The sequence below is a fragment of the Cupressus sempervirens genome, chromosome 3 (assembly GCF_028749045.1).
Source record: "Cupressus sempervirens isolate cs-2001-9-10 chromosome 3, ASM2874904v1, whole genome shotgun sequence".
Classification (NCBI taxonomy): Eukaryota; Viridiplantae; Streptophyta; class Pinopsida; order Cupressales; family Cupressaceae; genus Cupressus; species Cupressus sempervirens.
In genome coordinates this window covers 407,985,112-408,057,200 of record NC_143120.1, presented here as the reverse complement: position 1 = coordinate 408,057,200, position 72,089 = coordinate 407,985,112, and the positions used below count along the sequence as shown (strand labels likewise).

The 72,089-nt window shown below is 35.4% G+C and overlaps 1 protein-coding gene across 3 annotated transcripts; it reads right to left on the bottom strand.

The window, feature by feature from the left end:
- Positions 1-25,654: 25,654 nt before the first annotated feature.
- LOC149566732 (mRNA splicing factor, thioredoxin-like U5 snRNP) lies at positions 25,655-62,150 on the bottom strand. 3 transcript variants are annotated; one of them, XM_089820078.1, is made up of 5 exons: positions 61,949-62,150; positions 27,050-27,216; positions 26,774-26,931; positions 26,434-26,500; positions 25,655-26,020 (listed from the first exon to the last, which is right to left on the bottom strand). In XM_089820078.1, the coding sequence occupies exons 2-5, from the start codon at positions 27,179-27,181 to the stop codon at positions 25,922-25,924; spliced, it is 456 nt and encodes a 151-aa protein (XP_089676204.1). In that variant the 5' UTR covers positions 27,182-27,216; positions 61,949-62,150; the 3' UTR covers positions 25,655-25,921. The 3 variants fall into 3 exon arrangements, with proteins under 3 accessions (XP_089676204.1, XP_089676205.1, XP_089676206.1); XM_089820079.1 differs by lacking the exon at positions 61,949-62,150 and adding an exon at positions 61,507-61,872; XM_089820080.1 differs by lacking the exon at positions 61,949-62,150 and adding an exon at positions 61,157-61,202.
- Between the last annotated feature and the right edge of the window lie 9,939 nt (positions 62,151-72,089).

The window sequence follows — 72,089 nt, the reverse complement described above, 5'->3', positions numbered from 1 at the left end:
TATAATTTCTTTTTAGGAACTCTGCCAGAAGATTTTCTTCAATAAATCTTGAATAACTATCACCAATAGTTGACTTTCTTCATACACACTTAACCACACCATCAAGAAATAATCAAAATCATTTCCTCAACTGTGCATAATCTCATCTACAAACCTCAATCCATGTGACCTCAATCTTTGTCTACTACTCTGGCATCCTTCACATAATTATCAATATGTTGATATTAATGACAAACACAGTCATGAATGCAATACACAATCATACTAGAAATCTCCCAAGTACTCTAGCAATGCTAGGATACTCCCCCATAGGAATATCATTAGCATCCATGCTAACAATCTCCCCCTTGGCATTGATGGAAACATAGATTAAAAACATCTAAGTTCCATGAATACCAAATACATCTCTATTGCAACTACTCAATTGACCATAGTCATCTTCTTTTCAAATCCTCTTCATTAATCAAATCTAAAACTCTCAAAACTTCTCCCCCAATGTATGTGCTCATCTCCTCCATACATACATATCACAAGATGATCTTTATATACATCTTATCCCCTATTGATCAATGACAAGGGAATCATTATGTCAGTCTACTACATAAGATCTACATGAAACTCAAGTGTCCAAAGACATTGTTAAGTACCAGCTACCAAAATTCCTTCATGACTCAGCTCAATCACAGATACTCCCCCATAGAGGAAGCATCCAACATCCAGTCCAAATAAATAATAATGCTCTATACCACTAGACTCCCACATAGAGGAAGCATCCAACATCCAGTCCAAACAAATAATAGTGCTCTATACCACTAGACTAATGCAATCTTTGTATCATTTACTCAGAAGTAGGTAGGGGCACTACTAATCAAATAAATCATTCGGAAAAGGATTTGTAAATAGGTCTACTATTTTCTCCTTTGTATTGTTATACTCTAATTTGATCTCTTCTTCTACAATTTTCTCTCTCAAAACATGATAATAGATATGGTCTTTGTCTTAGAAAATTGCATAGGATACTTAGACATACTCATTATACTTGTGTTATCAAAATTTATGATAACAAGCTCCCTAAACTCAACTCCAATTTCCTTCAACATCTACTTCATCAACATGATTCAATTGCAGCTATTTTATGTTGCTACATACTCTACTTTAGGTGTACTCTATGATATAAAGTCTTTTTTCTTTATTAACCACAAGACCAATTCTTCATAGCTTGAATAATTGCTTAGAACTTTTGATCATATATTGAATATCTCCTCTTACCATAATTCAACTTTTCACTATAGAAATCTATACACTTACCTTCTTGACTCAAAAATATGCCAATTACATTATCACTACCAACACAATAAACTTGAAAACCTTTAATGAAATGGGTAAATAAATCACAAGTAGTTCAGCTACCTTTTTTTCAATATTTCAAAGCTTTTGTTTTCTCCATGTGTCCATCTGAATTCTTTTTTATTGCCACTCATTGTCTCTGTCACAGCATTATATACTAAACTTAAATTTCTGATAAATTTTATATAGAAACTTGTTAATCCATGAAATGATCTAATTTCTCCAACATTCTCAAGTATGGGCCACTAAATTATAGCTTTTACTTTTTCAAGATCCATCTTCAATCCATTAGTAGAGAACACAAAACCAAGGTATACAATCTCTTCTTTTGTGAAAGAATATTTCTTCAAATTTATCATCTTTTTCTTTTTAGCCCTTACAACACTTGTATGATATGTGTTATGTGTTCCTCTTTAGTTTTAGTATCAATTAGTATGTAATCAAGATACACAATCATAAATTTATCCAAGAATTTCTTCAAAACTCCATTGATCAATCTTGTGGAAGCACTAGGTGCATTAGTTAAACCAAAAGGCATAACCAACCACTCATACAAACCTTCATTAATTTTAAAAGAAGTCTTCCATTCATCCCTTTCTTTAATTTTATTCTCATGATATACACTTTTCAAATTAATTTTAGTAAATTATCTCACCCCACACAAATAATCCATAATGTCATCCATCCTAGAAAAAGGAAACCTATACTTCAATTTTATTTTGTTTATAGCTCTAGAATCAATGTACATTCTCCACCCTCCATTCTTATTAGGTGCCAATATAGAAAATATTGCATAAGGACTTAAATTTTCTTTGATCAAACCTTTCTCAATGAATTCTTCCACTTGTCTATTCAATTCTACATTCTCTGCAGGTGTTAACCTATGTGGTGCTTTTTTTTAAAAACTAGCTCCAGGTATTAAATCCATGCAGCGAATAATACTTCTTATAACAAGTAATCCATCAAGTACATTTTTTGAAATAATATCTCAAAATTGTGTTAGCAAAGATCTAATCACAATGGGCAGGGTCCCTAGCTTGGTTGACTAAATCTTCCCTATTGCAGGGGGTTGGTCATGGGTTCTAGTCTCCCCCGTCCCTATGGTACCAGTGGGCATGTCACGCCAACACTACTAGTCACGTTAAAAAGTTTACCCGGTGCACTGCAGTTTATAGGGGGGGTCGTGCTGCACCCGATTCCTGTAGTCTAATAATAATAAAAAGATCTAATGGCAAGTGCATGCTCAAGTTCTTCATGTTTCTCTGTCTTCCTAGGGATCAAAGCAAAACAAACATTCAATTTCTTCAAGTCCTTTACAAACCAATTTCCTTCAACCAAGAAGATTCTAACTATGGTACAATGATTTTCTCATGTTTCTCTATCAAGGTAATAAGATTTATTTCTTTCCATTTTCTCAAAGTGTATTGATTTAATCTACCATCATGCAAAGATTGTCTATCATATTGTCAAGGTCTTCCTAAAATAATATGACAACAATCCATAGGCATATTATCATGAAAGACTTCATCATGGTCATTTTCAATTTTGAATTTCACAAGACATTATTCACTTATCATCACTTTATGTTCATCCTTGATCCATGCAATGTGATAAGGATTTGGATGTTTCAACCCCTACAACTACAACTTAGAAATCAATTCCTCTGATGCCAAATTATCTTAACTACCACTATCAATGATCACCTTGCAATATTTTCCTTCAATCTTACATATAGTCTTGAAAAGACTTTTCCTCAAAATAGGTTCTTCATTCAATTTCTCATTCCACAATGTTCTTCTAATCATCGGGTTCTCTCCACTTTTAAGGTCACTAGGTAGATCAATAGCGTCTTCTTGAATTAAAGTATTTCTACTTCTACTTCATGTATTCTTGCCAAAAAAATGTACATTCAAAGGCTCTATGTCCTCCTCCACTTTTGAAATAGGTACCCTTAAACCAAGATCTATCTTCTCTTTTGATATTACTATTATTCCTAAAGTAACCAAAAAAATTACCTCTAGTGTAGTTACCTCTTCCTCTACCAACATTATCTTCTTTCCATTCTAATTTACCTTTTTCATGAAATGTATTATCATATTTTCTACTTTCTCCATAAGTTTTTCCTCTATGTTGTTGAAATCTTCCACCTCTTTTCCTTTTTCTATGTTTGTGTTTCTTCGCCAATATCTCTTTAGCTCTCAAGGAATACAAATATGCTTCTTCCACACTTTCCATTTTCACAAAATTGATCTCATCTTATATTGAAGTTCTCAGTCCATTAAGGTATCTAGCAACTTTCTTGACCTCAGCATCAAAATTTCCAGATCTAATGTCCAACTTGTAAAATTCTTCACTTTTATTCTTCATTGCCATGTCTTCTTGTCTCAAATTTTTCATTCTTCTCAACAAATTAACTTGGTAGTTAGCAAGAAGAAATTTCTTTTTCAACTTATTGAGCATTTTTACCCATGTCTTGATCTTTCCATTTCCTCTTCTTTGTCTATCAATTTGCAAGTGTTCTTACCAAAGAGAAGCACATCCTCTCAATTTAGTCACTTCTATCCTCATTTTACTATCGTCATGGGTACTTTCATAATTAAAGTGCTTTTAAATCTCAGAGATAAAATCCAAAAAATTATTTGTATCAATTTTTTACACATTAACTTGAAAGTTTAAAGAAGGTATGAATTTACTCTAGACAAAGCTCTCAAGAGTATTTCTTCATCTTTTTCCACTTCAAGTTTAGGATTAGTTGCAACCTCTTCTTCCTTGTCCCTAACATCATCAACATGTATTCCTCCTCTCTGGGTTTTCTCAATAGCTTCAATTATTTCTCCAATCTATCTGAACTCATCCATGATAGCATTATCTTCGTTTCCTCTACCTTGAACCATTTTGATACTAGTTCCTACAAGAATCGTAACCCTCTGCAAGTTATAGGTCAAAAATTAGATTTGCCACCCTATAACTGATTCAAACAATGTTCCTTGGGATCCCAAAACTTCACAAGGAAACATTTTCTTTGATACCACTTTATGCAAGGTAGGATGGGTAAAGTGAACTAAGGAACACTCACCAACCACCCTTCTAGAGTATAAGCATGCAATCCAACACAAATATGGAAGAACAACAAATTATATTGATTCCAAATGCAGATAATCTCCTTATAGTGTGTCATGCATGAGGCCTACCTAGTTGCATCCATATATAATTCAATTACAATCAATAAGCTTAGAATATTGTGCTTACAAAGCCACATCACTTTTATCTCCTTCTTACTATCCTCTATGCTATCTACCCTAATCGTAGATCACAAATATATAGTGACCACAAGTTAGCTGGATAGATATATTTATTACAAAATATAGGTCCTAGCCCAAAGGAAAATCAGTGATCACACAACTAAGAAAACAAATATTTGCATGTTCCAAGATAGGTTGACAATTGATCCAAAGAGATATACCAAAGGTCGTGGAAGGCCTTGAAATCACACAAACCTCACAAAAGCAAATAACTACACATTCCTCGATATGCCCAAAAATGAACATGCCTTGAGAAAAGAGAAAGGATAATTCCTTAGCGAGATGGAATTAAGTTCCATGAACATAGAGAGATGATCCATGATAGGTCCATATTTCTAGAAATCAAGAACTCGAACGGGAAGGATTGTTCCCAAAATAACAAACTAGTATAGGAAATATTTTTGGTTGATGCAAGATTGCCAAAGAACCCAAGATACCCATGCATCAAGAAGATAAGGTGAATTTTTAATATTTGGGCAAAGCGAGGGCATTACACAATGAATAATTACACAAGGTATAATTAATGATATCACAAATTCTTTCTATATTAATTGATCAATTAGATGATTAAAATATACAAATAATAAATGCTTCTTGAAGAAAATGGAAAAAATCTAGTATAAACCTTGCGTGAGGATTAAGTTAGACTAACATCATAATGAATAAAATTAAATTTGTGTGTGTGTGGCTAGAAGGTTTCATGAAGCATCCATATATAAAAAATTCAATCTCTCATTATCAGATAGAAGGCAGAAACCTCATGAGAAAAAAGTTCTCTCCAAAAGAGAGAGAATAGAATATGCATGTACTAACTCGTGAAAGAAGGAAAGAAGAGAACTTTGTTCAACCCCTCAAGAACTACTTCCATCACATAAATACAATAAATATCACCCAAAGGAGAAAGAAATAATCATATGAATATTCCCATAAAATAGCTCATATGCCAACAATAAAAGTCAATAAATGAAACATAAACCACTACTTGCAATCAACATTGTACCCCTTAGATAAAAATAAATTCACTAGTAATTGGAATCATTCTCATAAGGTTGGATGAATCAAGAGTTAAAGTGCAAATATTTTTATCTCAAAAGATTACTAAAATGTCCTTGTGACTAGGTGAGATTATCTTAATCCATAATATTATAAATTGATGTTATACTAGCTCCTAAGACAAAGATGATGAGCAAGAATTGATGGTTTAGCTATCAAGGAAGAGGAGATGAATTCTCTAAGAACGCCTCTAAGTATACAATAGTATATTTCACAAGTAAGGATATTTGTGCAAGATGTGGGTCCCAAGTAGCTATGAATGACCAAAAACATTGATTAAATAGGAGTCATGGATGTGGAAACACTAATTTGATTAGAAACAACAAAAAATAGATATTGGGTTTTCATATGAATAGGGACAAGGAAATAATAATTTAATCCATTAAGCTCCTCTAAAGTATCATCATCAAAAGTTATGCAATCTACATCATCAAGGAGAAAGACAATCATAGTAGGATCCTCAAGGAATGGAGAGATGTGAGGGCTACCATAGATCTTTCAAATCCAAATCCAAAATATGTGGAATGAATGTATGATACAATAAACAACATCCTAATCAACATCAAAAAAAAGAATGCATATACCTTGTACAATGATGTTATCCAATATTATCTACTTATTGGTATCTTTGGTTCAAAGAGTGCATAAAAAAAGGTAAAATATTGAGCCACCTAAGATTCATCAAGATGTCATTTTTTAGTTTTCCTTGACTCAAAGATTTTTCTTGTCAAGAATGAACATAGAAGGATTAATATAAAAACCCATTACACCTCAAAGTGATTAAATTAGAGACCAATAACCTTAATACCCATAATCCATACTTCTTAATGTTTTTTTTTCTCTCGAATAGAGATTTATCATAATAATGAATGCAAATGTGCATGTGTTGTGTTGTGTGTGTGTGTGTGTGTGTGTTGTGTTGTGTGTGTGTGTGTGCGCGCGCGCACGCGCATGTGTGAGTATGTGTGCTTGTGTGTGTGTGTGTGGCTAGAAGGTTTGATGAAGCATCTACATATATAAAAATCAACATGTCATTGTCATACAAAAGGAGAAAACTTCATGAGAAAAAACTTCTCTTCAAAAGACAGTGAATAGAATAAACATATACTAACTCATGAAAGAAGGAAAGATAAATAACTTCATATTACCCCTCAAGGACTACTTTCATCACATAATTATATCACTTGAAGGGGGGGGGGGGGGGGGGGAGAGAGAGAGAGAGAGAGAGAGAGAGAGAGAGAGAGAGAGAGAGAATATGAACATTCCCATAAAATAGCTCAGTGCCAATAATGAAAGCCAATAAATAAAAAATAATCCACTACATGCAATCAATATTACACCTTAGGTGAAAATAGATTCACAAGTAATTGAGGAGTCATTCACATAAATTTGGATGAATCAAGAGTTAAAACCCAATTTTTTTTTCCTTGAAAATTTACTCAAATGTCCACATGACTAAAATAGATTATGTAAATCCATAATTTTATAAATTGATGTTAAACAAGCTCCAAAGACAAATATGATGAGAAAGAAATGATGGTATAGCTATCAAGAAAGAGGAGATGCATTCTCTAAGTAGATTTCACAAGGATATATGTGTAAATGTGAATCTCAAGTAGTTATGTCGAGAAGAAGATGAATGAACAAAAACATTGAATATATAGGAGTCATGTGTAACATTCTATTTTCTCATTCCTAATTAAACATTTAGATCTTATTAGAATAAACAATACTTTTCATATTCACATGAAAATTAGTTATAACAACTTCTTTACATATTCAAATGAAATGGATTAACAGTTATAACATATTAACTAAATCTTAATTCATTGAAAGAGATTAATTGATTCAACAATGTTAACCAACTAACTATATCTTCAACTGAAATGTTACATAAAATTAAAGTACTTCTTAAAAGAAGATAACTTGAATGAAAATCACATCTCTATCTTGTGCAAGTCCTGGCATCTAGTGGAGAGAAGCATTGTTAGGGGCTTAACCTCCCAATGATAGACCGTTAAGTATCTTGAGATAATATCAACCAAGGGCCCTCCATACCCAGGATTAGACATAGGACACCCCTGTCTTGTCACTGAGCATCCTAGTGTTAGGGTGTTAGCTAGGAAGTTAGCTAGGCTATGGAGTCCTTCCCATTAACCCAACTATCCAACTGTTAGCAATTGTGACCTCTAGTGATCATAGTAGCAAGCATGCCAGTAAACCTACCCTAGCCAAGGATTTACATGGACACTATGTGACCAACCACCCACTGCTTGACTTGACAACAAGAATGGTACCATTTGATCACCATGAACTAATTTAGTTCATTATTTTTCTTATCTTAATTGAGTGTTTTAATGTTACTAATTTATCTCTCCTATCATGCAGTGATAACCCACTGTTTATTTGTTATTATCCCATACTCTTCATCTAGATCTTGCTAGTAATCCTCAATGAATCACAATGCAGTTGTCTAAATCATTGAATAATCACAACCAAATACTTTTTGCCTAGCCTGGGCTTATGAGAACATTTATATAAAAGATTCATGATACTTCATAAGTTGTTCTTTCTTGACTCACTCTGAGAGTGCCTTCTCTTATCTCAAAGGCATACAGAAGATGCCCATGTATAAGCGTTGCACTGGGTTGGAGAACTTCCAAATTAAATCAAAGTTTCAAAAAGAGTAATCTTACAATATTTAACAGATAGTTTAGACTCTTATGCATGTTTTTATACAGTCAAACTTATGTAAATAAAGTAGTCCATTCAAGGCTAGGATCTATCTATAATTCCAATAATTTTTACAAATTTTCAAGCTAAAATTCCAAAGCCTTATCATATAAAAAATTAAAAATTAAAGTACAAAAAGAATGCACGCTCTAGTAAAAATATTATCACTCCCTTATGCTAGTGGGAGCTGAAAGGCTTGGTATAGCTCTTTGCTTGTAGTTTCTAGCACTCACTAGTAGTTGAGAAGCGAGGTTGTTATTTACCCACAACACTGTAGGTGAAATTGCAGAACATAGGACTATGAAATGTAGCCTTCAAGTAAAGATTTATTCACTATATGAATACAATTCTCAAGTATTGATGCACGACATTGTATGTGTCAATCATGGATAAAACAAGATGATATGGAAGGAAACCTTAATATGAATCATGACACTTGTAAATGTAGTTGTGGATGGTAATGCAATTTGTAAATGGAAATTTGAATGCAATACTAAATCGAATGCAATATGCAGATAGAATATCGTTGATAGGAAATGCGAGAGGGATCTCTGATATACAATGTGATTGCTTGGTATTAAAATGAAATCATGTACAAAGAGCTTGTCTCTTTACTTCAAATGCATGCTCGATTACGAGAAAGATGAGAAAAGGTGGAACCAAAATGAGCTACAAGCAAGAGTCATTAAAAGGCCAAAAATGCATATGGTAACACAAATATTATAAAGACCAAATGAAAATTAATAAAATATGGCCACTGGAAATGATAAAGGTGAATGACATGAAATAATATTAAAATCATTACCAAGGTTGGAAGAGAAAATAATAATGATAACTTAAATCTTAATGTGTTAATATAAGGACATCATCTTGTATATACCTATGTATGTACACATATACATGTGTAATATTCTAAAAATGTGTAGCTTGTGTATACGTCATATTTTAAGTAGGTGTATACTTTCATGTATGTCTATTGAATTACGCATCCATACATGTATATGTATGTACAAGTACCCATGGTGTCCCTATATTAAGACATGTTTGACACGACAAGAAGCTCTGAGATAATCCCAACAAAATATAAAGGTAGTCATTTGCTCTAGATCAATTATTTTATTATCTTATTTTATGCATAGACCAATTTAGCTCATGGTGATCACTTGGTATACCTTTGCTTGCTTAGTCCAATTTCCCCTTAACCAAGGTGGTTTAGGTTACATAATTGTTAGCTCAATGATAGGAGGTGCCCTCATGCTCTTTCTTTTTCTAATACTACCCCCCACCCTTCATTGTGTTCCTACAAAAGAAGTTTGTCAAGGTAAGAACAAATATCCAAGTTACTTAATCAAATCAAATAATCATATTAGTTGAACCACTTGTCATTCATTTAACATCATAACAAAAACCATTATTTTAATTTCTCATAAAACATAATGATTAAACAACTCTTCATAATGATTAAACAACTCTTCAATTTTGCATGAAGACATAGCAAACAACTAACACTTCATTTTATCACGTTATAAAAAAAATAACAATTTAACCAACGAACTAAATTTTGTTTGAAGTCTCAGTAGATGTAAAAACAATTTTAACTAAGTTGAATTTGAGATGTAACATACCCTTCCCCTTATGTTTCATCGTCCTCCACGAACTTGTAAATTTAAAAAATAGTTAAAGAGTATTCCAAATGCAAAGCATATTTAAAATATTAGTTTATAGTTCAAGTTCTTGGAAAAAGATGTAGAAAACTCTGGAAGATTTCATCTTAATCTTCCCAAGTGGCATTCTCTTCAACATATTGGTCCTACTGGACCTTGCACTGAGTGATGTCTCAATTCCACAAGGGGAGCTTATACACTTTAAGTATTCCAAGTGGTTCTATTTCCACCACATCTAGATCTCACACTTGCAAGAGAGTCCAATCAATAACATGTTCATGGTTGGTTATATATTTCTTAAGATAAGAAACGTGAAACATAGTATGCATTTTGGCAAGAGCTAGAGGTAGAGAAATTTTGTAGGCTACAAGGTTTATGACTTTCAACACCTCAAAGGGTCCCAACTATCTTGGGGCTTATTTGGCATTCCTACAAAACTTGATAGTACTTTTCTATGCTTTAACTTTCAGGAGAACATTTTATCCCACTGAAAATTCTTTATGAATCCTCTTTGCATTTGCATAAATTTTGTCATTCATTTGCCTCCTTCAGCCTCTAATGGATCTAAACTACTCCTTCCTCTATTTGTAGAAGCATCTCAGACCCAACAATAATTTGGTCTTCAATTATGTTCCAACTTATAGGGATTTTGCACTCCCATATAGAGCTTCAAATGGTGTACTCTTAATAACCGACTTATACAAGTTGTTATGGGAGAATTTGACAAAAGGAAGGTACATCTCCCATCGATATTGTTGATCTTGAAACACACTCTCAAGAGATCTTTTAATAATTTGTTTACTCTTTTTATATGACCATCAGTCTTTGGATGGTAAGTTGAACTGATGTTCAATTTGTTCCCGAACTTGAGAATAAAGTTTGTGAAAATCTAAATATTATCCTAGCATCTCTATCATATATGATCTTTCCTGAAACCTCGTGAACTCTAAAAATATCTCTCACAAACTTATGGAAAATTTCTGGTGCCCCGTTTATTAGGTTTCCTTGGATGAAATGTGTTACCTTTGTTAATCAAACTACTACCACTGGGATGGTATTATGTCTATTGTGAATCATAGGTAATCCTTGGATGAAATCCATAGTCATTATTTTCTATTTCCATTATGGGGCCTCATTTGGATGTAATAGCCCAACTAGGTACCGATGCTCAGACTTAACCCTCGGACACTCAAGGCTTCTTACCACATACTCAATAGTTTCCTTATTCATGCCCTTCCAAAAATGAAAAGGTTTAATGTAAGTCATCATCTTAGTTACTCCAAGATACCCTGAGTAAGGAGCAGCTTGCAATCATTTTTTGAATCTTTGAGTCCTTAGGTATGTGCATCCTACCTTTATACCTTAGAAGTCTATCTCCTTCCCAATGGTATCCTTCATATGTGATATCTTGAGGATCGCTAATGAGTGCTTGACATATCTCATTATAAAACTCATCCCTTTGCCAACAATGAAGCACTTGCTCCCTAAGCCTAGTATTTATTTCTACCATAGATGAAATATGTCTTTGTTAGCTTAAGGCATCAGCTACTCTGCTCTCTTTACCCTTGATATAATTGATTTCAAAATCAAAATCTTCTAATAACTCTAACCACCTCCTTTGGCGACCATTAAGATTAGGTTGGGTGAATATGTATTTAGTCCATAATGGTCGGATCTAAGCTCAAATGGTTTCCCAATCAGATAATGTATCCACATTTGTGGAGCATCGACGATGGTTGCCAACTCTAAGTCATGTAGTGCATAATTTTGTTCATAATTTTTCAATTTCCTCGATTCATAAGCAATGACATGCTCTTCTTGCATCGGGACACCCCCCAATCCTTCTCCTGATGCATCCGTTATGACCCCAAAGTGACCCTCAGGGTCTAGTACTCTAAGTATCAGCACATTAGTCAACTTCTCCTTTAAGTATTCAAATATTGTTTGGCATTTTTTGGATCAAATAAAAATTTTCCCTTTCCTTTGCAGTGTAGTGATGGGATGTGCTACGCTAGAGAAGTCTCTAACAAATTTTCTATTAAAACCTACTAAACCCATGACCCTTATGATCTATGACATATTCTTAGAGATCAGCCACTCTTTGATTTCCTTGATCTTGATGGGGTCTATTGTTATTCCCTTAGCTAAAATAATATGCCCTAAATATTGGATTTCCTTCTAATAAAAAGAACACTTGGATAACTTCCCATACAAATTATATATGCTCATGCAATCTCTAGAAAACTACCTCTAGATGTTTTCGATGTTCCTCCTCATTCTGTAAATAGATGATAATATCATCAATAAAAACTAGCACAAACTTGTCTAAACAATTCTGGAATATACAATTAATGAGATTCATGAACGTTGCAAGGGTGTTGTTCATTTTGAAGGGTAAAACTATGAACTCATAGTACCCATAGCAGGTCCAAAAAGTAGTTTTGTGAATATCTTCTTCTTTAATCTGAAGTTGGTGGTAAGCTAATCTACGATCAATTTTGGAAAACATCAATGCTCCTCTCATTTGATCAAATCAATCACCAACCCTAGGAATTGGATATCTATTCTTGATGGTGACCTTGTTAAACATTCTATAGTCTATGCATAGCCTCATGGTTCCATCCTTTCCTTGACAAAAAGCATTGGGGCTCTCCAAGGTGAAACAATAGGTCGAATGAGCTTCTTATCCAATAGATATTGTAACTATACTTATAGTTTTTCCCCAGGTGCCAAGTCTATGGTAAAATCAAATACCCTAAAAGGGGGTAAGCTAAGTGATTCCTTTGGAAATACATCTTGATAATTCCTAAGATAAGGATACTTTTCTTCAAAGGATTCTTTCGATCATTCTCTAATCTCCCCATCTTCAAAAATGTAATCATCTGGATACATCATTTCTAGTGGCTCCCTTAGATATTTTATTCTTGTGACAAAGATTGTGCACCCCTTTCGTCTTTATCTCTTATGTTGCATAGCTAAAAACTGTCAAGGTTTTACTTCATGCATTATTCCTTGAGTGTTCATAGGGTTTCCCTGGTCATCTAGGTATTTAATTGTCTTTGCAAGAAAATCTACCTTTTCCTTGTGCTCATTGAGCCAAATTATTCCCATGATAATATCATAGGACCCTAGAGGTGCTACATACAAATTAACCTCAATAGAGAAATTTAAGAAGTCTACCTAAGCCTTTGACTGGTTTGCATACTCAATAGTCCAAGATTTTTTCATAAATGTATATCTTTTTGGAAATCTACTTAATAATTTTGAGGATATAAAATATTTTTTGGCTCTAGTATCAATTAATATAGAAATGGGGTTTCCATAAATCTTACCTAGGGTTTCGATGGAGCACAACTACTACTCTACCTAGTAGTTATCCAAGGTTGTATAAATCTTGTACCGGAAGACTATCTATTGAGGAGGTAAGGGAGGTTGTGATTTTTGGTTGGAGGTGCCTTTATTAGGACATTGGTTGGTGTAGTGGTCTCTGCCACATGTAAAATAGCCCTTGGTTGGTCCCTTCCTCTTATTTCCCTCCTTGTCATTATTACTTTTTAATTATTTACTCTTATATCCCTTGAAATCAAATTCGTTGGACTTGAAGTTTTAAAGCTCTTTTTCTGAGCCCCCAATTCATAATTGATAGCGCTCCAATTAGCCATTATTTTGTTGTCCTGGATGGAATCATCCTTCCTAACCTTGTGTTCCTAACAAATGACCCTTTCATGGGCTTCTTCCATGGTTCGTGGAGCCAACACATCCACTGCTCCCCCAATTCTATTATTTGGTCCCATGAAAAACTTCCTAACCCTAAGGTTTATATCTTGTTGATAGTTAGGGACATATTTCAGTAGTCGGATGAATTTTTCCCAAAATCCATGTGCTATTAGGTCCCCTTGTTTGAGGTTTTGAAAGTCTTCACATCTTTTGATCATAAAAAGTTTGGGATAGCCATCGGTTCTTGAAAATGGTGACAAGCCTATCTAAAGTGATAACAACAGTCTTAGTGTTTAGTTCTATTTTGTTGTTTCCCCACCAAGTAGTTGCTTCCCTAGGAAGGTGGTAGATTCCCTAGAGAAACTTCTAATCTCAAACTATTGTTTCATTTCTATTATCCAAGCCTCGATATGGCTTCATTAGATTTAGATCCTGAGAATTTAGGGAGTAATCTTCTCAATGTTGGTAGACAGGTCACTAGTTATATCATGTCTCTTTTGCTTTTCAGATGGCATTATAGGAGGTCTGGTTTCATGTGCATTGTGAGAAGATAACTCTTGCTCAGTTCTGGCCAGGAGGAGTGTCCTTGCCAAGTTGAGCTACCAAAGTATTCATTCTTTTCTCCATATTTTCCATCCTGGTTTGAGTGTACTGCAAGACTTGGACAAACAGGTATGTGGGGTTTTGAGGAATGGAATTCTAAGGGATGGAATTATGAGGGATGTAAATTTTGAGGAAAGGAATTCTGAGAAAGGGTCCCACTAAACACCTCATTCTCTACATTATTTTTTTTGTTTGTCATAGTGTTTGTTTCCCGAAATGTACAATTGGTTCCTTTATCAATATTATGTTTTCATACATATGTTCAGGAAGAGAGAGGATACAATTGTATGCTCAAAATAAATTAAGTACAAAATGCCATTTGTTCTTATTATTTGTCAATTAACAAAATAGAGATTTGTTGCCACTGCAACTATCCTTATTTACTGAAATTTATCCCTTCTTCAAAGGGCACATAGAGATAATTTAACAAATTTTCTTAAGGAAAACGGACACCCTATTCCTGGGTATCCTGTTTGTTTCCTTCCTTGGGCTTTTCCTGCCCTTATAAAGTACATGATATAGAATATGTGGATTAGTTTGTTTGACATTCCAAGCTTGAAAAAGTCTGTTTCTCATAATAGTACTTATGAAAGGAGTCCACCTGACTCGTTCCTTCTTGATCTGAAGCAAAGCATGGGCTAGAGTTTTATTGTCCTTAGGTACTGTACAATAGGAGTAATCAAATTTTTGCTATGATCTTAATCAGAAAGAAGGATATAGGATGGTGGAGTTTCTTTCGAGGATTAATTCAAGTGTGCATCATATTTCTATTTAACATTGCATTTTCAATTTTCTAGATAAGATAATGATGCACCCAAGGTTTGATGTTGAACCCAGAGCTTTGATACCATATGTAACATGCTATTTTTCCCAGTCCTAATTAAACATTTAGATGTAATTTTAAAAAAACAATACTTTTCATATTCACATGTAAAATAATTATAACAACTACTTCACATATTCAAATGAAAGTGATCAACGGTTCTAACAAATTAACTGAATCCTAATCCATTGGAAGAGAGTAACTAATTCAACAATATTAACCAACTGAACATATCTTCAAGTAAAATGCAACATAATATTAAAGTACTTGTTAAAAGAAGATAACTTGAATGCAAATCACATCTCTCTCTTGCAAGTCTTGGCATCTGGTGGAGAGAAGCATTGCCAGGGGACTAAACTCCCACCCGTGAACCCTTAAGTATCCCCACACAAGCTCAGCTAAGAAAGGCCCACCCTACCTAGGATTAGGCATGAAACACCCATGTCTTACCACTCAACATCCCAGTGTGAGACTGTTAGCTAGGCATCCAACTAAGCTATAGTACTTCCCATCAATCCATCTATCCAACTACTAGCAACCCTGACCTTGAGTTATCACTGGAGCAAGCATGCCACTAAAGCTACCCTGGTCAAGGATTTACATGGACACAATGTGCCTGATCACCCACTGGTCGACTTGACAACAAGAATGGTACCATTTGATCACCATGAGCTAATTTAGTTCATTAAATTGCTTGTATTCATTGATTGTTTTATTGTTATTGATTTCTTCTTCTATCGTGCAGGGGTAACCCATTGTTCATTTGTTATCAGCCCACACTCTTCATCTCAATATTGTTGGTCATCCTCGATGAATCACAATGTGGCTATCTAAATCATTGAATAACCACTGCCAAATACTTACCCAACCTAGGCTTATGGCAACATTTATATAAAAGATTCATGATACTTCATATGCTATTTTTCTTGACTCACTCTAAGAGAGCCTTCTCTTATCTCAAAAACATATAGAAGATGCCCCTTTGTAAGTGTTGCACTAGGTTGGAAATCTTCCAAATTAAAACAAAGTTCTAAAGAGAGTAATCTTACAATTTGTAACAAATAGTTGATACTCTTGTATGCTTTTTTATATAGTTGAACTTATGTAAATAAAACAATCCAATCGAGGCTAGGCTCAATCTATAATTCCAATGTTTTTTTTATTTTTATGTTTTCCAAGCTAAAACTCCAAAGCGTTATTATACAACAAATTGAAAATAAAAGTACAGAAATAATCCATGTCCCAATAAACGTATTATCACTCTTTTGTGCTAGTGGGGGACTGAAAGGCTTGGTATGGCTCCTTGCCTGTAGGTTCTAGCACTCACTGGTAATTGAGAAGCAAGACTATTATCGACCCATGGCACTGTAGGTGAATTACAAAACATAGGAATATGAAATACAATCTCCAAGTAATTATTTATGCATTGTATGAATCTAATCTCAAGTATTGATGCACGACATTGTATGTGCTAATCACAGATAAAACAAGACAATATGGAAGGCAAGCTTGATATGAATCACGGCACTTGTAAACATTGATGCATATGGTAATGGAATTTGCAAATGGAAATCTGAATGCAATACTGAATGGAATGCAACGTGCAAATAGAATATTGCAAGAGGGTTCTCTGACTATACAATGTGATCGCTTAGTATTAAAATGCAACCCCGTATAAAGAGCTTGTCTCTTTCTTTCAAATGCATGCTTGATTATGCGCAAGATGAGAAAAGGTAGCAACAAAATGAGTTACAAACAAGAGTTATTAAGGGCACGTTTGGTTACAACCATAGGAATTAAAATTAGAATAGAAAATGGATATGGGAATGGGAATGGAGAATGGGAATGAAAAATGGCAATCCCAATCTCGTTTCGTTCACCTGGAATTTGATTGGGAATATGTTAATCCCTTGTTTGGTTGTAAAAAAATGAAATTGGAATAAGATTAAGTTTATAAAAAGAACTAAACAATTTCATTCAGAAGCTATCAAATCCTACTACTTTGACACCCAGATGATGAAACTCATCGAAACAACTAAGATTTTTCATCCAGAAGCTCTCAAATTCAACTACCATGAGACCCAAATGATGAATCTAATCAAAACAACTAACAATTTTCATTTAGAACCTCTCAAATCCTACTGCTTTGAGACCAAATAAAGAAATTCTCAAGAAAACGAGAAAAAACACTATAAAAAAAATCCACTTGTGCGAATCCAATCATTGTTGGGCGGCTAAAATTTGTTTTAGATCCAAAGACTTGCTCGGCAATTGCTTCAAATGGGTGGCTTGGATTTGGATCCATGTACTTTGCACCGTCTATGAAGAAGATTCGATTTGAATTGGGATCTGTTGTGGATAGGGGATTCCATTATTTTCCTGTCACTCCATCGATTTGGGGTCGTTTCGCTTCATCCAACCTAACCATTGTTTTTATCTGCCCCTTGATCCCACCACTACAAAGAGTGGGAAACAACGTAGAGTTTGGTAAAAGGGTTAAGATTAGGGATTTTCGAAGCTTCATTAATGGTGGTTAGATTCTTTTGTTCCTAAAACTTTTGTGCTTTGTTGCTGATTTTTTTTTTGAGCAAGGCTAGGGATTTTTTTTCTTTGAATGGGTTTCTTCTTCTTTTTGACTAAACTCAAACAAATCGAATCCTACTAAAACAAAACATAAATGTGAAAAACTTGCAAATTCAACCTTAAAAATGCAAGATAGACCAAGAGAAAATGATGCGTTGTAAAATGAGAGGGAAAAATGATATAGGCTATAGCTCTTACGCACTCAAAATGGACTCCAAAATTTCTTATAATTTGGGAAATTATTATTGAGAATAAAAATGGCCTATTCCAATAACAACTAGTTTTTGGAATGGACATATGCTCATTTTAGAGGGAAAATTGGAATATGTATGCCTATTCACTATTCCAAATTGGGGTACCAAACAGAGAATACATTTCCTATTCCAATTTTCATATTCCTATTCTAGCAACCAAACGGGCCCTAAGAGGCCAAAAATACATATGGCAGCACAAATATTATAAAGGCCTGATAAAGACTAATAAAATCACTGTAAACCGGGTGCGCGCACCCGGGTCAAAAGCCTTGCGCACCCGGTGCGGGTGCGTCACGCACCCAAGCACCCCCGCTCGCGACTTTTTCGCCATCGCACCCCCGCCGCACCGGTCGAGCACCGGGTGCTTGGGTGCTTCCCAGGTGCGAGGGTGCGCGGGTGTGCCACAGGTGCTCACAAGGTGCTTCCCGAGTGCGCGCGGGGTGCGTCGAGAAGAGGCCCAATTTTTTTTTAAAAAACAATTCTTTTTGCTTTTTTTTTTGTTTTTGTTTTTGAAGTATGCTAACCCTAATTTGGTGTGGGTCCCATGTAGTCTATTTGAAGGCTTAATAAGACCAATAGATCTCTTATTCATTTCATCATTTCATTTCACCATTTTGGAGTAGCAAGGAGCTAAGTGAGAAAGAGTGTTTGGAAGAGCTTGTGAGAGATTAGGGGGTGGTTTTGCAAGGGATTGCAAAATCGAGAGGAGCAAGAAAGTTTGATTTGACAAGTGTCTCCTCAAGTTCGAGCCTTCAAGGTAGGGTTTTTTTAATTTTACTTTATTTTTTTTGTTTTAAAAATCAATTTATAATTTTTAAATTTAGTATTTAGTATTTAGTTTTACTAAGTTACTTTCAAGTTTCAAGTTTCATTCTTGAATCTTGTTGATAGTTGAATCTTCTTAGTTCTATGATTTTTTATTTTATTATTTATATTAATTTTTAGTTTTAAATTTTTTTTATTGTTTTTAAAATAAAAATATGGCAATATGGCATATGCTGAAATGTATTTTACTAAGTACGTTTCAGCATATGCCATATTGCCATATTTTTATTTTGAGAACAATGAAAAAAACTAAAAATTAATATAAATAATAAAATAAAAAATCATAGAACTAAGAAGATTCAACTATCAACAAGATTCAAGAATCAAAAATAAAACTTGAAACTTGAGAGTAACTTACTAACTTAGTAAAACGTTTCAGCATATGCCATATTGCCATATTTTTATTTAATATTTTCTTTTAGTATTTTACTATTTTTAGTTTTTTTCATTGTTCTCAAAATAAAAATATGGCAATATGGCATATGCTGAAACGTATTTAGTAAAATACATTTCAGCATATGCCATATTGCCATATTTTTATTTTAAGAACAATAAAAAAAATTTAAAACTAAAAATTAATATAAATAATAAAATAAAAAATCATAGAACTAAGAAGATTCAACTATCAACAAGATTCAAGAATCAAAAATAAAACTTGAAACTTGAGAGTAACTTACTAACTTAGTAAAACGTTTCAGCATATGCCATATTGCCATATTTTTATTTAATATTTTCTTTTAGTATTTTACTATTTAGTTTCATTTTTTAATACTTTAAATTTTTAAATAGTAAATGCTAAAGTTAAATAGTAAAGTTTTAAGTTTTAAATTATTTTTACTTGGGCTGAAATGTATCATGATCATTTTTATAATTTTACTTTCATTTTGTGAAATGCAGTTTTATAAATGGCTTCTAGATCCAGCCAAAGTGTAGAAGACATGAAAATTAATGAGCCAAGTGCATCTGATTATGAGCCTGAAGGAAGTGATCATGGGGCTGATGTAGGTGGTCAATCTGAGCCTGCAGAAGAGCCTCCTTATGTTGCACCAGGGGTGCCTTCTACTAATTGTCCTTCAGAGATTTTGAGGAAGTATGCTAGGGGTCCTTATGACCCAAAGTCCCCTCTTAAATAGTTTGCTACAAAAATTACACGCCCTACACCTTCAGGGGGTGGCACACGCAAATGGAAGTGCAATATATATGGAGCAGAATGGTTTGGCAGCATTACAAGAGTTAATTCACACCTTCTTTTTTGGAGTGGCTATGGTGTGAACCCATGCATGTTCTTATCAAATCATGAGAATGTCAGATACAGAATTGAAGTAAATAAACTATGGGGCATTCTTGATGATAGTGTTGTTCCAGTGCCTAGATCTTTGTCTGCTAGGCAACAGGTACAGCATATACAGCAGTTACAGGGGCAGCGAGATACATCTACTCGTATCTTGCATCAGAGCGCAGGGACTATGTCACCTACACCATCATTCTCCTCACCTACACACAATTCAGCTGGGGATAGCAATAGGGGGAAACGAAAAGCAACTGCAAGTGGTACTGATAGTAACCCCATTGCTCATTTATTTAACATGCATGCAAGGGACCGATTAGATGATGTTGTTGGTGATTTCTTCTTTGCCAATGGCATCTCTACACATGTGGCTCGATCTCCCTATTTTGTGAGGATGATTACCATGGCAGTGAATGAGGGAGAGCCATCATATGTGCCACCAGGTGACTACAAGCTGAGGACTACAGTGTTGGATAGAGCCTATGACAAGGTTGGGATCTTGATGGAGCAAATGAAAGCATGTTAGATGGACTCAGGTGGAAGCATTATCATGGATGGGTGGACGGACATTAGTCATCGTCCACTTATCAACATTATGGTTACATGCACGGAGGGCCCATATTTTTTGAAGGCAGTTGATTGTTCAGGGCATCGTAAAGATGCTGATTTTCAATTTCATGTGCTTAGGGAAGCCATTGAGGAGGTTGGACCACAAAATGTGGTCCAAGTTGTGACAGATGCAGCACATGTGTGCAAAGCTACAGGGAGGCTTGTTGAGGCAGCTTATAGGCATATTTGGTGGACTCCATGTTGTGTGCATGTCATGAACAATGCACTCAAAGACATGGGGAAAATAGAGTGGATTAGAAAGGTGGTTAATGATGGAATAGAGGTGCAGATGTTTATCTGCAATCACCATACATCACATGCACTTTTCAGGAGCTTCGCAAAGAAGCAATTCCTGAAACCAGTTGAGACCAGGTATGCATCATATTATATTCTCTTGGAGAGAATGATTGAGTTGCAAGAGCCATTGCAACTCATGGTTATGACACAAGAATGGAATCGATGGCCTGAGTCCAGAACACAGCAGGGGAAGAGGGTAAAGGAGACAGTTAAGAGTGATCAGTTTTGGAGTGATGCAAAATACATAGTCTCCATCATTACTCCAGTGTTTCAGGTGATCAAATATGGGGATGCAGATTCACCTAGCCTTGGAGAGGTTTATGAGTGCATTGATTCCATGCTTGGGCAGATGAGGGTTGTTATGCGTGAGAGAGACCCCACTCTAGCATTCTATACGGAGCACATTGAGCCTATCATTCACCGTAGGTGGGAGAAGTTGAACACTCCTTTGCACATGGCTACCTATGCATTGAACCCGAAGTGGTACATACCTAGGCCTGGTAGAGTCACACCACTTCGAGATGATGAGGTGAAGAATGGGTTCTTTCGATGCATTGCCAAAACATATGATACTGAGACTGCTAGTGAGATCCGCACCGAGTGGTCCGAATTTGCTAGTCTTTCAGGTAATCCTTAAATCTTGATTCAGTGCTCTAAACTCTTTATAATTTTAAGTTCTTTTAATAATTAATTGTTACTTATAATTTTATTTAAGTTATTTATAATTTTAATATTATGTTGTAAACTTTAAAACTTGTAACTTGTAGGATACTCGGATATTGCAAAGGTGGATCTCAAAACCATGGCACAAAAGAATCCCATTTTGTGGTGGAAATGCCATGGGTCACAAAAGTTAAAGATCACCTCACTAGCCATTTGACTGCTTTCTCAGGTTTGTAATACTAATAACTAATTCCAGCCCTTTACAATCTTAACTTGAAGAGTTTTACCTTGCTGATTTTAATTTATGATTCATTGATTCAATAATTATTAATCATCGATTTACCATTTATCATTTGTTACAAATTGTATGAACATTTGTTTGTAACTTGTAAATTGTAACTTTCAACTTTGTTATCTCAGGTGTCTAGCTCCTCAGCTGCAGAGAGGAATTGGTCCACCTATAGCTTCATTCACTCTGTTAAGAGGAATAGACTTACCTCTATGAGAGCGGAGAAGCTGGTTGCTATACATTGTCACTTGCGGCTCAAAGATCGCAAGACACGCGAGTACAAGGAGAGCCCTGCAGCACGATGGGATGTGTAGCCAGAGGATCCAGCTCAGATTGATGAGGATGCCGATGCAGAAGCCAATGTAGGGCTAGTTGGTGTTCCTTTAGAGGATTAGGATCTTACCGAAGAGGAGTCTAGTAGTTCCAGTGATGAGGACTTTGGCATAAGGGATGATTAGAGAGCACTTGAGAATCATCCGTTCTCATTATTGGCATTTTGTCATTTTGTTGATTATACTCACTTTGATATGGCTATGATACATTATTATTATTTCATTGTTTCATGCTATTCAGCTCATTGTCATCATGAGCATCTTTATGATATATGATATTCATAAAATCATATTTGAACAATGAATTTTGACTCTTGCATCTTGATTCTTGAACTAAGTTAATTTGTCAAATGGTCATTAGTAATAGTAATGGTTATGAAATTTCAAGTTTCAAGTTTGAACTTATGGTTTGTGAATCACATTTTAATTTTCTCTATTCATTGTAGTCAACTATATTTGATATGTTAATGTTACATTGTTATATAATATATTGAAGTATCATTTCATAATTAGCATTTTCAATCATATATATTAATAATATTATATATAAACTATGCAACCCCCTCCCCCCACTCCCTCTCCTCCCCCCCTCCCCTGAACCCCCCTTCCGCTCCCCCGCCGCCGCACCCTTGCCGTCCCCAAATTGAGGCTATTTTTTTCCCGCACCTGAAACTCGTCTCGACATCCCCCCGCACCGCTGCACCCCCGCGTTGGGGTAACACTGAATAAAATATGGCATATATACGCATATATGTATGTACAAATAATAGGTACAATGTTGTCATTATATTAAGACATGTCTAACATGAGAAGAAGCTCCAAGATAATCCCAACAAAATATAAAGGTAACTGATTGTTCCAAATCTATTATTTTATTATCTCATTAAATGTGTAGACTAATTTAGCTCATGTGATCACTTGGTATACCCTTGCTTGCCTAGTCTAATTTCCACTTGACCATGGTGGTTCTCATACCTCGTAGCTCAAATGGTAGGAGGTGCCCTCATGCCCTTTTTTTTCTAGCAATGCTTGCCCCCCTTCTTCGCATTCCTACAAAAGAAGTTTATCAAGATAATAACATATATCCAAGTTGTTTAATCAAATCAAATAATCATATTCGCTGAAATATTTGTCATTCATTTAACATTATAATGAAAATCATTATTTTTATTTCTCATGAAACATAACGATTAATCAACTCTTCAATTTCCCATGAAACCATAACAAACAACTAACATTTATTTTCACATGTAATCTAAAAGAAAAAACAATTTAACCAACCAACTCAATTTCATTTGATGTCTCAACAGCTTGACGACATTTTTAATTAAGTAAAAGTTGGGATGTAATATCATGGATGGGGCAGCACTAATTTGATTAGAAACAAAAGAAAAAGGATAGTGGGTTTTTATATGAACAGGAACAAAGCAATAAGCCTTTGATCCATTTAGACAAGCAAGACCTATGATACACTCAAGCTCCTCTAGAGTATCATCATCAAAAGGTATGCAAACTACATCATCAAGGGGAAAGACAATTGTAGCAGGATCCTCTAGGAACAAAGAGATGTGAGGGCTATTATAGATCTTTCAAAGCCAAGTCCAAAGTACATGAGGGCAATGAATGTATGATAAATAAACAGCACCCTTATCAACATCAAAACAAAAGAACTCCTATAATGATGTTACCCAAGCTGATCTACTTATTGGTGTCTTTCGTTCAAGTATGAGTCATCAAAACAGGTAAAATATTGGGGCACCTAAGATATGTCAAGATGTCATTTTTTAGTTTTCCAAGACTCAATAATTATTCTTGTCAGGGATGAACAGAGAAGGATTAATATGAAAACCAATTATACCTCCTCAAAATGATTAAATTAGAGACCAATAACCTTAATACCCATAATCCATACTCAAGATTTTGCTACTCCAGAATTTTAATAGACTTCAAAATCTTACAATATGATCACAAAACAAGAGTAGATCTGATCAAAAGACATTAAATATTACAGATCTATTCTGAAAGAAGGATCTCACTTGTCCACTTTTTAAAGTCAATGCTGTGAAGCTATCCATACTTCTCAAGATTTTGCTGCTCCAGAATTTTAATGGACATCAAAATATTACACATGATAAGAAAACAAGATTTGACCTGATCAAAAGATAGATTAAATGTTAGAGCTCTATTCTGAAAGGAGGATCTCACTCTTCTACTTTATTAAGGCTATGCTGCAAAGCTAACTCTTCCTCCTCTAAATAACATAAAACAAAAAGCCCTTTGAGAATTAAGGTTGTCTTCACATCATTTGCCCATGCATGGAATGCCCAATCCTATATTGATTCCACTAACAGCCAGAGACCTCTGCATTCTCTTACTACCCCCTCATCTCGGCAGCTCTGACCTTCTGTAATACACTTCTTTTAAGTAGGAGACTCTGCCTGAATGCCACAATTTCTAGCATGGCTTTTGAAAATGGTAGTTTTTTATCTGTATCTCCTCCTTCACTTGCAGAAATCTCAATTCTAAGGTTCTAGAACTATATCTTCACCTCTCCCACACTCTACTCTAACCATGTCCGCCACTGGAGGATCTAGCTGGATTCAATATATAGAATCATACAAGCAAGAAATTACCACCTCAAAACAAAATCCCAGCAGTTTCCTGAGCCTTGTGTTCCACCCTCTGCTCATGTTTATTTTTTACTGGTGTTTGAAACTAACTCAAAAATAGAAATCTTCATAACTTATTATCAATTTATTAAATTCATAATACACTACGCATTGTCAAGCAACGTAGATATTTAACAAAGCATGGATGCAAATGGTTACCGAGAACAGAAAAATCAAGGAAAACAAACACCTACCTCAAACTCTTAAATATGCTCCTCACAGAATCCTGCTGCTCATCAAGAGATTAATTGACAAAAATCAATCTAGGCATGCAATCAAGACCAACTCCAAACAATTTAGCTCTGTTTAACTACATGCGTTCACCAACCTTCTTGATTGTCCATTTAAAATTTTTCTATTCAAAATTGGCCGCAAATTTAACAATTACAGTTTTACAGGTGCTCGTGAAGTAGACAACTAGTTCAATACCCTTGTCATAGCAAAATATAAAATGCTACATTCAACATAAAACAAAGGTATGCTCGAATTATAGGAAGTGTAGCATTGAAAAGATTGTGCTCCAATAAAAAATTAGAATAAAGAAAACAGCTCCGAATATTATTGAGAAGTTAACTTCAAAACTTGAGCCATCAAAAGAATGCCTTCGCAACAGAACTAGAGAATTTTATAGTATAATATACAGATAAACACTCATTTGTCCCTGGTCAAGTGGTTTAATAATGCATCACCCAACATGTCAAAAAAAATTAATTATCAATTAGTTGCTGGATGACTCAGCAATGTAAGCTATAAAGAAAAAGTGTGTGCCATTATGTGCTATACATCAAAAGTTAAAACGATGAAAAAGCTGGGACAAGAATTTTATATATAGAAAGGGCTCCGCATCACAGATCATGCAATATTAGCCAGTTAAATATCCTTGAAAAGCAATTGAAACTTCGGAATTCGCTCTTGAGGCAACGGGCACATGACAATCAATTTCCCTTTCATTGCTCCTCTGAATATGGCCTGCATAAAGTAGATAAACAAGGTTTCAAAATGTAAATCCAGCCTAAAGATAATCTTGCCAATATATATCGTTAAGCAAGTTGATTAGATATTTTCTAGAAAACATGCTGGACAGTAAGAAACTGCAAAACAAAACCATCCCAAGCTATAAGTTTGATGACCCAGGGTCAAAATTCTAATGTAACCGTAAAAAAAAAATAGAAATGAAACATAATCAATCTACTAGATGACCTGAGCCCAACACAACCAAACTCCAATGTGAAAAATATTGTCACAGACAAATTGACCAAAGGAATTAGTGACATGATGATAGACACGTTATCAAAGAACTGGCATGCTTAAAGATGAAATATATTTTGGAACAAAAAGCCGGTCAAACATCAATAAAATGTTCATTTTTCTCTATTTCATACCTCCACAACATCAATAAAATCTTGTTTTTGATGGAATGCACCTATCCATTTAGTATGGTCTGGAGTCCTGTTGAAGATAGGACATCAAAGGTTACAAAACAAAATCTCTAAATTCTGATAATGAATTTAATAACCAGGCTGTAGCTGCATTTTATAATGAGATTCGCCCATAGCAGAATTCTAAGTTTATAGTGCAATTACTGATAATAAATATGTTTCAGTCCAAAATATAAAATTGATTCCCACCAACATGTGCAGCATAATTTTATTATAATTCTTACTCTCAGAGAAAAAAATACAACTCGAACAAAATTGATTTCAAATAGGATGTATGCAATACCCAGAATCCATCTTCATGTGCTGTGCATTAAAGAAGAAGATTGTAGCAGGTATCAAAGTAATGTCAAAATACTTGATATAAACTTGGATTTCCTCAGCATCCACATCCACTAAAGCTATTGATGCAAACTTTGACACTTCACGTGCAGATTTTGCAAGCTGTAGACACAGTGAGCTTGTGTATAGAAAATAATAAAATTAATGTCAACAAGTCCAGCATCCATCAAAAACTCCTTATAATTAAAAAAAGGGGTAGACTTTAGAGAGGAAAGATTACAATTTCATCAAGCTGCATGCAGACAATATCTGTGGCCCTTCCAAAACGAAGAACCAGAACTTTGTCCAATGTATCCCTAATGTGCTTGTCAACTTCCTGTTTCCTTGTGAGAGTCTCTAGTAAGTAGCTCATCTCTTCAGAAAAAGGAATCCAACTTCTCCCTTTTTCTGCAAACAAACACTGGCTGTTACCACAATGCAAGCAATAAGGGACACCTCAAGCTGCTATATAACATGCAAAGCAGAGAATGGATTTAATAATAAACATCCATCCTAGAGAGATTTAGAATAAGGTCATAGGAGGAATGTAAAGCAGCTCATTATGCCAGATCTAGCCAACGTTTAGTAGCATGACTTTTAAAAAATATAGATGTCACTTTTTTGGGAATCAACTGCACGTTTATTGAATGAAATCAATCTATATGATGCATCTTTTCACATGGAATGATTCACAAGAGACCATCTATTGTGAGGTTGGATGTTCTACTTGGCATTGACTGCATCAGTATATGATCATATCAGTGACGCGTTGAAATTAAAATGGCAACTATTGGTGCAACGGTAAATGATTCCAACACCCCCAAGAACTACATACATCATGTATATACAAAGAATTATACCCCTATAGAAAGGATAATAGGAGACATTATATCACCCCCACAATATTGAAGCTCCAATCTTGATGAAGTGTACCTATAAATAAAAGAGAATACAATGCCTACAAGCAACATGTCTCCCCTTAGAAAGAAATAAATACATCAAATGATGAAGAAGCCAATCCATGTGAAAATAAAAGAATTGGGAAGTAAGTCTCCATGTATCCATCTCTAAAGAATGAATAGGTCTCTCCAAACACAAAGATTCTATCACACCGTCAAGATGTCCAAGTGACCTGCAAAAACCGTGGGATGGCACTACGTGATGGATCACACCAAATGTAATTGTGGGTGGGAACAGGTGAATAAAAGGGATCGAAGTTGGTATGGTTGCAAAGGGAGATTAAAGCGGAGGCTACTCGCACGCAGGTAGCAGATCTGACATAAGGGACTTTAGTCCCACATCACGCAAGCCACAGAGAAATACCCACCTTATATACAAATGGTTGTAGACTACTAAATAAAGAGGGAGGCCCAAGATTAGTGATGGTTCCGAATGAGTGATAGGACCGCAACGCTTTGTTAGTGATGTGACCGTTGCGGTACTGTAGGGAATATTCATTGATCGATATCTGATCTCACGAAAAGGACCTTGGCCTAATTTCGCCAGAAAATATAAAACTATGAAAATAATAAATTGAACAAATTCACAGAAAATAAAATAATTTTTTTAATTGGATCGTACTGGATTTGCAGATTGGGTTGTATGACTTGGTCTGAGAAAAAATTGCCTAGATTTTGACTATCGCCAAATATAGGCTTATTTATAGTCGACTTAAACCGAAACTACTTGTCAAATGCAATGGCAGTGTCCAAATTGTCAAATTCTGCACCTACAATGAGATCAAGCCAAGATTGCACTTCTTGAGAAAAGATCTTCACACCTTGAGAGCTCTAATACCATGTTAGAGTTTTAGGTAACTCTACAACAACCCCCAAAATCAAATGAAAGATCAAGATAACTTCCACAAGCAATTGGCAAGACAATTGCATTTAAGATGCAAGATTGATATCATTGATAATGAACATCAATGGATTCAATTGGATTGATTAAAACCTACATAATAAGCCTTCTTATATAGGAAAGGTGATAAGAGACAATGATTAGGGGAAGATAACCTATCGCTGACACAAGGTGGAATCACATATCCACCAAAGGTGGGTCATCCTCCATTGTGCAATGAAGTACATGCAATGATGAGGATGATAATGTGATATGTGCACTAAAGGTGGATTGAGATGACAACTATCACATAGTGGAATTCTACTATGTCGTGTGCTTCATTGAAGTGCAAACTCCTAGGTAACTCAATGACAAACTACTATGCAATTCATTAACCTAAGTAAGCTTAAGTGTAATTAGTGAATATTTAATTACACCAACAATGACCAAGCTCAGATCATGGGTTGTCATGATTGATTATGACTGTAAAGATCTTATTTGACAGATGTTTCATTATTTCCTCGTTGCTATCAGGAGGATCATGACAAATACATTTATGATTACATGAGAATCATTCTGGCTTCAATTATTGCTGAAAAGGATGTTATTTCCCAGCCTGTCATATCTTTGTTACAACAATGACCAAGCTCAGATCATGGGTTGTCATGATTGATTATGATTGTAATGATCTTATTTGACAGATGTTTTCATAATTTCCTCGTTGCTATTAGGAGGATCATGAGAAATACATTCATGATTACCTGAGAATCATTCTGGCTTCAATTATTGCTGAAAGGGATGTTATTTCCCAGCCTATCATATCTTTGTTATCGGCTATTCAAAAACAAATACAGAGTATTTCTACAACTGCTTATAACTTGGTATACAATGTTTTCAAGCAATGTGAAGGGAAGCTGAAACCTTACTTGTTTGATGAAGAGCTAATGGAAGAGGAGTTCAAAACAGAAAATCAGTCATTTATTGTAGTCATATCCAAGGAGCAACCTTCACTTGGAAATGCAATTTTTAGACATGGGAAAGATGCTATTTCAGTTAAGAACTGCACAAGTTTCTTGGTAGGAAGCTTGGAAGTAGAGATTTCCTCTGAGGTTGATCATACTAGTGCATATTGTTGGTCCTCTAACTGATGTCTTAAAAACTCCTAAGAATTTGCTCACAAGATGAACAAATCCTCCTACACTATGGGCTCTGCAAAACCCAGGTGGGTGGACCTTTTTGCAATACTCATAGGTACTGACAACTTCAAAACTAGTATTGCATTTCAACAGCTATTTCTTAGCTAAATAATATATAACTCATAAGAACTACTTCAAAATTGGACTAGTCTGATTACAAATTATTAGTATTAAGAACAGTTGAGAAGTAAAACAATACTCAAACCCATGCATAAAAGGAAAAAATATTTCAGATTTATGCATTTGGGCCCTTCCAGAATTTGCACAAGAAAATAGATCAAACAAATCCCTTATCCATAAGCAGAGTCAAAATGAAATAACTCTACACAACAATATCACAAACACATAACCAGTGGTCTTGAAATCATCAATGCATTTCATAGATGAGAACTCTGTAAACCATGCTGGCGACATTCTTCATTAACCCTGAAATGTAATACTGTTAATGTTTGGTAGCTTCTGTTGGATAGCTCTATGGATATACATGTAATTATATATGAGATATAATTCTACGTGAGATATAAACTTATTATATGTGATATATATATATATATATATATATATATATAACAATGATTAAGTTTATATAAATTATTTATTTAATTATTGAATAGACATGTCTATTCAATAACCTATGCTCAATATAAATGAGAGGATGTTGCATATGGAAAACATATATCTCAACAGGCAATGCCATTACATTTGCAGCGATCTGAGAAACATCAACAAATACAATGGTCTTCAACATCCAAATGAAATCTATAATTAACATATTCCTTGTATATGAACCATCAGCCAGACATTTGCTACAGAAAGTGTGCAACAAGAATCATGTAAATCCTTGACTACTCTGATTCAAAAGAAGATTGTAAATACCTAGGAGACATTAAATTAAGACTACAATCTAATTTGTCTGTCATTACATGAGCCTAATTACAACATTCTGAAACTGAAATTTCAAAGAAAAACCAGAGTCTAAACTACCCTGTACAAGCAATTATAACAAATGAACTGGAAAAATGGAAACCTTCAGGATGATTAAAAAAGAACAATATAAAGAAGGAAATCTCCAGATTCAATCAGCAGATGACGTGTTCGTCTTTCTTAGCCTGCAAGAAAACAGTATTTCGTCCATTCTGCTCAAAATAACAAACTCTGCAGAGGTGGCTGCTCCACTACTTCTCCTTCAAAATATCCTCTTTGCCTGCACATTTCATTTTGTGCCTGAAAATGACACTTCCTCTCCCTTCACACACTCAGTCCCCTTTGAAAATGATCCTTCCCTTTAGAAATGCATTTTATACTTTTATGTCTTCCAGCCACTGTCTACATTTTTAGGTGATTGTATTTTTCATCTATCTTTTTTTTCGTGTGTGTGTGCGTGTGCGTGCACGTGTACGTGTGCGCGTGCGTGTGCATGTGCGTGTGTGTGTGTCATTCCCAGAAACACATTGCCAATGAGTGTATTATCTGTGTGTGTGTGTGTGTGTGCGTGTGTGTGCACACGTGTGTGTGTGTGCGCGTGCGTGTGTAACATTCCCAGCAACACATTGCCCATGAGTGTATTATCAAATTCACTTATTACTCACATTGTAAAAATCCATCTCATTGTGAACAAATCTGATTTTATCCAATAATATTCTGCATAACTGGACCTATGTAAACACTTTCACATCTCAGTGAACACCTTTCACAATTACTCATAACAATACCAATAGTAAAAATGAACCCCCTTTGTTCAAATATTGATACTTTGATATTGCAATTGAAATCCTCTCCTTCATCTTCTTTGAAAATGTTTTCTACGGCTGGGTAAAATCCGTCTAAATTACCTTTAAGTGAAAAATATCAATTCCCCTGTCCTTGCAATTTCTGTGAAAGAAATTTCACCCAAGATAATAACATGTTATCGTATATTAAATATATTCCCCTCAAATGTTTCACCTGGGAAAACACATGCACTTGTATTCTATCATTAGGACATTTTCCCATTAAATCTTCTCCATAGGTAACAAATTTGTCTTCCATTTTATGCTTCTGTAAAAATCTTTTCACCTTTCTGAGAAAATATTCCATTTTTGATAAAGATAATTTGATTGTTACAAAAAATATCCACGAGCATGAATCTTCCAAATTCGACCATCTCATACCCTTTATATTTCCATCTCCAACTAGAAACAATCCACTAAGAGTCTTTCACCCCTTACCCCTGCTCACCCTCACCCTCACCCTCACCCCCCTTACCCCTACTCACCACCCTCACCCATGCTCACCCCCCTCACCATGCCCCCTCACCCATACCCTCACCCCCTTACCCTTACCCTCCTTACCCTCACCCTCACCCCCCATATCCCTAAATGCCCCTCACCATTCCCTCACCATACCATCACCATACCATCACCCTCACCCCCAGTACCCTAACCATATCCATCCTAACCCACACCCTCACCCTCCTTTAACATTTTTCTCTAAATGGAAAGGGAAAATATTTGGTGTTTCACCTTTGTGTGGTCCTACCCTTATGCTTCCTGGTAAAATATTATTAAAATCACTCATTTTTTCAACTTCAAAATGCCTCTCAAATTCGAAATCTGCATCCGACGCATACCAGACAATCACAGCTTCCACATCTTGCAAACATATTTATCAGTGCAGCCGCCACAATAACTTAAGACAATTTTCATCCGTTTTTGCTTTGAGGGATGGCCATAGATTATGTTCTATACCTTCCATTTTCTATATTTCATCATCAACAGAGCATATCCAACCATAATACCTTGTTCCATACTTTGAAAGATAAATGTAGAATTCCAAAGCTCCCAGTATGGCACAGACGGGAAAGAAAGCTAACAAAGTGGCTTAGAAAATCGGCATTTGAAGTTGTTGATCAATCTTCCATTTTGAGCAACCTATGGTGAAAACATTTCACACAATGACATGCCTTATTGTCAGTGAGAGAACAGCTAATTTCTACCAGTTTAAACCACAAGTCCATATTTATTCAAGGCAACCTGTCAAACACAACTACCATGTCCCCTCTCTATGCCAAAGCTCCTGTCAATGGTGTATTATGTGACTGCATCTCTATATGCTACCGATGAGTGGCAAGGATGTGAATCTAGTGTATACACACCAATGTTTTCAACAAATTCATAATCCATATACTACAATCTATACATTCCATGAGATGGCAATCTTTGGAGCACTTTATTTAGGCAGTCAAGTGCCTTGTCACTACTTGCACACTTCACCCACAAATCTAACACAACATTTCCAATCATGATAACTGGCAAAAAATCTCCCTTTTACCATGCTTTGATGGATACAACTCATTTTTCTGAAACCTCCAACTAGTGCAGATATAATGGGCACCGGCAAGGGTGTAGAAATTGAGTGCTATGCCTGCCCACAGCATCTGCAAGAGAATTTCCAAAGTCTATAAACAAATCTTCCATGCACTCCCACCCTGATCATGATTGTTGGGGTTTTAAAATATTTCAACAAATCCATTTCACGCTTCTTGTTCATTCCCTTCTATGTGCTTCCATTGTTGTCCATTATCTTTATCCTACACAACATATTAGGGCAAAGATACCCTTTACTTTCATGCACATAGTTTCAATTTTTTCCTTATTATCCTGCGCCAATGTGGGACTGGCCCCGCTATTCCACTCTCATTTCACCATTATTTTGAAATATCACATGGGATGCTGAGGTGCTCAAGTTCCCAAGTCTTATATGGCCCCGCAATTCTGCTGTGGTTTTACCTCTTTTCCAAATTGTCATGCGGGGTCCTGTTATTCACTCTCCATGAAGCATTTACCTTGCACATTTAGTTTGCCAAACATTAAAATATTTTTGGAAACATCTAATTTTTATTCATTCCCACTTAGGCCAAGGGCCCACCTACAACTTATTATGCATTTGATAGCAATACAGAAGTAATTGCTAAACAATGATTTAAACAATAGCTTTATTTTATTTTGTTTCTCTCCTCATGGGACCTTGTTGAATGCACCCAAATGCACAATATTTTGAAACATACTTAAATCACGTCCACAGTATAATTCACAATTTTGAGACTTAGAAACTCTCAAACCTCTTATCTTTAATACTTATACCCAAATGCACAATATTTTTAAACATACTTAAATCACGTCTACGGTATAATTCACAATTTTGAAACTCAAAAACTCTCGAACCTCATATCTTTAATACTTATCATTTAAACCATAATGACTAAAACAATACAATAAAATTCATTTTTACCTTGGAGATGCAACCAGATGAAGCAAGCCTGGTCCCCGCCTTGGCCTATTATGAAGTAATTGGTAAAATGCTTGCTTGTTATTAACAAAGACCAAGAGGTCATTATATACAAAACAATGGAATGATGTTTCCTTAGGAAACGATCGTAAAGAATAGAAACATTCTATTCTAGCTGAAAGAAAGCTTAAAAAGCTACAGCTAACTAAATATTAGAAACATTCTAATATTTACACTAGATTACAAATAGATTACCATTAACTAATAATAGACGATTATCTATTATCGTAATACCCTCCCTTAATGGTTAATCTATCAACAACACCAAGTTGTCCTCTGAATTTGACAAACTTATCAGGACCAAGAGGCTTGGTGAGAATATCTGCAATCCAATTTGTGGTAGGAACATACTACAAATCTATTGTCACGTCTTCAACCAATTGTCGTATGTAGTGACAATGAACATCTACATGCTTGATTCGTTCATGGAAGACTAGATTTTGGGGTAATTTAATAATGCCTTCGTTATCAACAAACAAAGTAGTCGGTCCTGTTGGTGACATTTGCATATCCCCAAGCATCTGACGAAGCCAAACAGCTTCACATCCTACCTTAACAATCCCTCTATATTCAGCCTCTGTAGAGGAGAAAGTGTCTATTGCTTCTTATTGGTCCATGTGATTGCACCGGATCCCAAACTGAACACATATCCAGAAGTTGACTTTTTATCATCAACAGAGCCAGACCAATCTGAATTTGTGAACCCACTGGGTCTAGAACTTCTAGAGTAAAGAAGTCCATACTCTGAAGTCCCCTTCACATGATGAAGCACGCGCTTAGCTACCATCCAATGATCAGCCTTAGGAGTTGTCATAAACCAGATGTAGTTGACTGCGAAGCTGATGTTGACCCTAGTAGCAAAAAGGTAGATGAGGCTGCCTACTAATTCCATATATGAAGTATCATCAACGGGAGGAGAATCAGACTTGGCAGATAATTCGAGACCTTTCTTCATAGGTGTAGATGCAGGCTTTCAATCATGCATACAGAATTTGACTAACAGAGCCCTTGCATATTTGGACTAAGAGATGACTATACCATAAGATTGTTGCCAAACCACAACACCTAGGCAATAATGCATGAGCCCAAGGTCAGTCATATCAAAACACTGGCATAAATTATGTTTGATTCCTTTAATCAAAGATGTCGAATTGCCAGTGATAATCAAATCATCCACAAAAATAACCAGAAGGATGATGTCACGGTCAATAGTCTTATGTACAAATTTGAGTCTGAAGAAGTCCTCTTGAAGCCTTGATCACTAAGGTACTTATCAATTTTTATGTACCATGCCTGAGGAGCCTGCTGCAAGCCATAGAGAGCTTTTACCAATCTACGAACCTGATGTTCTTTACCAACAACCTTCAAACCAAGAGGCTACGTCATGTAAACCTTTTCATGGAGATCACCATTCAGGAAAGCACTCTTGATGTCCATCTGATCGACCTTCCAGCCAAACTATGTTGCCATGGCTAGGACTAATCTAATTGTGCTCATCTTTGCAGTAAGACCAAAGGTCTCCTCATAATCAATGCCCTGACACTGAGAAAAGCCCTTCCCAACTAAACAAGCTTTGTACTTATCCAAAGTACCATCAAATTTGTATTTGATTTTGTAAACCCATTTGCAGCCAATGGGTTTCTTCCCTGGTGGAAGATTAGAAAAGACCCAGGTGTTATTCTTCAGTAGGCTCTAGTGTTCAGATATCATGGCCTGGTCCCACTCTGGAATTCCTTTAGCCTCAAAATATGTTTGAGGTTCAAACACACTATGAATGTTGACCATGAGAGCAAAGTTAACACTCTATAGGTTTGCTATTTTTTCGAGCAATTCTCCCATCAATGAGCTCATCGTCACGAAGATTAGCAAGTGTCTTAGCTCGCCATTTAGGCTGGAGAGGAGAATGACCAACATTAGTATCAAGAGATGCTTGTTGATCAGGTTCCTCTTCAGAAGAGTCTGGTTCAAACTCAACAAAAGCATCTAGAAATCGGGGTGATCCTGCAGGAGAAGTTGGAGGTGTCTGCACAAGGATCACTGGTATAACTAGAGCTACTGGAGCCCTCCCATCAGGTGGACCTAATGGAAGCCTAACTCCCAAATCATGAGCCTTCATAGGCTGGTCTGCTGGATCAAGAACAGGAGAAACAAGCATGAAAGGTCCTCACTCCTCATCAAAAACTACATCACGACTGTAGATGAGACGAGATGTCTCAATGTCGATCAAGCGGTAGGCTTTGTGAAGACTACTGTATCTAGCAAGTGTGAGTTTCTGACTCTTGGCATCCAAGTTAGTGCGTGGCGCATTAGAGATCCAAACAAAAGCAAGGAAGCCAAAAACCTTCAGCTGACTAATTATGGGCGTGCGACCTAACCAGGCCTCTTCTGGAGTTTTACCTTTGAACGCCACTATGAGTGATCGATTCAACAAATAAACTGCAGTGTTAATTGCTTCTGCCTAGAACTTCTTTGAAATAGTCTGTGTTTGAGGATGGATCGAGCCATCTCAGTGATTGTTCCGTTCCGTCGTTCAACTACATTGTTCTGTTGTGGCGTGTGGAGTGTGGTTAACTGGCGTTTGATGCCATCAATATCCAAGAAGCTAGAGAAATTATTAGAAAAATATTCCCACCCATTGTCTAATCTAAGGATAATAATAGATTTTCCAAACTCTTTTTCAACTAAAGGTTAAACTTCTTAATTATAGGAAATGCATCTGATTTCTTTTTAAGGAAATACACCCACATTTTTTTAGGTTCAAACACACTATGAATGTTGATCATGAGAGCGAAGTTAACAGACTCTGTAGGTTTGCTATTTTTCAGAGCAGTTCTCCCATCAATGAGCTCATTGTCACGAAGATCAGCAAGTGTCTTAGCTCACCACTTAGGCTGGAGAGGAGAACGACCAACATTAGTATCAGGAGATGCTTGCTGATCAAGTTCCTCGTCAGAAGAGTCCGACTCAAACTCAGCAAAAGCATCTACAAATCTAGGTGATCCTACAAGGGAAGTTGGAGGTGTCTGCACAAGGATCACTGATATAACTAGAGCTATTGGAGCCCCCCATTAGGTGGACCTAATGGAAGCCTAACTCCCAAATCATGAGCCCTCATAGGCTGGTCTGCTGGATCAAGAATAGGAGAAACAGGCATGAAAGGTCCTCATTGCTCATCAAAAACTACATCACGACTGTAAATGAGACAATTTGTCTCACTATCAATCAAGCGGTAGGCTTTGTGAAGACTATTGTATCCAGCATGCATGAGATTTTTACTCTTGGCATCCAACTTGGTGCATGGTGCATCAGAGATCCAAACAAAAGGAAGGGAGCCAAAAACTTTCATGTAATGGGCACCCCTGGATGTCCCAAAAAACTAAACCAATTTGCTGAAAGGAATTTTGTCAAACAGTTTGCATGCAACCTCTTATTTCTCCGTTTAATGTTTTAAACCCCTTATAACTCCGGAAATCAAACGTTTATTTGTTTGTTGTGTTTTGTGCATGGAATTGGTATCATACAACATAAACAAGAAAGAAACTACAATAATATGCAAAGTGGAAATGAACTGCTGCTAATAAAATGTTATTTTCAGAATTCATAAAACCAAATACATGGCAAATTTATCAACTCACTAATTACTTCAGCAGTATTGACATAATACTCCAGCCCATGCTTTCGAACTTGCTGCTACAATACTTTGTCCTTCAATCAGTCCACTACCTTCGTAATACCATTCCCTCAAAGCGGCATAAGCGTCGAACAAGTAGTGAAGAAGATATGAGCAAAATACCAAATCTGCCTGTAGCCGGAAATGCAACTAAACTGCCTGATAATGAAGCCAATAACAAAGAATTCCAAAGGCCAAACCCCAAGAGAATGACGTCTAGAATGTTACAAGAGAGGATAGACGTCCTCAAATGTCAAGAACGGAGCTGCAACTCACACACCAATTTCTTCTCATATTCAACCTACCTAATGAAGCCACAAATGCTTCCTTTTATTCTATTTCCAAGGGTCCGCTCAACTCATATGGGCAATGTGGGATAAAAGATGTGTAATATATAAAACATATATTAAAATACCCCTTATGTCTCCCTTGGGTACACATCACCATAAAATAAATATTAAAGTAACACTTTAATATTTTACAATTAAATTAGACGTTACTTTAATAAAACTTCAGGCATTAAAATGTATTAGCAATCGGACTCCGAATAATGCGAGTGATAGTTCATCGAAAAGCTCTCGCCGAGGAGTATCAAATCCAATCACCAAAATTGACCTGCACTGTGTCCTGCCGACTTACTAAAAATAGTAAGTATGCCTGAAACTAAGTAAATCAACTTCGTTTTGGCCCAAACTAGAAATGACTGGGCCAAAACACTCCAGGATCCCTTTAAACCCTTCGTTAGCCCTCGGGACCATGTAGAACAAGGCTAACGCACACACACTTGGTCAACTGCTAAAATGGGGACATTACATTTCAGGCGACTAATTCTGGGCTTGCAACCTAACCAAGCCTCTTTCAAAGTTTTACCTTTGACCGCCACTGTGAGTGACCAATTCAACAAATAAACTGTAGTGTTAACTGCTTGTGCCGGCAAATTCTTCGGAACATATCCGTGTTTGAGGATAGATCGAGCCATCTCAGTGATTGTTCCGTTTCGTCGTTCAACTACATTGTTTTGTTGTGGTGTGTGGGGTGTGGTTAACTAGCGTTTGATGCCATGAGCATCCAAGAAGCTAGAGAAATCATTAGAACAAAATTCCCCCCCCCCCCCCCCCCTTCCATTGTCTAATCTAAGGGTAATAATAGATTTCCCAAACTCTTTTTCCACTAAAGGTTTAAGCTTCTAAATTACAAGAAATGCATCTGATTTCTTTTTAAGGAAATACACCCACATTTTTCTACTGAAATCATCAACAAACAACGGAAAATACTTGGACCCAAGAACAGAAGGTGTGGCCATAGGGCTACAAATAGTAGCCATAGCTAAATCCCAAGAATCACCAAAATCAGTAAGTGCACAGTGGACTAAGTCGCCCGATCAGTGATAGTGGACTAAGTCGCCCGATCAGTGATAGTGCACTGATGTGAACTGAAGGTGACATCCAAGTGTAGAGAATGTACCAGCAACTGATTGACTAAGAGTACATTTAGTTCTACCCGTGGAACATAGTACACATCAGGGAAAATGAGATTCCTCCCAGCAAACTAAATCTGAATGTTGCCTTTACCAATAACAATGTACTCTTCTCCACCAAAACTAACCGAATTGGAATAAGGTCAGTAGTCAGTAAACCAGTTCCTGCGGTGGGTAAAGTGATGAGAGGCACTTGAATCAATGTACCAGACAGACAACCTGACATGATCTGCAGGTCTTTTAGCCATGAAGGCATAAAAGGCAGATTTCGTCTACTCAGTGTGCTTTGCATTGTTCGCTTTGGGTTGCGAACCTAATTGCTTAGATTGTGCAGCTAAGCGTTTCCGACAATCAATCTTCATGTGCCCAAACTTGTGGCAATAGTTGCATTGAATATTCTTCTTTAGGGAACCATTTGATGCTAGAGCAGAAGACTTCTGTTGAGACGGTTGCTCAAACTTGTCTTTATCCTTCCGAAAGGATTTAGCAACAAAGGCTTGCTCTGTGGAGTTGGAGCTTGAGATATCATCGAACTGTTGTTTCCACCGATCTTGCTCAAGCATAAGTGTGCAAAGATCAATGAACTTCAAATCAACACCAGAAGTCGTGCTGTTGAGAGTCTCACTAAAATGCTCATAGGACTTTGGTGAACTCCGAAGAGTGATAACCACAATGTCCTCTTCCTCCATCTTGCGACTGATGGCAAGCAACCGATAACGGATTTCCTCAATCCTATTAAGGTGTGCCTAGAGCGAGGTTCACTCATCCATGACAATAGAAAACAGAGTCTCTTCAAAAAGAAAGCTCTGATTTTGTCAAAAGTCTCATGAAGACCTTTGAGATGTGTCCAAATCTTGGCAATTATCTTGCTAGATGGAATCTAAGAGAGCTGATTATCAGCCACAGCTAATTTGAGAAGCATTGCCACCTCTCGATTATTTAGGTCCTATGTATGGTGATCAGGACCAGGAGCAGTCGGACACTTTGTAATACCCAGAACAAGTTGATCGGTATTCCAATTTTAAAAAATTGCAATGATCCTGTGCTTCCAATTGCCATAATTTTGACCATTGAATTTGGAGTTGTGCTCAAGCAAAATGTTCATCAGAGATGTCATGGCACATTTTTCAATGAAAAAACATGAGAATCTGTGAAGGCACATTCTTTGAGGCAAAAAATATAAGACCTAGAAAATTTGGAGAGTGGCACAGAAGAGAGCGTGAAAAACCCAGAAAGAAAATGTTGTTTTTTAGATTCGTTGGCTTGAAAATCGAGGCACGAAAATCGATGCACCCAAACAAATCTGACAACTCACTTGAGCTCTCGAAAAACCCACCAAGAATCTAAAATCAAAATAGATTTTCAAGCTCAAAATTTAGGGTTTCAAGCAAAACCCTAGCCGGAGGCCATGAAAAGGTCAAAGTTGCAGAAAAATGGCAAAACATTGTAAAAAAAGCTCGAAAAATGGACGATGTTAGTGCTGAGAGAGGCATTTAGGCTGTAACAGTCAAAAAAAGACCCCAAATGTTGCAAAAACAGATTTGTATCCTTTTTTTTGTTGACTCAACAGTTAGCAGAAAAGAAGCAGCAAGCACAAACATGAGTTTACCAGATCGCGAGCTTGGAACACAAACACAATTTGTACAGATTGCAAGTTTTAAAGAAGAAGAAATCACGCCCAGGTCAAATCATGAGTTGAAATCACGCCCAGACACAGTGAGAAGTGCGATTTGCAGCCTCAAGATTATTTTTGTTGACCATGAGTATTCGACCTAGCCAAGATCCGAGTGTGCATAGATGATTTCCTAAAACAAACGAAACCTTAGATGATTTCCTTAAGAATAGAAACCTTACGGGTTGTAGAGAAAATCTCATAAATAAATTCACAAAATTTGAACAAATAATTTAGAAAGAAATTATAAATTTGTCGAAAAAAAATTTAAGTATTGGCTCTGATACCATATTACGAAGTACTTGGTAAAATACTTGTTTGTTATTAACAGAGACCGAGAGAGGTCATTATATAAAAAAGAATGGAACGATGTTTCCTTAGGAAAGGATCGCAAAGAATAGAAACATTCTATTATAGCTGAAAGAAAGCTAAAAAAGCTACAGCTAACTAAATATTAGAAACACTCTAATATTTACACTAGATTACAAATAGATTGTCATTAATTAATAATAGACAATTATCTATTATCGTAACAGCGCTTGGCTAGAAGAAAAATTGTTTTCATTCATCCGGGACTCTGAAAGTGATCCTTGATCATTCAGATCTGTATCTGGACTGAAATTGTCGAAGCTATAATCATTAAAACCCCAATTTTCAACTTTGTCGCATTATGCTCAAAAGAATGAAGAGGCTCCTCGAACGTCTTTCAAAACCAACAAAATACCATCAAATGATCTCTGAAACTGGTGAGTATATAGACTACACAATGAAACATGTGGCAAGGTGGTTCTTCATAAAACTGTCAAGAATGAAAGTTATTCACCATCAAAATCACCTGTCATTACTTTTGCAACTGAGAATGCGCAAACCAATCCGAAGCCCTATCAAAAGATTTCTTAAAAAAATAACAAATGAACTGATGATTCACCATCAGAGGACTTAGGTCATTGAGATACAAAGGGTATGTGTACCAAAAGGATTTGTCAAACCCTTCACACTTGCAAGAAATTAATGAACCAAGTTGACCACTTCTAAACTGTTCTTAACATGCAAGCTAAAAACTGAATAAACTGCAAATGATATGGGCCTGGTAAAAATATCAAATGAAATCCCCAAGGCCTGAAACTTTGCATATAGGAACTTTGAGACACATAGAATATGGCAAAACAATTGGTTTCATCTGGACACAAATGAGTTGTGAGTTACAACTCCCTAAAAATGGCTATCTGAGAGTAGCAATTCTGTATATGCAGAAATTCTGAATAAACTAGATTTGGATTTGGCTTGGTAAGCAGGTCAAATGAATTGACCAGGGTCTGAAAATGGAAAGGGTGGCTATCTTTCATGATTACTACATGGGAAGGACTCTTGTACCATGACAATCAACTCGGTGCAAAACACGTGCCTTTGAAGTAGGCTACTTCGTTGTTTCTGGAAATGTCAATTGTTCAGTTTTATGCAATCCCCTTAAAACAAGTACATTGAAAACTTATCAAAACAAATTATAAGAGCCTTCAAATAGATTGATACACTTGATGATAAACACTTAACATGATCCCAAGGGCATTTTGTAAGAAAATCATTGGGTACCAACTTATGCATTTTTAAATTAGGCTTTCTCAAATAGCTTCCAGAGGGGGCCTTCAGGCTTCTTTGTGGATTGAACGCAAACTTGGTTCATCTTTTGTGGAGAATTCAAGACAAAGTTCAAATATGGAGTTACAGGTTCTTATGTAGTGCTTTCCAATCTGATTGGTGCCACTGTATTTAAAATCAGACTCTGTCATTGTTATTGTAGAGTTGATCATTATAATGCAATAACATTTCTAAGACTATTTCTGTTTGAGCATTTTCCAGTATTTTGCTAGTTAAAAATCTCAAACTGTTGCATGAAATTATCTGCTTATATTTCGGAAAACTATTACGTGTATTCTTGGGTAAAATATCCCAGCGGGATATTTCAGTGATACCAGAGCTGGTTTTCCAGCCAGCCTGTAAAGTTCTACCAGAGTCAGAAATACAGAAGACTATAAGAAAAGTTTTATCAGAGACAAATATTTGTAGAAATAAATAGTTCAACTTTATTACTATCCACAAACAAAAAAATTGGAGTCTTTTTATGTCTACTGATATATCCGTGTGCTTCAAGATATTGTTTTATCTCTGTGGAAGGAACAATTTATTGAAGGCCGACTATGTTTGAAATAATTCTAGTGTTTGAATCAATTTCTGAAAATTTATTAAGTACATCTTTATTAATATTAGTGGCAGGCATATGGTTTTCTTAATCTAAACACAATCTGGGGCCTCATGGCCTTTTATCTATCAAAAATAATAATAATAATAGTGGCAGGCATAGGCAAGCATTTAATTTTCAATAAAGTGGGCTGCACATATTCATATGTTTTGGTGACACATTAAGTTTGAAGGTTAATATTTATATGTTCATCGAGCTACTCATTAAAGTTAATAAAATCAAGGATATAAATTCCTTACTCCATGAACACGGCAGATTGATTTTATTGAAATATAATTATTGAGCCCCATAGTTTTCAAAGATTATTATTACCAACAGAGGTTTGGAAATATTAAACCTTGCATTACATATTACGATAATAGATAAGCTTCTATTATTAGTTACCAGTTATCTGTTTGTAATCTATTGTAAATATTAGAATGTTTCTAATATTTAGTTAGTTGTAGTTATTTGTTAGCTTTTTTTAGCTTTCTTTTAACTAGAATAGAATATTTCTATGCTTTATGATCTTTTCCTAAGAAAACATCGCTTTATTCTTTTGTAAATATAGACCTCCTGGTCTCTGTTAATAACAAGCAAGTATTTTACCAATTACTTTGTAATATGGTATCAAAGCCAATACTTCATATTTTTTCAAAAAAATTATAATTTCCTTTAAAGGTCTTTGCCTTAATTTTTCAAAATTATTTCTGAGAATTTCTCTACAAACCATCTAGGGTTTCCATTTTTGTGAGAAATTCATCTGTTCATTCCTAGGTTCGATAAGGTTTTTTTTGGAGACCAATCTCTCCAAAAATCGCGACTGATTTTTTTGCAGGCAGATTCAAAATGGCAACTGTTTTTTTGGCAAAACAACTAAGGTTTTTGGGCGTCTCTTCTATAGATTTACCAACTCAAAATCGCAACCAGAAATCACTACTTTTTACGCACGAAAAAAAGGTCATTTTTTTAGTGACGTTTTTTTGAAGATGGCACTGCCTCATTCATGCGCCTATGACTGCAAATTTGTGTCATTCTTTTAAGTTCATCCTCTCACCTCCATATTCGTCTTTGACTATAAATCGTGATCTCTGCAAAATTGGCCTATTTTTCCTTCGAATTCCATTTTTTTATCTGCAACTTTCTCCTCCGTGGCCGCCGACCAAGGTTTTGCTCGAAATCCTAAATTTTGAGCTAAAAAAATCTTTTTGATTTCAGATCAGCAGCCACACCACCGTACCTCCACAGTCGTCTCTAACTGCAAATCACAATCTCTGCAAAATCGGCCTATTTTTCCTTCGAATTCCATTTTTTTCTCTGCGACTTTCTCCTCCATGGCTGCTGACCAAGGTTTTGCTTGAAATCCTAAATTTTGCGCTTGAAAATTATTTTTGATTACAGATTCTTGATGGGTTTTTCGAGAGCTCAATTGGGTCATCATCTGATTTTTTGAGTGCCTTGATTTTTGAGCCGGGGAATCCATAAATCAATAACATATTCTTTCTGGAATTTTCTAGCTCTCTTTTGGGTACCCCTTCAAATTTTCTAGGTCTACTTTTTTTGCCTCGAAAAATGTGCCTTCACAAATTTTCACGCTTTTTCATTGAAAAACATGCTATGGCATCATTGACTAATATTCTGCTTGAGAGCAATTCAAAATTTAATGGTCAGAATTGTGGCACTTGGACGCAACTAGATAATCGCAATTTTTGAATATCATAACACCAATCAAATTATTTTGGGTGTTACACAGCATCTAACTGCCCTTGATGCTGATCAAGATACATGGGATCTGAACAATTGGAAGGCAGTGATGCTTCTCAAATTATCCGTATCTCAAATTCCATCTGGCAAGAAAACTATCGAGATATGGGCAAATCTCAAAAATCTTCATGAGACTTATGATAAATGCAGAGCTTTCTTCTTGAAGAACACTCATTTTTCTATTATCAAGGATGAGTGAACCTTGCTCCAGGCTCACCTAAATAGGATTCAGGAAATCCGTGATCAATTGTTTGTTATTGGTCACAAGATGGAGGAAAAGGATATTGTGGTTATCACTCTCTAGAGTTTAACAAAGTTCTACGAGCATTTTATCGAGATTCTCGACATCATGTCTTCTGTTGTTGATCTGAAGTGCACCAATCTCTGCAAACTTTTACTTCAGCAAGATCGATGGAAACAGCAGTTCGATAACGGTTCCAACTCTACCTTCACAAAGCAAGCCTTTGTTGCTAAATCCTCTTAGAAGGATAAAGGCAAGTCTCAGCAGTCTTTTCATCAGAAATCCTCTGCTCCAACTTCAAAAGGCTCTCAGAAGAACATGCAATGCAACTATTGCCACAAGTTTGGTCACATGAAGGTTGAGTGTCGAAAACTCTTAGCTGCCCAATCTAAGCAATCTGGTTCGCAACCCAAATCAAACAGTGTTGAGCAAACGGAATCTGTCTTTTACGCCTTCATGGCTAAAAGACATGCAGATCATGTCAAGTCGTCTACCTGATACATTAATTCAGGTGCCTCTAGTCACTTCACCCACCACAAAGACCGGTTCACTGACTACCAACCTTACTCATATTCTATTATTTTTAGTGGCGGAGAATAGTACACCGTTCTCAGTAAAGGCGACATTCAAATTCAGTTTGCTAGAAGGAATCTCATTTTCCTCAATGTGTACTACGTTCCAAGGATGGAACTCAATCTACTCTCAATCAGTCAGTTACTACAACATTCTCCACAATTGGATGTCACCTTCAATTCACATCAATGTACCATCACTGATCGGGCAACTCAGTGAATTGTTGCAATAGGTTTTGAGGATCATGGTCTTTTCAGACTTACTGATTCTGGTGATTCTCAAGACTTAGCTATGGCTGCTTGGCGGTCTTCTGTTAGCAAACTTTGGCATCAATGATATGGGCACTTAAATGTGCATTATCTCTCACAGCTTGCTTGGAATGAGCTTGTTCTTGGATTGCTAGAGATTCAGACTCAACAACTTGGAGTTTGTGATGCATGCCAAGCTGGGAAGCAACATCGCACACCGTTCACCAGTGGTGATTCCTGGCGAGCTTCTCAGATTCTTCAGCTTGTTCATGGCGATATTTGCAACCTTATGGCCACTCCTTTTGTTCTTGGGTCCAGGTATTTCCTGTTGTTAGTTAATGATTTTAGTAGAAAAATGTGGATGTATTTCCTTGAAAAGAAATCAAATGCATTTCTTGTATTTCAAAAGTTTAAACCTTTAGTTAAAAAAGAGTTTGGGAAATCCATTATTACTCTCTAAGATCAGACAATGGGGGGGGCGAGGGCGGCGGCGGGTGGGGGGGAATTTTGTTATAACGCATTCTCTAGCTTCTTGGATACTCATGGCATCAAACACCAATCAACACACCCCACACACCACAATAGAACAATGCAGTTGAACGTAGGAGTGGAACAATCACCGAGATGGCTCGATCCATGCTCCAACACAGACATGTTCTGAAGCAGTTAACACTGCAATTTATCTTTTGAACCGGACACCCACAGTGGCGGTCAAAGGTATAACTCTAGAAGAGGCTTGGTCAGGTCGCAAGCCCAGAATCAGTCACCTAAAGGTTTTTGGCTCCCGTGTTTTTTTGATCCCTAATGCATCACGCACCAAGTTGGATGCCAAGAGTCAAAAACTCGTGCTTGTTGGATACAGTAGTCTTCACAACGCCTACTGCTTGATCAACACTGAGACATCTCGTCTCTAAATACAGTCGCGATGTAGTCTTTGATGAGCAGCGAGGACCATTCATGCCCATTTCTCTTGTTCTTGATCCAGCAGACCAACTTATGAAGGCTCACGATTTGGGAGTTAGGCTTTCATTAGGTCCACCTAATGGGAGGGCTCCAGTAGCTCCTGCAGCTACAGTTATACCTATGATCCCTATACAAACACCTTCAGCTTCCCCTGCAAGATCATCTCAATTAATAGATGCTTCACCTTAGTTTGATCCAAAGTCCAGACTCTTCTGATGAGGAACCTAATCACCAAGCATTTCTTGATACTAATGTTGGTTGTTACCCTCTCCGGCCTAAGTGGTGGGCTAAGACACTTGTTGATCTTCATGATGATGAGCTCATTAATGGGAGAACTGCTCAAAAAAAGAACAAACCTGCAAAGTCTATTAACTTTGTTCTCATGGTCAACATTCATAGTGTGTTTGAACCTCAAACATATTTTGAGGCTAAAGGAATTCCATAGTGGGAACAGGCCATGACATCTGAACACCAGAGCCTGCTAAAGAATAACATCTAGGTCCTTTCTAATCTTCTACCAGGGAAGAAACCCATTGGCTGCAAATAAGTTTACAAAATCAAATAAAAATCTGATGGTACTTTGGATTAAGTACAAATCTCGTTTAGTTGCAAAGGGCTTTTCTCAACGTCAAGGCATTGATTATGAGGAGACCTTTGCTCCTACTACAAAGATAAGCACAATCAGATTAGTGCTAGCCATGGCAGCACAATTTGGCTGCAAGGTCCATCAACTGGATGTCAAGAGTGCTTTCCTAAATGGTGATCTCCACGAAGAAGTCTACATGGCGCAGCCTCCCGATTTCAAGGTTGCAAGTAAAGACCATCAAATTCTCAGATTGGTGAAAGCTCTCTATGGCTTGAAGCAGGCCCCTAGGGCATGGTACATAAAATTTGATTAAGTACCTCAGTGATCAAGGCTTCTAGAGGAGTTCTTCAGACTCAAATTTGTACATCAAGACTACTGAAAGTGACATCATTCTTTTGGTTATTTATGTGGATGAGTTGATCATCACTAGCAATTTGGCATCTTTGATTCAAGAAATCAAACAAAACTGTCTTTTGATATGACATATCTTGGGCTCATGCATTATTGCCTAGGTGTTAAGGTTTGGCAACAGTCTTCTAGTATATTCATCTCTCAATCCAAATATGTCAGGGCTCTGTTAGACAAATTTTGTATGCAGTATTGCAAGCTTGCATCTACACCCATAAAGAAAGGTCTCAAATTTATCAGTCAAGTCTGATTATCCTCCCGTTGATGATACTACATACAGGCAACTAGTAGGGAGCCTCATCTACCTCTCTGCTACTGTGCCTGATATCAGCTTTGCAGTTAGCTACTTCTCATGCTTTATGACAGCGCCCAAGGCTGACCATTGGATTGCAGCAAAGCATGTGCTTCGTTATGTGAAAGACACTTTAGATTATGGACTTCTTTACTCTCAAAGTGCTAATCCTGGACTCAATCGATTCACAGATAGAGATTGAGCAGGCTCTGTTGATGATAAAAAGTCAACTTCTTAATGTGTTCAATTTGGGATCAAGTGTCGTCACATGGACCAGTAAGAAGAAGCAAGTAGTTTCTCTCTCCTCTACAGAGGCCAAATACAGAGGGACACTCAAGGCAGGTTGTGAAGTTGTTTGGCTTCGTCAAATACTTGGGGATATGCAGATGTCAATAGTAGGACCCACCACTTTGTTTGTTGATAGCGAAAGCGTTATCAAGTTAGCACAAAATCCAGTCTTCCATGAATGAACCAAGCATGTGAATGTTCACTGTGAATGAACCAAGCATGTGGATGTTCATTGTCACTACATACAACAATTGGTTGAAGACGGGACAATAGACTTGGAGTATGTTCCTACCACAAATCAGACTGCAAACATTCTCACCACGCCTCTTGGTCCCGATAAGTTTGTCAAATTCAAAGGACAACTTGGTGTTGGGGATAGATTAACCATTAAGAGAGGGGTATTACGATAATAGATAAGCTTCTATTATTAGTTAATGGTTATATGTTTGTAATCTATTGTAAATATTAGAATGTTCCTAATATTTAGTTAGTTGTAGTTATCTGATAGCTTTCTTTAGCTTTCTTTTAGTTAACATAGCTTTATTCTTTTGTATATATAGACCTCTCGGTCTGTGTTAATAACAAGCAAGTATTTTACCAATCACTTCGTAATAATACAAAGCTTGAGGCATTGAAGTTTTTTTAGTGCGATTAAATAAACATTTACCTGTATATATCTATTTGGCCGAAAGTCTACTACAGATTGCTGTATTATTAATTTTCTAAAGCCAGACATTAGAAAATCGATACTAATATATGCTGAAGACTTTGGAATGTTTTTTGGAGTCGCTTTTCCTTGAAATAGCAGTACACCATGATTTTGTTGTGTAACGGAGTTTGAGATGGCGAAGATAGGAAATTGGAGATATAGGGAATCTTCACGGTGTGGTTGTGAATGCTTTGTGTGCCTAAATGCTACAAACTGTGGTGGTAGAAATGGGTTTTGAACCATCAAACTAGCTGAGGGATGATACACATTGTTCTAGGAATGTTGGGACCCATTAAAATGGGTCATTATTAGCAGATGAATAAATCCATGTCAAGCATTTGTGCAATCTTTCCTCTCTGTATGTGAGACAAAAGCTACAGTTTTGGTGGATGTTGTCTCTACTGAATACATGTGTATATATGTTCTTCAAAGCTATTACTGCACTTCGGAGAAGAGATATACAACTCTCTGGTTCAACTATACTCCGAGTCACAAATCTTGGCGATTAGGGAAGGGACATTGGGTTTGGATTGTTGTGTTCTTTCAGCATGAACATTTTGAGCCTTCCAATTTTCAATACAAACAGAGGTGAACATACCTGTAAGGGAACTCTTCATCTGTTATTTATGTTGATGTCTTAACCACTGGTTGGAATGATGTATCTTTGGGCGGTATCATTTTAAATTCACAACGCTGGTTGTGGAACAGTTGATTTTGACAGTGATTGCTTGTTTGAAATACTGATTATATCTGTTTTGCTAAATGAAATATCCATTTCAAGGCTAATGTCTACAACAGCAAGCACTTTCTAGGATTCAAGGAACTCAACAAAATCAGATTGTGTGTAGTCTGTTTAACAACTTTCAGTGCCTAAGATTTGGTGGAAATAAACAAAGTACAAACTATCGAAAATCTGAAGAACAATGTTTTCTCCAAAGAATTTAATGAGACATTTAATGCTGAACAGCTAAGAAACTTGCAAAATGAAGAAGCACTCGGGAATGGATTGTACATTGTTGGATTGCAACTGAGGTTCATGAAATGTTTTATTCTAAGTTACCAGATTCTCTCCTGGACCTAGAAATTCCTAGTTCAATTCTCTCAAGAATCTGGTCCTTGTCAGATTCTATCAAAAGTCTGCTGCAAAGACTAAATTTTGCTGTGAATTCTTTGAGAGGAACCCTGGCAGAATTCAGACGACTTTTGGGCAAATTTGGTTTCCAGCAGAGGAATCTGGACAGAATTTTACTTTTAGAGAACTTTGAGAGAATTTGGTTAAAAAACACCCTTTTGTTTACTTTTTCAAAAGGTCTTTTTTGCCAAAGTAGACTCAAGCACATGATTAGACTCAAATTACTAATCGTATTTAAATTGAATTAAATGCTACTAGAGAAGAGGAATCGAGATGTTACATCCCAATTTTTGACCTAAAATTTCAAATTGATTATAGCCGTTGAACCAAATTATTTCTTCATGTTCATGTGAAATTGAATTAGTTAATTATAGCCATTGTATCGATTTAATTATCATATGAAATTGAGTTAGTTAATTCTAGCCCTTGTATCAATTTATTCATGATCATGTGAAATTGAATTAGTTAATTATAGTCATTGTATCAATTTAATTATCATATGAAATTGTGTTAGTTAATTCTAGCCATTGGATCAATTTATTCATGATCATGTGAAATAGAGTTAGATAATTGTAGCCGTTGTATATATATATGATGAACAAGTTAGTTATTATGATATTGATGAAATTTCTAACGGTCACTTGATGATTTTAATTAACAATTTATAAATCTTGAATTGATGTCTTGGCGATAATGTTGTTTTGAATGATTATAGGATGAAGACCGGAGAGAGAGGGGAAGCATTGCGAAACAAGGTCATCGGAAGGGGATGGTCATATGGTTCAGTCATCAGAAGCAACGGGTTTGACCTAAACCATCTTGGCAAGGTTATTAGGACTTGACAACATATTTCATGGTGCAACCGCATGAGCTATAAGTAATAAAAAAAATGTTATAATAAAACAATGTAATAATAAACATAAATTTTTACCTTTAAGAAATTATCAAATATTAATATCATTTAAATATTATTTTAAATTCTCAAATATGATCATACATAAATAATAATAAAGTGACACCATTACATTAAAAACATTAACCCAAAGATGCCACCTTACCATTATGTACATATAAACATAATCAAGAAAATAAAACAATTATAAATGATATTAATTATTTAAAACTTTTCATCTTCTTTCCTTTTCAATTTTTCCCTCCTTTCTTCTTTTCTTTTTAGCCGATTTGAACAAGTTTCGAATATGATCTTTGTAACTGATGGTAGCCGTAAGGTCGGGCTCAAGTTTATTATATGAACCTTTAAACATAAATCAGCATTCATCCTTGCCTTCGGCACTCTTTTCTTGTACACTTCATCAGCTTCCCTTCCTCTTGGCATCTCGAGTTCATTACTAGCTGTTTGCAAAGACTAGGTTTGGCTCTGTTTGTAATTCCGCCTAGAATCAAATCGATTTTATTTCTACAAACCCTTGTAAATCGTTTTATGCTTTCCTTGGTTTTATGACTGCATGAACTTAATTCTTGAGCCCGCAAATTAATATGAGAAAGTAAAACTCGTTTAGTATATAAGATTACTGCACTTTAATACCAGTATGTCATTTTCCTTGTGGATATGAATTGATGAATGTATGACTCCGACCTTAATCATTGAAGTTTGTCATGTTTCTAGTCTACCAACTTATTTTCTTATAATATCATTGCAATAATATGTGATAAATCAGACGTCTTCCTTTATTGTCCGAACGTGTAATTATCTAATTTTCCTTTTTAAGAATGATATTTTTCAAGTACAATCAAATACATTTTGTTATAATTTAATAACTGAGATTGAGATAATGAACCCAAAACACCAGGGAATTCACCAAGCAAATGCCAAAATATGGTGAAGAAGGTGTAAAGTATCTAAGTGAAGTTAATCTGAAGGCACCAAGGAATCACCGGCTTGATAGCTTGAATTAGGTGAGGAGATGTAGATGAACCTGTAAAACAAGGAATGATATCAGAATCAAATAAATAATAAATTAATTAATGCATTAACTCATGTGAGTTCCACTTCTGAAATAAGTTGTCATGCTGAGTGGTGGAGATCGGGTTGTGAACCCACAATTTGAAATCCTTGGCCAAAGTGGAATCAGGCAGACTTGCCGAAACAATTGATCTTGTTGTTGTCCAGATGCTTCAGTTATTTTGCCGAATAACTGTTGGGACCTCAACCCACCTGGATACTCTGATGGCTGAATTAATGAACATTCCAAGCCCGACCTCGGAGTAGGGAGAGTCGTTCTATTAAATTAGAACCTGAGGGGATAAGTAATGGTCCGCGGTTGGGAGGTTAAGCCTATGCCAATGCTTCTCCTCTCACCAAAGCCAGAGCTTGGACAACCATTAAAGGAAGCTTCACAAAGTAATTTGTATGTTCTTTTAACCCTGTATGTTTAGTTATTTCTTTTCAAGATTGAAAGCCATTTAATTTAAAGATAGTTATTACGTTAAAGTAGTTAAATGATCATATATATTTTGATTTGAAGTACTTAAATGAATACATCTGATAATTACTTTCATATGATTAAGTGAATTAATTGTTAATGTTTCAATTTGTATTCTTGGTAGTTCAGCATTGTAATTAGAATTATTTCAGTTTAAACAGTTGTTGGAAAACTTAGTCATGTGAATAAGAGATAGAAATCAGTTTAGTTAAAGACTAAAATTTGTTAGTGAAAAACAAGATGTTACACGGGATGTATAAAAGTGGCATGCATCTATTATGGAATGTATGAAATACACAATATATCGTGCATATAGTGTAAAATGAATAGAAAACTATGGATTGAACAAAATCTAAAGAGACCTTTCTGTGGATAATTCTGAATCTAAAGCCTGTTTTCTTGCATTCATCTAGTCTGATCCAAAGCTGCTTTCTTTGAATCATCCAGTATAATAGTTAGTGTCTGAAGCTTACAATATGGCATCAATCACAACTTTGGCTTTAAATAGGCCTAGCAATACTTTTTGTGCTTCTATTTTTCAGCAGCAGAATGATGATGATTTGTTTCATGGTTTTTGATGATATTTGATCACTGGTGGCTGACTGTTAATGTTGAAATTATTGTTTTGAACTGAAACATTGATGTTGTGGTGTATTTTGCTATGTAGCTTTAAAATTAGCATAGTGGTGTATGAGCTTATTTACTACTGCATCTATGTACATTTATATACATATATTTAAAAACATATATTCTTGTATGGACAAACCCAAAATGAATCTGAACACAACCCAAAAAAAAATTGAACAATATTGAACCCAAATCCAAATCAGCAACTTAGGTTTTATTGAACTATTTTCTAAATTGGAGGATTTAGTTTATCCAAACTGGAGTAGTCTGAAAGGAGGCTTTTGAATTGGGCATTGCAACCCTCAATGGTTGACATAGTCCAACGTAGGTTCATGGAGCACCCGTGCGAAAATGTGAGATTAACACTTGCCTCTTTTCTTAGTGAAATTATCAGAATAACAACTCCTATTACACCTTATGATGATAGCATCTTGAAGAAAGTTATAAAATTGATTGTGGACAGCCTATGTGGATTATATGATGTCAAAAGCCCTACCTTGGTAAGAGGAGATAGAAATCAGATTTTTTATTGTCATGTTGGATCTCGGTTGTAAAGGAATGATTCTTTAGCTGCTTCAACATTTCTTAAGTGAGTTTAGGAAACATCATGCAGACATTGTGAGAGCTCACATAAAAACAATCATTTCCTTATTAGATGGGGATAATGACGTATGTAAACAATTATAATCAGATTTGTTGGTGATTCGGAGAGGGGAATATAAAATCTAACTTATAGCTAGCTTACGGTGGAATTGATTGAGCATGAGATTGAGAGATTCAAGGATCACATGACAGACAGTGAGCTGATATCAATGGGCATACAGGTTTCAGATCTACGAAAATGAGCAAGAACCAATGAGGAAAGAGCAGCTTTGTTTCTCTTGCCAGCATACTTGGTCAATTGATCACATTGTGAGGAAAACAAGGAAGAAGAGTCGGCCAAAGAAATTCAGATCAGCGTTAAAGAAGTTAAAGAGTCCTACAGTTCAGCTCCAACCTAATGATACCCAAGTTTGCAAAGAGATGGAATCAGCTATAGGTAATGGTGAGGAATTTACTAGCATCTCATTTGGTGACTTGGAATTGATTATTGACAAGCCTTTTTATGAGGATGTTGATTTACAAGATATTTCCAAGGTAGAAAATGAATCCTTCCATGAGAATGAGCTATTTGAAAATGATGTCATACTAGCATATGAAGCCATACATTTAGAGGAGGAAACTACTACGAATAAATCTGAAAATATTGTAACAATTAATATTCATCCTACCAAGGGTTTGTTTATAACTATGAATATGAGCTAGACCATGAGGATGACATTAAACTAGTAAAAATGACACCTTTTATGTACCTCTACAAAATCATGATGTAACAATTTTGCCACATGAGGATGAGGACAAACAAAGTGATACTAGTTCTGTAGTAATGATGACCATTTCCTCGATGGAGGTGGAGAATTGATTGATAGTACTTGTGGTGAATCAGAAACTCCAGAGTTGTCCTTAATACATAATGAGGGGTTCTACAATTCATATAGAGATTTGTCATCGAGTTTTCATGATATAGAAGCTATTTATTTATCAATTGGTGATTTTATCTTCATCCCTGCTTCAGTTATTAGTGGTTTCCCTATGTGATCTACTACATGGGAGCAGTTATACCTTCAGCACCATTCTTGATACCAGCACATCATATAGCAGCAACATAGGGTGGTCTTATGAGTCGTGTATATTGGAGATGTTTTTGGCATTGCTGGAGTGATTTTCTTGTTTAGTTGGTTGATATAGGAGAATGATGGATTGATGTACATTTATTTCTACTCACAAGATCAAGTTGATAGGCTGATTTGGGATCCAAGTGTTGACAAGATAGGAGCTCTGCAATATAGGGATCATTGTGATTGGATTCACAACTTGGCATAGAGTTTTTATCATTATTACACCGCCCTGGGGGACAAGGAGACGAAAGTTAATGGGGACAAGTTTCAGGGACGAGGGGATAGAGGGGTCTTAATTTGGGGACGGTGGCAAGGGATGGGGGGTTGCATATACTATACATATGGTACTAAAAATGCTAATTATGAAAAGATGTATTGCAATATAAGATATAAAGATGTAGAAGAGTAAATACTTGAACATTGCATTGAATTGGAACATTGAACATTGAACATAAATAGTTGAATCAGCAAATAGTCAACACCGAGATGTCCCCCATCCTTGGCAGAGGTGGCGGAATCTGGTGGCGCCGCTGGGGAAGGGGGAACGGAGTCCCCAAGTCTCCAGGATGTTAGGCAAAATTGCACCAGGGGGGGGGGGAGGGACAAGTTACCCGTCTTACTATGGTTTTTATCTTCAGAGTAATACAGCAGACAGGTGTGGCAGTGTTTTTCAGGTTGACTTGGGATCCAGGGATGTTACCAAGGGATGAGTTGCATCCTAATAGTTGATTTCACAGAATGGCAAGTTCTGATTCCAGAGTTTCCAAAATGAGTTTAGAGCGGCTTGCACATATGGGATCCTGGTATTGACACACAGATTCATGATTGCTTGGGGACAAGCAATCTCAAAGAGGGAAGATTGTAATGTCCACTTTTTGGGTCATTAGGAAATTGCAAGACAAATAAATAAAATGTAAAAAGTGACTTAATTGGGAGCTGAATGCAACTATTAAAAGTCAATTTAATATTGCAAAAGGGAAAGTGTGACAAAAGAGGAAGAAGAGGAAAGGTAGAAAGAAGAAGTTGAAGAGTCACTGCTTGGGCAATAAAAGAGGACCTTATTCATTTCAGCTATGCTTGGATTTCAGTTTTCTCTTGGAGAAACTTGGGAAGCTTCCAGCTTTCATTTTCAGAACCTAAGAACAGTGACCTTCAGGCTTATTGGTGGATTGGACAAAACCCTGTTCATCAACTGCGGTGAATTCAGGACGGAGTTCACATATAGAGTAACAGGTTGTTTTCTAGTGTTTTCCAATCTGAGATTGGATTTTGTGATTGTTTATTGTATTGCCGATTGTTATAATGCAATAACATTTCTGAGGGTTTTTTGTTTGAGCATTTTCTATTATTTGCTGGTTAAAATCTGAGATTGTTGAATGAAATTATCTACTTATATTTCAGAAAATTACTGGGAGCATTCTTGGGAAAAATATTTCAGCAGCGTATTTCAGAATTTGAAGCCTCCAACACATATGATAGGCATATTAAAAGCATATGTGAAGACGTTTTTAGTCAGCCAATAACAATGACTCCACATCTTATGTGAATATTGATGCTTATGTTGGTCCAGGTGAGATAGATCCTACATATATTACAGCTACTCTACTGGATGGATCTACTTTTGACCATAGTATTAATAACATTGATGGTATTAATACACAGCTTTGCATGGAGGATGGTATTAATAACATTAATGGTATTGATGTTAACCTCAATAACAAATCTGATCTAGTATTGCATGATGCTGATCAGAAATCAGAAAAATTGTTTGGATTTGATAGGTCTCAGGAATCTTATCATTTGGTAGGACAGTTGAAGGTAAATATAGACCAAATTATTGCAGCCATTAAACATCTTGATGACGCCCATAAACTGATCAAAAAAATGTGTTGGAGGTCTTCAAGGATACATATGGACGTGGTAAAGAACTTTCCCTTTTAGATTTACAGGCATTTAGAGAAGAGTAAATGGCAATAAAGACTAATTACCTACAGCTACATTCTAATAGAAATCATTTTTTCATGCTTGGTGAGATATCTCTTAATGTGCTAAAGGCAAAGAAGAAGAGGTAGATAAGATTATTAATGAGTCTAATGTTAACCAAGATCCTTTGAAGAACACTCAAATGGCCCTTCAAGAATCAGAAATTCAGAGTTGTGAGCTTGGTAAGGGATTATGTTTGGTTCCATCATCCACAGCAGAAATCTCATGGTTAGAGGGGAGAACCACTTATAATGAACAATTGCAAGGAGCTTTCAGATTTGCATGGGCTTGAGAACAAGTATGATTCTGAAAATACTGAGCATACATAAGACTTACATCATAGAGATCATGAGTCGCTTTTCGAGAGCCATTTGAAGGCTCAAGTCATGGAAACAAATGGGGTAGTTGAGCACACCTTGGGGATCAACCACTATGGTTATGCCTACATGTACAGATGGAGACATGGGTAACTCACGTATGGTTAGGCCTTTAGCTATGTATGAAGAGCTCGAGGAGATCAATGGTATAGAGACACAACCCCATCATGTTGGTGATTCCCTGGAAGAATATGAAGCAATCCTAATATTACGATTTGAGATGCATGTCATGGAGTAACTTTCTTTGGGTTGGTATATGCTTGGAAATAATGAGTTCCAACAGATCGATGCTCCAGTTTATGGAGATGGTCGTGAGAGTAGAAGAATTCCAGCCAAAACTTGCTGGGTTTTATTTCAATCATTGTTATTAGGAGTCTATCTTACATTGCTGATTACAAAAGTTTCAGATTGTAATTTGATGACAACAGTTGTTGGGATAGATTGAAATAATTGGGATCATTACTCCAATGTTGGATATTGGAATGGTGACAAGGGTCCAATACAAGATGACATTAGAGATATTTCTTACACCATTGAAGATTCACTCGGAGATAGTTGTCATCAAAGACATGATGAGAGACAACAATCTCTTCCTTTTAAGGGAGGTGTGATAATGCACTGACTTGAGACCCAAGGATTCACATTATGGGTGGAGTGCTTCTCTGGTTATAGCAGATTGATGACAATTATATCCGAGTGCCACAACAAATTGGCGGAGCCATATTACTAAGATTGATACGGGATCCTGGTATTCAAACAAACATACAAGTGCTGATAACATTTGCTGATGGTGGTATGGTGAGATATATCTATCTCCTCACTTATGGTGTGGGAAGTAGAATGATTTGGGATAGTGGCATCGGTATGTTTGGTACAGTACTTAATTGGGATTACAATGTGTTGTCTCACAATACATGATATAGTGGAGTTTTGAATAGAGTAGAGCAACGAATGTTTAAAAGAGATGTACAAGGGAAGGCATGCTAAGATTATTAATTAATTTAGGATCCGGGCATTGCCTGGTGTATTTAGAGTCACTGCAGAGTTGAAAAAGGCTTGAGGACAAGCAATTTTGGGGAATACAGTTACTATATAGGTTACCATCTGTCAACTGGAATGTTCCCCGTTAAAGCGTTGTATGGTTATGATGCAACTTCCTCTGTGGATTAGATTTTCATTGATAGTGGAGTGCCTACTGCTCATGATATGATTCAGCAATCAAACATTTCTGGAACCCATCAAAGACAACATGCAACAAGGCAAAGTCAGCAGAAGTTGTTTGCAGATAGACAATGAACAGAGAGAGCATTTGAAGAGGATGATTTGGTGTTTCTCAAGTTATAGTCTTTTAGACAATCATCAATGAAGAGAAGCAGAAAAGGGAAGCTTAGACCATTTTTCTATCGCCCGTACCTGGTGATTAAAAGGTGGGACAGGCTACTTATGAGTTAGAATTACCACCCAACAATAACTTTCATAATACTTTTTATGTTTCATGCTTAAAGATAGCTCTTGGACAACAAATCAACCTGTCCAAGGAACTCCCTCCACTGAATAATGAAGGAAAGTCGATCCTTGAACCTATATCCATTCTAGACATAAGGGGAAAGAGATTACGAAAGAAAAGCTATTCTAGAATACTTAGTCAAGTGGAAGGCACTACACCGCAAGATGAAACTTGGGAAGGAATTGAAATCTTTGAACACCCTAACCTAAAATTTCTTGAGGTCAAGCAATTACAGGACGGGAGGACTGTGAACCCATAAAGTTGAGGCCACCTGGCCTGGATGGCAATGTTGGCTGCCAACTATTAAGTTTTGTCTGCTCAAAAAGTTAGGAAAAGATTAGATTGCTGCAAGCCAAATGGTCTTATCTGGTGTAGGAAGAAAAGAAACAGATTCTGGTCTTCAATCTTCTTGTAAGTACCACTGAGTTCTTCAAGAAGCCCAGTTTTGTCTTGTAGCCACAATTGTCTCCCAGAAGGAAACACCGGATTGCTGCCAACTGTAAAACTGTAAGATTTTTGCATTATTTTGTGTTGTTTTGTATCTTCTAGCGCTTCGAGAAAGAGACCGAATCAGATTGTTTACTTGCCTCTCACAGCATGTTAATGACCTGCAACAGGCAGGTATATATAGATGACTCTGGCATGTTTTTTGGTTATGCAGAATATTTTGGTTTGCCTTTGTGCACAATTTGGATCTGGGACATTACTCCAAAGAGATCACCTTTGTTGTTGTATGTTGTTGTTCAAGCTCTACATGGTCTTTGGTCGAAACTCTCAAGAGTTATCCTCTGTTGTGCATTAATGCTCGAACTCTACATTGAGTTTTGTGTAATTTGAAAGCTTATATTACCATTGTAGAAATTCTATATCAGTTTCAATAGCAAATATATTCCGGAATTTACGATTATTGGGTAAAACTTGTTATTTGATGCTTTGAATCTGCATAAGCATAATTGACTATTTCTTTTCCTGAATCAATATTGTGTAACTAGATGAGTAGGAGATATTTTCCACAGCAATTCAAATTGTGATATTGCTATAAGGATTTAACTGTGTAATTTTGAGTCAAACTCATTGAAACATGGGTCAATGAGTTTGACTCAAAAACTACACAGTTAAATCCTGATAGCAATATCACAATTGTGTAAGTAGTTATTTATTTTGAGGTCTAAATAGTTCAGAAAAACAAAGTTAAGATCATAAAGACCATATCATAGAGTTGGAATTGAGTCTAACAACTCCCACTGACTCTATTACGGACAGCCAAAAAAGAAAAGGCAAAAAGATAAAATTTAATTGTTTTAACATGTGCAAAAGGTATTTTTATGTGCCTTCCAATCCTAAAAGTTCCTTTCTATTGTTTGCAAACACAGGATGAGAAAAAGAGACATTTGAGCAATAATATTGTGGCATTAAAAAGTAGAGCAGCAAATCATTTCAGACGAGATGGTGATCACTGATTGTTTGGGCAAGTTAGTAGCTTGCATTCAATCATTTACTATTGAAGAAGGATTTGGAGGAGGCATCTACAAATATGAAGTTGCATTTTTCCATTTTTTCAGCAAATTTGAAGATGTTACATTTTGTTTTCTTGTTTTTTAAGTTTTTAACTTTCATATTTCTATCTTATGTACATTTGTTTTAGTTTTGTTTCATTTTATGTTAATGGAAAAAAATAAGAAACCCTAGTTTTGTGTTTTCTTTATTTTATTTACTTTTACTTCAATTTGTATGTCTATGCTGAATTTTTTCATTTATAATCTATTGCAGCATAATGTCCCAGCCTACAGGTAGTGGTACTGGTGCCCAGAAGCTGAACCAGTTAGAAAGGATAGAGCTTCAAAACATGTCATCTCCGTATCAAAAAAAGAAACACGGTATGTTTTCATTGCAAAACACATAGTGGGGGAGGTATTAATCGTTTTAAGTATCACCTTGCACAAATACCACGCCATGATGCCAACAAATGCACAAAGGGACATGTTGACGATATACATGAAGTGCAAGCTCAATTAGATGGATTTGAAGAGAAAAAAGAATTCAAACAAATGCAAATGGAAGAAATGACAAACATTAGTGGAGAGTCTTCTTCAATTCCTCAACCTCCATTTCCTGCATCTACAAGTAGTCGTAGGTGAGTGTGAACATTAGGCCTCGGATCCATAAAAAAAAATCCCAGCAGATTCAATTTTCTGTTCCACACAAAGCTGCAAGCAAGCTTGGCTTTCCTTAATAAACAATTAATGTGAAAGCAACAAGCTATGGTTATCACAAGCATTTATACCAATCCTTTCAAAGAAGGGCTCAAATTCATTAATTTTATTATAAAGCAAATGTTTCTTAAAGGTTCAGGCAAAGTTCTTCTATTGATTCACACAGTGTATAAAATGTGAGGTATTGAGGGTAGTATCTCCAGCATTACTTTTGTGAAGACCCCTTGCATAGCAAAGATAATCTTCAATCACTTCTTTACATTTATTGGGATTTCCGCCTGGGTTCCACCGCTGCTTTCCCAGAGAATTTAGCAGTCTGAACAAAACTTTAAGGCAACAGTTCTCAGTTTAAAGTTATGAAAATCCCAGTGAACCCTATCTGTTTAGAAAATGAAAATTTAGGACGAAGAACATATTTTCCGACTGCCTGTTGAAACATGGGTTTGCCCAACATTAGGGTTTATTGCAGAAACAGACATTGCGGAGTATGTCACAATGATCAGAGCAAAAAATGGTGGTATTGAAAGACATTTTAAAATAAAACCAATGTGGGCACTAAAAATATTTCAACATGTATTGCAACTATCAACATGTAGCATGACCGATATGGGAAGTAGTCGCGGAATTAAATCATTTTAAAATTGAGCATACTAGAAATATTATGTTGTCGAATAGACGGCAGAAGTCTGCAGTTGTCTTTATATTCAGCGCTGCACCGTCTTCACATCATACGAAAGCTGAGGTAGATTGGATCGATTTGATTCCACGGCCTTACCAGGGTTTGTGCCAAGAGTCTCTCGTTCTCCACTGAGGAGAAGGTTTCTTTTATTTTTACCGGATATGATATGATATGATAGATTTTAATGACGTCCACGAGACTAAAGTAGTCTATGGGACCCATGCAATCGCCCTTCCGAGTCAGGAGCCAAACTAGTCAGTTGCAAAGTTTTGGTTAACTTGTCTCTTCTTCTCTGAATTTTGATAATCAACTCCGCTGTTCTCTTCACTTGATCTTCCTCAAATAAATAGTTGAAGTCCTTGTTCTGCAGAATTTTTGTATAATCAGATCTGATGTCGTTGTAAGCCAAGCATTCCATGACAAAGTGTTGCTCTGTCTCCACTGTTCCCATATTGCAAACATGTTCTGTCTGACCACTCTTCCTTTGGAACTTGCCATCTACCAGTTTCACATCGCAGCTGATGTGAACTAGTTCTAATTTGTGCCATCAACATTTTTGCTTTCCAGTTAATAGGTGCCCTTATATAGGCCTTTTCATCATGACTAGAAGTGGGATTAAATGCTTTAATGTAATAAGATTTTTTCCTCCCTATGTGTCTTGTCCACAGAATATTGCGAAATTTTTCATTGACAAACTTTTTTATTTCTTTAATGTTATCCGGGCAAGCTTGGATGTTGATATCCCATTTTTGCATCCATTTGTCATTTTGTTTCATCCATGTGCTTTTCCGCCTCACAAGTTTTTCCTCTATTACCAACTTGGGCCAACGATGTGTTTCTAGACCTTGGGTTTTCTTTAAATAACTTAGCATTCTGGTCAATGCGACGGCTTCTAATGGAAAGGAACCCACCTCCGCCAAAAAGATTTCATACGGAACTGTGGTCTTGACTTTAAGATTGCATGTGATAAAGTGTTTTTGAATTTTTTCTACTTGCCGCCATTTCTGTTTGGACATACTACCGCCCCACACTTCACATCCGTATAGAATAACCGGAGTGACCAGCAAACCAAACAGAGTTTTCATGGTCGTCCAATCCCATAATTCTGCGTTCCTGCACTTGTTTTGTAAAGAGTATAACGCCTTCCAGCCCCCTTGGATTCTTTTCGATCTACAAGTATCCCAGTTGAGTTTGTTATGAAAATCGATGCCCAAGTATTTGTACTCTTCCACAATCTCAAGGGGGCTATTTTCAAACAGGAACTTGTCTTGTATGCCCCTATTCTTCTTTAGTGAGAAGATCATAATTTTGGTTTTGCTAGTGTTAACTTGCATTCCTACATCATGGCAAAAAAATTCTAGTGCTTTCAAGTGCTCTTTCAAACCTTTAGCTGTTCTAGCAAGAATTATGAGATCATCTGCATATAAGAGCAATCTTATCACGAAGTGGGCCAGCTGCACCCCCTCACCATTGGTCTTGTTTATCCACTCTTTTAACTTGTCAATATAAAGCCTGAATATTGTGGATTGAATATTGTGGGAGAAAGCGGACACCCTTGCTTAACCCCGATGTTGCTATCAAAATCTTCTGATAACCCTTCTGTCGTTCTGATTTTAGCTTTGACCTGCTCATATAATCTGTAAACCGCTGACATAAGTTCTTTAGGGACATCCAGCTCTACCATTCTATCCCATAGTTTATTACGTGGCACTGTGTCGAAAGCTTTTTTAAAGTCCACGAAACAACAAAAAGCCTCGTTCCCCGGAGTGTCCCAAACTTTCTCTATCAAATGCCTGAGAGTGATGCCATGATAAAGAACGTGAATGATTATGAGACACTGCTCAAAAACAAAAACAAAAGGTTGTATGTCGAAGATATTCTCATTCGTCTATATTAAAACTGGCAATGGAACCTGATGGGTATACCGAAGAGAAATAATAATAATAGCAAGGGGCGCAAGTGCCAAAGTTCCTACTTTCATGATTTTATACCTAAGAGAAATAATAATAATAACAAAGGGCGCAAGCGCCAAAGTTCCTACCTTCATGATTTTGTGGTTGATTGAAGTAGGTTCTGGTTAAAATATAATGTATTTAGTTTAATAAAATAACAAATAAATAGTAATGACAAATAGAATATTATAGTGGTAAGCTAAATTAAATTACAGAGTATAGTCAGTATATTATTAAATTATATAACTGCAATGATATATTAATTAAAATAGTAAAAGAATATATAAATAAATATTATAGTATCATGGTAATTTAAAATTAGATGACATCATAAAGAACATTTATGAGACCAAAGATATTTATGAACTAATTATACATAAGATATAGATAAAATTATATATATTTTTTAAAAGAGTTAAATTGATTAATTTTAATGATGAAATTGTTTGATATATCTTGTTTAAGCAATAAATTCATCTAATTGAAGAAGGTGGACAATATTCTTAAGCTTAAATCTAATGCATAAAAATAAATAAACATAAATTAATTTAAAAATAACATTTATGCTTTAAAAAAACCAAACACACTTATCATAAGTAAAGTTGATAATATAAGCCAATAGTGGCATGTTGTGATGGTTAAGTTGTTGTGTTGTTATCCTTGCCATCAAAGTTCAAATCTCATGGGGATGAGGTCCCCCGTTTGTGGCCTCACTGGTTCATAGCTCCAGGTCAAAGCGTTTACCCCTAAAAAAAAATAAAATAAAAAAGTTGATAATATACAAAGCTAAACAATTTGAACTTTATTAAAATTGATACAAAATTAGTATTATGTATTTTAAAGTATAAATTAAAAATATCAATATAATAAAAATTATATATAAAAATAAAAAATAAACAATAAATCTATTAAAAGCATTGGTTTAGATATGTCAAAATAAAAGAAACTAAATTCTAATTTAAACTTATATATAAATTAAAATTAAAATAAATATGAAATTAAGCTATATAAAAAATAATTTTTGGAAATTGACAATTTAAAAGAGTTAAAATGTCTATATTTGATTAAAATACCTATACTTGATTAAAATATCTATATTTAATAGCATTTTACAAATTACAAAAATAAACATCAATTAAAAGTGATTGTCTTTTTAAAAAAAAGTTTGTCCACTAGTCACAAATGTGGAAAAGGTAAAATTGAAATTAATGCATTCATGAGGTGTTAGGAAAATGATCATTTTTTAATAAAATTTATCCACTTGTCACAAGAAAAGAAAAGATAAAGTTGCAATTAATGCTTGCATTAATAGAGGTGTTGGAAAAAATAGTTGTATTTTTGTTGAAGAAAATTAAATTTTTTCATTGCCTTTTTCCTCATGAGCCAATAAGGTTTTCAAAAAATTGTATTTTTCAATTTCAAAAAATGATGCAAATTACAAAACCTTTTGCAAACATTACTAAATGAATGAAATCTAAAATTTGATTAGTGCAGCTATTAGTACAATGGACTAAGCGAAAGCATAAGTTACCTACTGTAGGCAGGAACTAATAATAATAACTAGCACTTGCACCCCAAAAAACAGGTACAAGGGATAGCTGATAGATGTTTGATTGGAAATCATAAATGAAGCTTCATATTATATAAAGAAGTCTATAAAATTGAAGGTCTTCAACAAATTTTGTTCCTCATGAATCATTCATTATAAATCTCCTTGAGCTCATCAATTGATAAGCAGTATATTTTTTCAATTGATAAGTAGAACATTTTTTCCATAGCAAATCAAAATGTGATATTTTTATCATGACTCAACTATGTAAGTTTTGAGTCAAACTCATTGACCCATGTTTCATGAGTAGTGGTTCACAAGAACGAACACTTACCAATTATTGCATGTCTAGGTGATGCTAACAAAGCCAAAACTTCCCATGAGCTCACACATCCAATATTAAGGAAAGTCAGATGAGATTTCCATGCACATTGAAACATGAAATATGTCAGTTGTATGATATTGAGATAACATATATTTCACTAAATTATACGATTAAGATTATTTTGCAAAAAATGGACTTTGAAAATAATTTATTAATAATAAAAGTTGAATATTTCATTAATAAGGTTAAATGTTTAACAATTAATATAGTTAATTAATTTTTTAAATAGTTTCTAATAAAAATTATAGAGATAGAAAATAACTTATGTTAAATCTTTTTATTATATTTATTGATAATTTAATTTTCTTAGATTTTATGAAAGAATAATTTTTTATTATTACCAAGGTAATTCTTTATATTTTATTATAAAAATTGTTAAGTTGAACAATGGAAAATAAGTCTAATTACTTAACTTAAATAAATTTAAAAATAATAAGTTAGCTTGAATCTTTGTATTATTTTGTTGATAATCTTAGAATTTTAAATTCTATGAAAGAATAAGATATTCTTCTTATTTTAAAAATATTTTTGTAATATCTATATTTTAATTTTTTTAAATGTTAAATTGAACTATCATAACATGTGAAAATAACTATAATTACTTGAACGCCCAAAAAAATGACTTATGAGATGTACAAAAAGGTAAGCTACAAGAAAAGAATTGATGAAAATGGAAGTAAACTTAATAAAGAATAAACAACATATATTATAAACTAAGAGCCCAAGCTACTCACGATAGTGACAATGAATAAGATAATTATTAAGATGTATGTAATGGGATTGAAACTTATTTACATGTGACTCCAAAATGATGAAAGGAAGTGATCTAGTAGACTAAATGGCTCAAAGAGATGTATTAACAAAATGGATTTGTTGAAAAGGCTTTGAAAATTTCAAGAAAATGCAATTGCCATATGTAAAACTAGATTGAACAACATTTCTTGTGATCTCCTCTACCTGTGCCAAAATGGGCTTGGGAATAGGTACAAAATAAGAATCTACAATTACTTACTAGTACTCACTAACTTGGCTTGGGCACAATTACAAATACCTATAGAAACATGGATTACTCAATTGATAAAGTCTTAATACAAATCTCTATCGAACACCATAGCTGAGTAAATGATAATTAGATACCTTGGTCACCTCTGCACAATCATATTGCTTCACCAACATTAACAGTTTCATCATACATGCCAAAGATAAGGGCACATATCTTTTTAATGGTAACACTCATTGATCAAAAGTCGAGAGAAATTACACAATAAGGTAATTACAAAAAAATCTATAGTTCGATATAGAACATTTAATAAAATGGACATGAGATGCTATATTTTGACAATTAAACCCACAAAATACCACAACTCAAGAGAGACAAATGTTATTCAATTTACAACTGTACAAAAATATCTGAAAAAGTAGTTGTCAAAAAACTTGTCAATCTACATATCCATCGCTTCTCGGGGGATGGTGCAAGTAAAAGGTTCAGCTGAGTTCAACTTGCCGAAGTCAAAATAATGTCAAGGGCTTGATTAGAGAAGCAATGCTTGGACTAGATAAAGCCATTTTGAGAGCTTTCCGATCTTCAGCTACAGTTAAGGGTTCAAACTTGGTTTCGCCCAGAAGCCATTCCTTGTCACCAGTAGCTTGGGCTCTTAACAATACTTACAAAATAGAAAGCAAAAACAAAATTGAATCTGCGGCGCTGGTATGAATCTTAACACCATTACCCTATTGAAAAAGCAGAATGATCCAATAAATGACACTGAATCTTAATGAATTGTTATCTCAAATAGAATCCTTGTTTTTTCTCTCAATCCAAATCCCTATATGTGATTAATTCCCTAAATGGTAACTTTCAATTGAGTGAAAAAATCAAACACATAAAACCTAGTATGAGTTCCAAAAATCAGTTGCTTTGCATCCGTTTAATAGATCCACCATGAAGGAATTCACCTTGGCCAAAATATGTGAACTATTGTAGTTCTAAATAGCTTGCATAAAGGCTCGAACCCTAGTTGTTGGATTGGAAGCCCCAAAATAGATGAATCATTGAAAACCTCATTTCACCCAATTTGCATTATATTGGCAGCATCGGTAGAATGCCAATCTCGTTGGGTAGAGAGTAGAGAGTAACATGAAAGATCAATGGATCTGATGAACTGTAGAAGAGATATAGAAAAATTCTACTAATCACACCTTCTAGAATTAAAAACTGGAAAGATTTTAAATGTCCAACAAAAGTAGAAGAATCCACTAAGTCTATTTAAATTTTATCTAGGTTGTCAATGATCACAATCTCATCATAATAGCCTATCTGCAAAGAAGATTTCTTAAGATTTTCTCCATTATGATGGGTGGGAGAAGTCAGAAGTTTATAGCCAGTATTTAGGTCTAGTTCAATGCATTTTGACTCAAGTGACATGTTTGAATACATTTTGATTTAAGTGCTATGACTGTAAAATTTGATTTGATCAAGAAACCATTTATTTAATGCCTTAAACCATTTTATAGTACTTTGTTTTATGGTGTGAGACAATTTCTAGTTGCTTGCAACTTCATAGGGAAAGACTACTGGCTAATTATTTATTAAAATAAATGCATTACTAAAAAGCTACATTTGGCAATTTGAACATTTGTTTTAAATAATTTTTAAATATTTAAAAAATAATTGAAATTTAATTTTTTTAAAGGTTGGTAATTGAAATATAAATGAGGATATAAGTAAATTTATTCATATTATATAAATATTTTTAAAATGTCTTTTTACAACACTCAAGTGAGACCATAAAGAATGAGGCAAAAATTGTGCCTTGGATATATATTTTATATTTTAAACAAATTTGTTTGATTTAGAGAAAAGTTAAATGTACCAAAATTTCTAAAAATTTGATTATCATTTTTGTTTTAATTTTTTCTTACACTTCATTTTTATTTATTTACTTTTCTTTTTATAATGTTTCTGGGAGTGGAGATAATAAAAATGAACTATTAATCATTTTGAAGTGTAGTGGATAAATTGTCAAAATTAAAGTAATTTCAAATATTGGAATATTCTTCTTATTTTGAGAATAAAGTTTTGATAGACTAATATAATTATAAGATAGCTTTGTAAACCACAAAAATACAATTGTTCCATAATATATAGTGTAAAATAGATGCAACTAGAACACATTTCTTTTACATGCTTCTTGTTAATTGATTAGGACACAACAATTTTCAGGAGAGGATAACTAGTTGTGTATGAGCATACGCAATGAGATCTCTATTAAAAGAAAATAATCAAGTAGTCTTAAAATTAAAAAAATCCCAAATTGTACATTAGTATGTTCAAACAATTAATAAGAAATAACTAAAATAATATATATTTTAGTAATGATTTCTTAAAAATAAACATTGAAATTGAAGTTCGAATTAGATCAAACAATGTAAATGACATTTAGAAATAATCATTTATGATTAAATCCTATATTATTGATAGTTGCATACACAATCTTTATTTCAAACATCATTTAAATATCTTGTAACTAATTTATTTTTAATTTAATTTGGAGATTGGAAAGGGAGAGTTTTGACAAGGCTACCCTCACACATCAGGCTACAGATTACTGGAGACCCCCTCGGGCTAACCATCAAGCAGCACAACATTGAAGGACAATGGGAAGAAGAGATCACAGGGGACATGGTCGAGCTACAAGATGGGTAGGTGGTTGAGAAGGGCCAAATGTTTGTGTGCAACGACACAAACACAGTGAAGGTGACACCAAAACCCAGGCACAAAGGGTGGAACCTATAGTCCTGAGCCATCCAATCCTCATGCATAGTCCAACCATTTTTTTTATTTTATTGAAATGACTGGATTTTGTATCAAATTATTCATCTAAATAGTACATATAAAATAGAAAAACATGTGGGTAAAAAATGATCTTCTCTTTTCAACCACAACGACCTTTGGTTTTGGTAGAAACAAAACACAACCTTGAATCCCAATAAAGTGTAGAGTAAAGCTATAATTTGAAAGATATGGCACTGGTAGAAGAACATCATGCAAATGCCCTTTCCATCGCAAACTCTGGAGTCAATTTCTCAGAATGCAACAGCAGTAACGGGGCTCGCTGTTCAATTAAGTTGCTCATATTGACTGGGCATTATTTATAACAGTCAGACTAGCTGGATGGCGGAGTGCAGACAGAGTGGACGATGTATTGGGTGATCAGTGTGCTAGACGGTGAGTGCATGCTAACGGCTAAGTGTGGACTTTCAATGGCATTGGAAGTGAAGACATTAACAAATTCTCCCACATTTATAACACCAGCTTGGTGCTTAAAGATGGAGGAGAGCAACATCTCCTATTGTTAGAAATGTTACCAATTTTGCTACTTTTGAAGACATTTAGCGGTCAACAGGTGGAAAATATAGAGCTTTCGCTCTTAAGGCTAATGGGAAGACGTGGTGATGTCGTTTCTTTTATACATGAGAATGTCTGTAGCCGCGCCCATGTTTTCCAGTTTGTTAGAGAATTTGGAATCAAATGTCTTGAGAATGGCAATAGTGGCCTCCTGAGAGGAAGCAATAATGGTCGAAGTACTGCCCATTATACCAGTTATATTGTTTTTTCTCAAGCTTAATGACTGTAGATTTTGAAGCACGAGAATCTGTTGTGGCGTCTCTCCGGGAAGATGGTTGTTTCCCAAATGCATTTCTTGCAAACTACTGAGATTGCCCAACTCGACAGGAATGGTTCGGGAGAAATGATTGACTTCTGGTTGGAACGCATTTAGCCTGCACTTGCCTTTAGCAACCACTCACCTTTACGATGTGCATCTTCTTTCTGACTGTCTGAAATCAATTACCGACAACATTTTCCGACGTGAGACAATTCCCGATTGGGAGCAATCTCATAGGAAAAGCCTATCGGCTAATAAGGTAGGTGATAGAATATCATAATCTAAATTGTAAATGCAATTTACAAATTATTATTAGAGTAATAACATCAATCAACAATCTATTTAGTCAATAGTATTTATACAATTCTAATCTTCTTCATGATTTTTTTCATTTATTTGTCAAAAAAAACTACTATAATCTTATAAATATATTAAATATTATAAAATTAATTAAGAAAATAATAATAATAATCATAGTTCTTGTGATGTACAATGGAAAACTATTTTTGTTACAATTAATAGTTCAAAATAATTGAGTAAACATTTTAGGAAAACAAAATGTTACAAATTTTTTCTACAACACCTAGAGTAAGTCTCCCATCCAAGCAAGTTATAAAACTTTACAACTTTATTATACTTCAAAATAAATTGTTCATAAGAGAAATTATTCATTAAATAATAACACCAACTCTTGTTCAAAAACAGTGTTTTTTTGTGCCACAATTTGAAAACATCATGAAATTTTAAACTCAATTAATAATGCTATTCTAATTTATTATACAAGATTTGGACATTTGGCTCATGAAGCATTGGACCTATTCAACGTAGTAGGCTAGAAGTTGGACAAGAAAATAGAATCATTCCAATAAGCTCCATAAAAACAATAAAAAACAATTTGGCATTCGTGGTTTTCACTTTCACATGTAGGTGAGAGCTGTGTAACATTGAAGCTATATGTAGCATGGATTTTCACCATAGGAGGATGTTATTTTCTAGGCATTCATGTTGTGATGTAAGTATGCAAGTGACACATATAAGAAATCGGGCTATTTATTATGTCTATTTTATAGCTATTGCTATGAATATTACTCCAAGAATTATGTGGAACCTAAATGTATGGCTCGAGTCTCTGACTATGGTGGGTGTGATTGTAGCAATCCAATCTGCAATTATTCTGATTATGAGTTTGGTTTATTATAATTCAATTTTAGTGCAGATCTCTCAAGATGCATTGTAATTAAGTTTTAGTGAATTTTTTCCACATTTCCTTGTTGATTGTAATGAAAATAGGTTGGAAATCATATGGCAATGTTTCTTTTCATATCATGGTTTTTGAAAGTTTGGAAGTCTTGAAGATTATGTAACACTATAAACCATAAATGTCAAGCATGCAATAATAACTTTGATGAAAAATCAACAAAAGGCCCAGTTATCGTGTTGTTGTTAATGTATGTGAGTATCTTTAAGTTGATGTGTGTTGCTCTCTTAAGTTGTTGATATGCACAAACTATATATGATTGTTCTGAAGGTTTCGTATCCAATTGTAGGGAAGCTTTGTGT

Excerpts from the sequence above, each read along its gene's own strand:
- LOC149566732 (XM_089820078.1), bottom strand. The coding sequence starts at position 27,181 with ATGAGCTACTTACTAGAGACTCTCACAAGGAAACAGGAAGTTGACAAG. Across the intron at positions 26,932-27,049 it reads GCATGCAGCTTGATGAAATT|CTTGCAAAATCTGCACGTGA; the intron begins GTAATCTTTCCT and ends CTGTGTCTACAG. Across the intron at positions 26,021-26,433 it reads ATTTTATTGATGTTGTGGAG|GCCATATTCAGAGGAGCAAT; the intron begins GTATGAAATAGA and ends TACTTTATGCAG.